At 41.2% G+C, this 66,137-nt stretch overlaps 1 protein-coding gene across 1 annotated transcript; it reads right to left on the bottom strand.

The window, feature by feature from the left end:
• Positions 1 to 26,508: 26,508 nt before the first annotated feature.
• CPRZ (oryzain alpha chain) lies at positions 26,509 to 29,741 on the bottom strand. Its single transcript, NM_001303601.1, is given in 5 exon segments — positions 26,509 to 26,783; positions 26,872 to 27,321; positions 28,015 to 28,155; positions 28,267 to 28,502; positions 29,240 to 29,741. Coding segments are annotated over 5 exon segments (1,413 nt in total). The 5' UTR covers positions 29,727 to 29,741; the 3' UTR covers positions 26,509 to 26,684.
• Positions 29,742 to 66,137: the final 36,396 nt, after the last annotated feature.

Below are 66,137 nucleotides of genomic sequence, written 5' to 3'. Positions count from 1 at the left end.
CTCATACAGGTCAAAGATATTGGCAAAGAAAGGGTGAAGAGGAAATCAAAGTCCCGATCGGAGGAACTCCTAATGGATGGCAATATAGCTATCGGGAGGATGAACGGCCCGATCTCCTTCATCGGGCGCCATCAACCGATACCGACTAGGGATGTGATAGTGTCCCCTTAGTCGATCAACGCCGACTCAATCAACTCGAATCTCTCCATGAGAGGTCCAAAGGTGTTCTCGACAGTCAGCTGTTCATCTGATTCGTCCGGATCTAACTGACCCTGTGGAGATGATATCTCATCGGGCTCATCCTGAGTAATCTCTTCGGTTGCCCTTTGGGTGGTTGAAGCCTGAGAACTCTAGTTACTGATCAGATTCTTATCTCCAGACTCTTAACTAGAATAGGCCATGGAAAGGACTAACAAGAGAAGACCAAAAAGAAGAGAGAAGAATCGAAAAGAAAACCTCTAAAAAGGGAAGCGAACCGACGACAAATGCTGACGGTGGTGGAAGACCGACCCAGGGGGGATAACTCACCGGCAGCTAAACTCTCTGCAAAGAAGGGAGCAACATGGACTGAAGGCAGAGCAAAAACAATGGAGCCGAAAATTGAAAAAAAGCAACCCCTATATATAGATTCCCTCAACGGTCAGGATCGACGCCGCATACCACACCTAACCCGGAGATCATGACACATGGTGGCAATCTCAATCAGTTTTTTCGACATTCGTTCAGTGCACTACCATTTGGATCTTATCAAGTAAGCTCAATCCGCATGATCGCAGATCGGACCAATGGGCAGCTGACATGCGGATGACTCGGATATGCGTGCCCATTATTATCCTACCAGTCGATCTCCTGTCATTAATACGGAAGATCATCTCGAGCTCCACGGTATTTATTACCGTGCGATCTGTGATGGGACAGCACCACCGCATGAAAAGACAAGACAACGATCCGCCCTACGAAGCGTCAACCGAGTGGCAGTCGGCTAAGGCAACTTGGGACGATCCGAAGACGAACTCTTCTTGCCCGACTAACAACTAAGTCGGACTCGAGAGTTGGGGGGCAAGTGTTGGGGTAGATCTCCGTCACTTAGCCGACTATTCTATCTTCTCATCTCTGAGCTGACTAAAAAAACTGCACCGACTAATTGACAATCAATCCAGCTCGGATATACAAAGATCCCCCTAGACAGGATAGACGTCAAGCGCCGTCGCTGACATCCAGCCAACTAAAGATTGGTCATCCTTTTGGCACCATCCCGACTAAAATTAATATGCCTTCCACGATTGCTATCCCCCCAGTGGTGCTCGGCCTGTAATCGACTTAATGGTCGGTTATAGCCGACTACACCAATCGAAGACAAGGCACCTCGATGATTCCATCCTACCGACTTCAATAATGCAGAGCTCTACTGACTAACTAAGCACCGAACATGACCATCACACAACTCTGACAGGTCACATCAAGGTTATGTTACTCAGATATCATACCCTGATTGGCTAGCTGCACGTCTTGATGGGATACTATGATTTCATTAAATGCGCCTATAGGATCATTTATTATGCCCCACACCCGGTAGCATCCACTGCCATGAGCACACCGAATAGAAAGCATGCTCATCATCGACATTTAAAGATGCCCATGCGACACCATATCACGTCGTAGGATAGGACATGATCGACTGTCCTCTCATCATTCATTTTGCTCCATCTATAAATAGAGGTAAGTGGGGACCCCTCCAAGTATGCCTAGATGCACTATCTCAAAATTCAGAGACTCTGCCGCTCTTTCCTCTCGAGCCATTTCACTGACTTGAGTGTCAGAGGATCTTCGTCGGAGCCACCTCCAGTGGGACTTGTTTTGCAGATCTTCCTTTTTCAGCAACGAGCTGAGCCCAGCACCATCTCACTTTAAACTCTCTCATCACCCTTTGTCTTAACCTTGACTATATCACCTTCTTCGACAGCAACACATCATTCTTCGGCAATCCCGCACCAACTGATAGATGCAACTCCTAGTCAGCTTCAAACCAACTACCGACTACCCATCGGAATAAGGCCACAACAATACAAGAGCTCGATCTGCTGCCGCAGGCGCCCTCGCATAAGTTCACTAGGATGGATGCCGCATATGTGTAGTTTCGAAGTTCGACGAAGTTGCTGCCGCCTTCGTGCAAACTCACCACCGCAGCCATCATGTGACCTTACTGCCCTGGCGCCGCCTCATCGCATCATCGGCTACGATGGCCCTGCTGCTTGGGCAACACTACATGCATGTAGTTCAATTTTCGATATCATGGCCACCGAGACGGCCACCGACTCACTAAGATGGATGTTTGTGCGTGCACTCCAAGCCCGTTCCGTGCACACGGTGGACTCAATCCCAACCAACTTGAGATTAGACTCGTTAAAGCATGAACAAATTAGTTTGGGAATGCAGGTCAAACTGATCATGAAATATAAACCTATTCTAAATTTGGCGTGCAAATGAGTTGACCCAACTAAATTTACTAAAGTACAATTCTAATTTAGATTTCAAGGTCAGATTTTTAATTAAGCTAGATTGATAAAAATTGGCCCACTTGCCATGGTGGCTACCAATACGGGTCAATACTTTCGTCAGAGGGACCAACATGTGATTTTACTGCAATTTAGAGAACTACGGGCGAGCTTAGCCATCGATGCCTCAAAATGTTAGCCTCTCAATGATGCTGCCCCTCATAGCCCCCATGTATGAGCATAAGGGTGTTTCCTGTTTGAGTCTAGACAGAAAAACAAGAAAGCTCTTCACATGCGCAAATCCCACTGCGGAAAACACGCCACGCACCCCTTGCATTACACCGATTCCCGACTGCGTGCTCTCCACCATGCCCTGGTTCACTTGCACTTGGTGCATGCAATAATTTCTCCTCAAATACGGCTTCCCTATTGTTCACAGCGGTTGTTTGAAATATGAAATCGTGAGTAGCCCACGATTTCAAATGAAATTGGGATATAGATCGTGATTCTGATTATTTGAAATCACACATTCGAGATCCATGATTCCATTAAAACATGAGTTCGAACTATAATTTTTTATAATTTTTAATAAAATAAAATTATAGATTAAATACACGATTCTTCTGTATGCAGTGAAGTGCCAAGTCATGAGATGAGATGGTCGTGAAATCATGAGTTTATGCGTGGCATCTCTAAGATGGTAAATCCAAATTGATAATTTCAACTGGTTATATTTTTAAAAAATAAATTTTAAAAAATAATATTTAAAAAAAATCTATCGATAAACAACGCATATGATCTTTATCCCAGTAGCGTATCTATTACCACAGTAATCTCTCCCATAATTTTTTTAATACCTTCATGGCTTACGAAAGCGGATATGTTTATTCTTTTATTTTATTTTTTTAATTTTAAATTACAAGATTCATAGATTAAATTGAGGATAGTGGTTGGAATCTCGATGGAATTGTCAGGATTCCACGTAGCAAAAGTAGAATTGCCAGTGTGAAAGCCATGAATATTTTTTTGATAGAAACAGAAATCACGCAATTTTGGCGTGTGCACAGCCATAAAGTCAACATATGCAAGATCTCATAGGACTAGCGGGCACAAATCATCCCGTCTCTAAGTCCAGTCTTCAAAATACGCCAGTACATAAGCCACAATCAGTCCACTGTGTTATTCATATCCGAAAAACATATCAGATATGCACCACAATTGAAAGACAGAGTAGTCAAATATCGCAGAGAAGTGGATGAGCCTCTAGCTACTTGGTGTTGTTTCGGATCTATCAATAACAGTGACAGAATCTTCCTCTATGAAAATTCTTTCTGTCCGCAACACCTTCCTAGCAAAGGTAATACCACCCAAGCTGCACAGAGCTTAGCACTAGGGACAGAAGGCTCTAAGAGATAAGAGCCTCCGTCACCAGCAGTCTAGCATCAGGGCCTCAGATAATAAAGCTCACACCCCCTGTCATCTTGATACTGCCATCAAAGTTCATCTTGACAAACTCCTAGGGTGGAGACTCTCAGGATATAAAAATAATCTGTTGGGTCGCTATATAGGCAGCATGGGATCTCAGGGGTTGGAAGCGTCAAGGGACAAGCTGTAGTATCAAATTGTTGTACTTTGTAGCCAAACAAATGGCTCTCTCCAGCACTCAAAAGCAAGCACCATCTTGCCTTTAAAGATCAAACTGTTCCTAGATAGCTAAATCTGATAAGTGACATAAGCAATCCTCCCCAAAATGCCGAACATCCTCTCGATCAAGTCTGCCGGATCGCTCTTGGAAGGACTCCCACTAAGGGCTACTGTTCACCTCCCAAGATTGGCTACCTACCCTCTCCAAATATTTTTTCTCATAGATATCTTAGAATGGCATGCTTCATCAACTCATCTCCAATCCACAGATTGGGTAAGATGTCGGAATCACCATGCCTTTGTCCTTGAATAGCGTGCATATCGAAGGCCGGTCCCAAATAACCTTCTAAAGAAAGCTCATTAGGATGGCAGAGGCCATTGATTTTTTAAAATAAATAAAGACTACATCATAGAGTCGGTAGGTCTTTTAAAATAAAGAAAGACTGCATCATAAAGTCCAAGACTAGTTGCCTACTCCTTCAATGACCCCATGGTGTAGCTATAAATATTTGGCACAGTCTGCTCTCCTCCTAATCCTCTCCTATTTAATTATTGACCATTAAGATTTTAATCAAGTCATAAATCGAGAGCATTAGATGATTTATTAGACATGGTACAGAGTACTTCTTAGAGATCATTTCTCCTATATTGTGGAGACATAGATGGTTGGCAAACAATGTCACTGCCATTATAAACTTTGTTGTATTCTTAATCGTATGGGAGATAGCACATGAATTTGTTGAATTTAGATGTACTAACTTCTATTGCATAGGTAAAAATCATCTTTCTTTATTTGAAGGTTGTTAGAATCTATACGCCATTTCTAATTCATAAAGAGTCTTGTTTGTCATTTATTTAAATTCACATTCCTAACATGATTAAGTCTATTTGGTGTTGATTTGTGGCTGATTTATCCCATGTCTGGAAATATAATTTTGGTAGATAACCAATTATATTTGTTCTAGATCATCTTGTATGCAACTAGAACATACAACATATGGACATGGAGGATAGATCATGTAAAGCTTTACCTTAGCTTCATATTATGTTTATGGTGGTTTAGGAATGGTCAACTCATGTTGCTTAAAGAAAGTAAAATAAAACTTACAACCTGTATACTTATCGTAGAAGGCTCGATGGAGAAAATATACAAAGACTAATGAGTTGTGTTAGGAAGCCTGCGAGTCCATTAGGATATATAAGAGTGGTTCTACACATCTCCCATTTGCAAAGAGGACTTTCTTACACAGTGGTAATAAACTTTAATCCAATCCGAGCCCTAGTCCATCTAACTCAAGCCTTAACATATTTAATCTAAATCCTGGACCATCTCACCTAAACGCTAACCCATCACCCAACTCAAACCCATCACCCAATTCAAACCTTAGTCCATCAAATCAACCTAATCCTGATCTTAGCTGACCATGTCAAATCTATCCTATCCAAAAAATCCAGCTAAATCAAATTCTCCAATCACATCCGATTAAAACCAATCAAACTTGAGCACATTGTCCCAACCAATCTAATGCTTCCTCATGACCAACTTTATCCACTTGGATGTTAGACTTTTGATATGCATTGGCTTAATATTGGTGCCCCATATTTGGGTTGTGCACTTATATGAAGTCAGGCATAACTGAGAGTAGCAGGTGGAGTTGATTATGGGCCAAGCTTGAGTGTAGAAAATATTAAATTTTAAATAGGTTCAACTCCAAACCCAACTAACAATGAACATAGTCTCAGCCCAAGGCTTGGCCCATAATCAGCTCTAATAGTAGGAGAAGAGATTGTTTATGTTATTCCAGTTCTTCAAGCTACCAAAATCATTCATGAAAATGTTCTCTAACTATCATTAACTAGATTAATAACCAGAATAAATACTTCAACACTGCTTGGTGATATTTGGCTACTCATGCAGTAGATCACTGTGTGTCACACAGAAAACTTTGCCTCTGCACATCAATTAAGAGATATTTTACTTTTAGATGCTTATGGATGTATTATATCTGATGTATCAAAGAAAAAGCCTTCAAGTGCAAACATGCTAAATAGATTCCTAACCGACCAACAAACTAGAGCTGAATATTGCCATATTGATCCTAATATATGATAAAATTGATATTTCAGCAGTTACATAATTGACTGTCCATGTCCAGATACGTGTGACCAAATACACGAGGCGGTGGTTGCAGTTGGGTTCGTCACCAAGCCCTCCCTTGGGGCTTAAACCTGACCAGAGTAGAGAGAAGGAGAGGGAAGTCCGCACGGGAAAAATGGCGAAAACCGAACCCTACAAATTTATAAATGGGCTCAACTACACATGCTCGCAGTTGGACTGGGCCTGCTGGCCTCGGTCCAGCATGTTGGATGTACACTGGAATATTGTAGGACTGCTGATGATACGTGCTAGGCTCTGCATTGGCGCATCAGCAAAATTATGGAAGGCTATGATCATATAAAAGTGATTTTCATCTGAAAACTATGATTGCATTTTTGACTTGGCTACTACTCTCTCTTGAACAAGAATGAACCTTTTTAACAGAGAGAGAGAGAGAGAGAACTTAATTATTTAGAGCCTGTTTGGTTCATGGGAAAATAAGAGAGCAAGTATGGTCAGCAAGAAAAGGAAGAAATCTTATTGCTCGGAGTTTCTCAGAGATGGAGATTGGACAATAGCATTCCAATAAAAATAAAATTTTTATATTTCATAAAAAAAACTCATACGGAATGTCAGACTTTTGCTTTTCTATATGTTAGGAATTTAATTTTTTTTCTAAAAAACTCTTAAAGTCATGAATAAAATAGAATACGATCTTCTCTTTCATTAAAGATATAATAGATATTTTATATATCATTTTTAAAAAAAATAATATTTGATCAAATAAGCCAACCTGAAATAGGTCATATTTCTATAGTCAACCAAATATGCCAGAATCATTTTATCAGATTTGAAAAAATATTTAATTAGAAAATTTTTTCTGTGAGCCAAATGAGTTTTAGTATTTTTTTAAGAAAAAATATATTATTTACTATGTGTTTGCACTGGATCATGCAAACAAAAATTCAAATATTTTGTGTTATCATAAAAGATATGTTTGCAAATGCTTCATAATTTTTATGCTGTTGTTGCTCACATCAAACTCGTAGAAATAGTGGAGGTCAGTGGTGAAATTATTGGAGCTGGCCGGAAGAAGGATGTGGCCCAAATCTGTATCAATTATGGGTTAACATGTGGCATCGAGAAAAACTTATATCTGGACTTATATTCATGGGCTGATTTGAATAAAAAAATCGAAGAGTTAGCTCTTCATTTAACTTTGTCCAATCTCAATGGGACAATGACTCATCATCTATAAAAATTGTTTGAGATATCAAGTATCCAGTACATATCAAATACTGTACCATATGCTCTAGACTTTTCCAAATCTTCTCCTTCTATTATTTCTAAAAATCTTATTTTTTGACTTAAGCATCGAAAAGCCCCCGTAGAATCAAACACTGCAATTATTCAGATGTATAAAATTGATAAGTCTTAGAATCTTCTTATTTAATAAGATCATTTTCTTACTTACCTTTGTCATCCGGTCCTCTTCTCTTTCGAAACTTAGACATAAGCTTTGCAGCCGAATGTCCTGAGATGTGAAATCACAGGTTTTCTATCTGTCCATGTTTCTTTTGGTGTTATGCCATTCAACGTAGACACCGATGAATAATATTGATTGCCGTGAGGCCAATCCCCAATAAGATTTAGAGATTTATTTTCTATCATTATACTCTTTTAACATAAACTTTGCCATATCAACGATTATTTTGTTCTTCCGCTCTGCGACTCCATTTAGCTTTGGAGTGTAAAGAGCCGGATTCCATTTTGTTTTTGAAAGTCCTGTCTCAATTTTGAGCTCTTCATCTTTTTTAATGTGCAAGTCATCTTGCACAAATCATCGCTTTCTTCTTTCTGTACAGATCCACCAGCGATTTTTTATTCACCAGACTAGGTTTTGGTAGTAAAAAAAAATAGAGATGAAGACTCTTAATGCGAATCTTCTTCTTCACTGCATCCAGCTAGAAATCGACTCTAGGGTTGCCAAAATTTGTAGAAACTCCTCTATAAATTTCCACCCTTCTCCTTCAAAAGATTCCACGACGAGCACCGCCCTCCCTTCTTTTTCCTTCTTCTTTCTTTCTTGTTGTGCCAATTTTTCTAACATCATGTCCATTGGAAATTGGAGCTAGAGACATCGCTAGAGTGTGAGGTAAGCCTCAGTCCTCTTCCTCTCCTTTTTTCCCTTCTTGCCATGGCTCTGGGCACCATCGCCAATCATCGGCTTCGTCAAAAATCCACCATGAAGAATCCCCTTTTTTCATGCTTTTTTCATATTTTTCTTGACTGGCAGCCATTACCGCCAAATGTCCACCATTGTCCGTCATCGGCCACCTACTATGGCTGCCTATTGTGGGTCCTCTGACGACTAGCCACTAGCCACCACCATCCCCTGGTCAGCCAAAGAAAGAAAGAAAGAAGGAAAAAAAAGAGAAGAGAAGAAAAAAAAAAAAGAGAGAGAAGGGTCTCTCTCTTGTGTTTCTCTCTCCTTCTCCCTAGGATTTATCTCTTTACTCTCTCTTTCTCTCTCTATCTGATTTATAAATCTTAATATGAACTTGAGATAATCTTTTCAAAGAGATCCAAAATTGCTTTAATATCTGTGCAATATTTTAAACTAATTATCCTGACCATTTCAGTACCTTTGAAATTTATTATTAATGAACTCTTTTGATCAATCTTAGTCTTGATCCAATCCATGCTTTACGATTCTTTGATTAAGTCATTTAGATCTAACCCTAGATTAGGAGACCCTAAATTATCTTGGTGCCAGACAGTTTATTAGACAAACCATCCAATCTTTAGCCTTTTTTCCTTATGATGGAATTTATTGAATAAAAATTAATTATATTTTAATATGTTAATAAGTTTAATAAATTCATCTAGTGAAGTTTGAAGGCTAGGATGGAAGAGATAAGTAACTCTATCACTCCTTATATATTACCGAATGTTTTTAGTGCTTAAGACTTTATACAATATAAAAAAAATTTTGACATTGATGATTCTGTATTTTTTTAAGTTAAGAATCAAGTATATGATATTATATAAATCATGTATTATCATGAAAAGTATAGTTTTATAGATATTCTAATATCAACAGTTTATTTATAAACTATGAACTTTATTTTTATTAAAATCTATATAGTTGTTATAAAAATACTGATTTCATAATTATTTTATTTTATGGATTATAAACTCCATATAGTCGTTAAATATCTTTCAACTTATTTATTTACGATATAAGAATATATTCTTTAAGAAAGTATAATTTAAGAAGTATGAAGATGGGCTCTCAGATAACAATATACAGTCCTACCAGTAGATTACAGTAGTTGGCATACGACCCTCGCTAGCGGATTATAGTAGTTTGGTATACGATCCTTGTTAGTGGGTTATAATATCCTAACATACGGCCCTCACCAGTGAATTATAGCAGTTGGTATAATTTGATTTTGGTCCTGTCATGGGTATAAGGTGACCATACCATATAGTCTGAGATTAAGAATTAGGATGTAATCAAATGACAAATGATTTATGATTTTATTCATAAAGTTAATATGATTTATGAATTTGTTTACGCTTTATATTAGAAATCATGTTTATGTAAAATGTATAATTTATGCATATGCAAGAATATGATTGATTCATGATATAATGATATTATGAAAGTTTTATCTTCTAATGATGATTATCTTCTCTAAATTATTTATTGATACGTATATAAACTTATGTTTGATCTGGTAAATAATATAGGATTTACTTACTGAGTTGATATAGCTCATATCTTTTTCTTTTTTCATGCAAAAAAAAAAAGATTAGAAATGAAGAATGATCCAGACTTGAGGGTCTATACTAGCAAGCATGAAGATTTCACAGCTAAATCTTAATTTATAGAATAATTATAGACTTATAGTTAACTATTGATAAATTTTGAGACATTGATTTTAGTATTTGATATTGGGTTTAGATGCCCTAAATCAAACTTGATTTATTTATTTAAAAAATGATGTGTTGGAATAGAGTTTAAAAATTATTAATATAATTTAAAACTAAACTAAACTATGTTATAGAAAAATTCTAAATGACTTATAGAACATCAAGATATAAAATTGATCAAATCCAGATGTATGTTGGATACTATCTTAAGGCATATTCTCATCTATCAAATAGAAAAATTTAGAAAAATCACTCCAAGATACAATTTAGGATCCTTCACTTGTAAGCACGATTTTGGAGGAGGTTGATAAAGACTCTTTCAGCATCTAAAAAAAGAAAAAAAAATATTACAGTAGAAAAGAGAAAGCTTAGAAAAAAGAGAAATGGAAGGCTTTTGGATGGTTTACCTAGGTCTTTTTATAGCCATCCAATATGACCATTCATAATCATTTCTGATTGTTTGGGTATTTATTAATTCATTAAAGTCTTTAATAAGGAGCTCAATGGTTAGAAAATAAAAATAAAAATAAATATATATTTTAATTTTGATAATAATAAGATTAAAATAATTAATTAATAAAATTAAAAAATAAAATTAAAATTTTTGGAAGAGTATTTCAAAAAAAATTGAGCTTTTTTTTGAATTCTCTCAATCATGATGTAACTGAATCTTTTATTATATTTTATTTATAATAATTTTATATTAATTATGAATGTTGGTTCGATGTTATTAAAAGATATCTATTGGTAGCATGATCATATTATATTTTTTTTTAGAAAGTGACACGAGGCACCGGAGTTCAGCGAAGCCTTGCAGAAGAAGCCCTGATAGGTGCATGGGTAGTAGCGGCCTCAGGTTTGGATTCCATTGTTTGGGTCACGGGTGACGGTCTTCTAGGAGCACTGGATTACCAAGCGGGCGTAGTATACTAGTGTTGCTTCGATGGCCGGGATTTGCAACGGCATCACCACGGTGAAGGTGTTGGGCTCTCGCTGCCATCGCCACCTCTGATGCTGATGCCATTGCCACCTTTGACGGTGCTGACGCCAATTTATATGGTCAATCTTTTTGGGGTTTGAAGTAGTGTTCGAGTGGGAACGAAGGAAGAGAAAACTGTGGAAGAGTATAATGAAGGGGATGACAAACTTTGTGGAGCAGCAGCAGCAGTGGCCAATTGCCATCCTAATTCTTGTTTGGTTGATAATGATACTACATTGAAGCTGCGACAGCAACCATAGTGTTAAGGAGTTGATAAAGAGGACGAAGGAGAAGCTGAAAGGTTATTTGTTCTGGATAATAATTGGAGGGAGAGGGATCAGTAGAAGAATGGAGATAGTGGGGGAGGGAGAGTGGGTAGCTAGTGCTAAGGTCATGATCAGAATCACGTTTTAATACGATGAGAAGAAAACGGGAACAACATTCTGGTGGTAATTGAGGGAGGAGGTGGGAGTGACGATTGCCTCCTAGCCTCAGCGCATTCATCTTTGGAAATTGGGTGAAAGAGGAGGCCAACGTGATTGAATGGTTGCTGGCCCAGTTCACCTTCATTCGCTGTTGGCCGTGAATCCAAACTAATGGATCTTACGGCTCCTGGTTGATGCAATAGATGTAGGGGTGTTTGGTTGGGGGAGTAAAGATCTGGAATCAAAATGGAAATATGTGACTCCCATTTCAATTATTTGATTGGAAAGAGTCTCGTTCCGATTCTAATTTCATAGGAAAATAGGAATGGCCCAATTCCTCCCCAATCCAAACCGGACTCTCCTTGTTGGATTGAGATCTCATTCCATAAAAATGATAATTAAACAAAAAAAATATCGAAGGAGATCTCTTCCCATCCTTCCACATATTCTCTTCATACCCCCATCACCACTAACTTCATCGCATCGTCGACCTCGGAGGAGATGTGCTCGTGGTTGCCAACAAAAGAGCAAAATCGGTAGCGACCAACTCGATGATGGACCGACAAGAGGGGAGGGAGGAGGCTGGCTTGCAGCGGTGGCTTGCCGTGGTGGAAGAGGGTGCGGGGGGCGATCGCATGGGGTGGGAGAGGTGCGGAAGGCACCCAGAGCCGGAGAGGGGAGATGAGGGGGGTTGGTGCCGCCGGAGCCAGGGAAGAGGAGGGGCTTTGGTGGTCGCGTGGAGCTAGATGCGGCATGAATGATAGGTGCGGCGCGAACGGTGATGGAGCGGGGCCGTGGTGGGGCGGCGCGGTCGCGGGAGGAGAGGGGCCTGCGGCAAATAAGAGGAAGCACGGGGGGAGTGGGGGCATGCCTTCCTTCCTTTCCCTCTCTTCTTTTTTTTTTCTTACATTTTTTTATTTTTTTATTTTTTTATAAAATTATTTATATTTTATTTCATAAAACATTTCATCTTTTATTTGAAAATTTTTAATTTTATATAAAAATTTATTTTGATTTATATTTTCAAAAATTTGGGACTAGATTTATTATTTTTTTGACTTAAAGATGGAAGTTGTGGGCCACCCTTATTTTATTTGTAAGAAAAGATCAGATATTTTTTAATAAATAAAAAAATTAAATTTATTAATTTTTTAAGTTTGGATTATTATTGTAGTTAATCAGAGATTTAAATCAACCTTTTGACCCAAAATAAAAGATGTGTTTAAAATAATATTTTATCTTAATTTTTATTTTTAAATGAATCAAACAACGCTAATAAAAATTATTCATTTCGTTTCTGATTTTGATTAAAAATTAAATATTTTTAAAAAATTTAATTATTTTAATTTTACTTTTAATTATTTTTAATTTTAATTTTAATTATAATTTAGATCGCGAACCAAACATGTCGTTGATCCTTCATCCCATCAACCATACAGCTCTTTTCGTTCTCTTGGAATAGTTGACCTTTTTGGCAGATATGAGGTCACCTCTGACGTCGTTGTCTTGAACTATTCATTTCCACCAAACAAGCCAAGAATTAGGTCTGAATGAACGGTGCGGAGAGCATTTCTGCTATATTCTTATTGGAATTCGGTACGCAGAAGATACCAAGGGGACTAGGTCCGATAGCATAGCTCTCTTTATACCCTACCGGCTGCATGTCCCTTCACTCCTTCCACGTGTCCCAGAAGATACCAAGGGAATTAGATCCAATAGCATAGCTCTCCTTGCACTCTTACCGGCTAAGTCTCTTCGCTCTTCGCAAAGGTCTCGTGCCCTGCCCAAAGTTTCAGAATCTGTTTTGCATGGGGACCTGGGGTCTAAAATACGGACAGAAATACACAGGGAACTGCGGGCAAAATTGAATAAGGCAGAAAGAGAGAGATCTGGCTTAAATCGGTTGTGCTGGCACTTTGATGGTAATGTTTTGATACGGCTTAATTATTATTACTATTATTGAGATAAGAATCAACCTTCAATTTAAATCAATAAATCTTCAATATCCAACTCAACAAAAATTAACCGATTGAACATATAATTCTGACTATGCATCGAAAGGCACCGATTCATGATCGACAAACTGATGGACACTCGACTACTACCGATCAATAGCAGAATAATCTCTGACTTGAGATCATCGATATATCAGAACTATTAGCCGATGGTTACTCGGATGTTCTATCGACATACCAAGATAACCGATATATAGTCTGCCAATATGCTCAACGTGCTGTAACTGTTATGGACGGTTATCGACTACGTATCACGGTAATTACTGAAAATTAATAACTCACTAACTTCACAATTATGGTCTGATAATTTAGCATCATAAAAAATAGGACTACGTGCTCGACGGTTACATCAGATTTATCTATAAAAGGAGGACAAGGGAACAGTACTGATAAGACATTTCTGACCAGAGCTCTGCTACACTCGATACTCAAATGTATAACTGTTCACCAATTTCTGCTCTGACTTAAGCATCGGAAGGTCCCGTCGGACATAACTCCGGTCTATGAGGATGTTGTTTTGCAGATACTCATCACCGACGACAAGCGATAGGGAGTTGGCCGCAACAGATTGGTGCATCAGGTAGGGGATAAGAAAGTCTGCAATTAATCATGTCGAAAATCAGAGCTCAGCTTTCAACCAGTTTGGCAAGGCACTCTTCCCGCCAAGAAGATCCTCCTCCTCCACCTCTGGTAGCAGAGTCTAGTTCTTCCATCCTGTGGTTACTACGGACGTCCAGATCGCTGCACTTGTGCAGCAGATGAATGTTTTGATGAAGGTAGTCAAAAGCCTCCAACAGCAGCAAACTCAACAGCAACAGCAACCACCGACGGAACAACCAGTGGTATAGTTAGTGCCTTCTAGGCACAGCCACCGTTCTTCACGGTGATCACCTTCTTCCTTCCCAGAGCGACGGTCTCGACACTCCCATCGAGACGAACAACCACATTCTCGATACTCTCATCGTGCCACCTATCACTCGCGGCGTTCCCCCTCTCCTTTCCGTCCCCACAGTGTTAGGAAGGAGAAACAGTCGCAGACGCCTTCTGCTTCTCCTTCAAATTCGTCGGGAGGTTTCACCTCCGGAGTCTCCCGACAACGGTGGTTGGATGACTATGAATGCAAGTTTCGAAAAATCGAATGCCGACTTGTCCGGCTCCAGGTGGAAGGTCAGAAATACTCTAGCGACTATGACTTTCACACCGCCCAACCTCTCTCTCGGCACATCTTGGACGTGCTGATCCCGTCTCGGTTCAAAATGTCATAGGTGGAAGCATACGATGGCTCCACCGACCCAATCAACCACTTAGAGAGCTATAAAGCTCTCATGATGATCCAGGGGGCAACCGACGCCCTCTTATGCATCGGCTTCCCGACAATACTTCAGAAAGCTGCTCGGGCCTAGTATACTAGGCTTCAGTCAGAAAGCATCGATTCTTTCGAGCAGCTCGAACATTCTTTCGTGGCTCACTTTAGCACTAGCCGAAGGCCGCCACGAACATCTGACTGTCTTTTCTCAGTCAAATAAGGAGAGACTGAGACTTTAAGAGACTTTGTGGCCCGTTTCAATACGGCCATGCTTGAGGTCAGGGACCTCAACGAAGACATGGCCATATCGGCTATGAAGAGGGGTCTGAGGGGATTTAGGTTCTCCTACTCTTTGGACAAAACTCTCCCTCGGATCTACGTTGAACTTCTCGAATGCATGTACAAGTACATCCACACGGACGAGGCTGCTTTGGACCAATGCCAGACAGAAGGCAAAAGTCAGAAGAAGAAACAGAAGAAAGGTGGAGCTCCGATCGAATCAAGTCAGCCATCCTCTAATAAATGAGCTTCACCTCAACGATGGAGTCCGAAGTTGAACTACGATCCAAAACTGAACTACGGTAGGTATGACTCCTATACTCCTCTCTCTGCTCCTTGTGTGCAGATTCTCATGAAAATCAAAGGAGCAGAATACCTACGACACCTCCTACCGATGAAGGCGCCCTCGAAAAATCGTGATCGAAGAAAGTACTGTCAGTTCCATCGTGATCACGATCACGATACTGAACAATGAATCCAGCTCAGAGACGAGATAGAGGCCCTGATCCGACAAGGCTACCTCGGAAAGTACCGAAGAGATCTTCTGTCGATTCAACCTCCTGCCAATCGACGACCTCAGTCGCAAACTGAGGAGGCTATCAACAATCAGCCAACAGCAGGAGTAATCAATATGATCTCTGGGCAACTGAACTGGAGGAAACTTCCGAAGAAGAGTCGGTAAAAAGGCGACGGCTCAATGATGTAATAACGTTTTTGAAAAAAAATGTTCGAAAAATTCAAACTTCCTATGATGATGCTGTTATTGTTTCGACAATAATAGCAAATTATGATGTAAAAAGAATCTTTATAAATAATGAAAGTTCGATCAATATTCTTTTTTTACTCGACTTTCTCTCAAATATGACTACAGACTAATCGACTCAGAAGAGTCTCAACACCATTAGTCGGTTTTACTGGGAATACTGTGACTGTGAAAGGAAAAATTTCTCTTCCCTTAACCATGAGAACTGAACTACTGCAGAGCACTATTTTTGTGACATTCATAGTTGTCTGAGTTCTTTCGGCCTATAACGCCATACTTGGACGACCTAGCCTTAATACATTAAGAGAGGTGGTCTCAACATTTCATTTATTGATTTGATTCTCGACAAGAAATGAAGTCAGAGAAATGTGTGGAGATCAATAGTTAGTCCGACGCTGCTTCTTAGTCTCCACTCAAAATAATAAACCTGAAGACTCTCTATCCATCGACAAGTTGGACCATAGAGAGAATCAGGAGAGAGGTGAACCAGCTGAACAACTGATTTCTATCCCACTAAAAAAAGAAGATTCAAAAAGGATGGTCCAAATTGGATCGTAGCTGTCAGATCCAGAGCGACAGCAATTAATAAATCTATTAAGAACAAATGCCGATATCTTCGCTTGGTTGGCCATTGACATGCCAGGCATCTCTCCAGTTGTAATAACTCACTGACTCAACAACAATCCAAATATCAAGCCGATGAGATAGAAAAAATCTTTTACCCTCGAAAGACAGAAGATCGTTGACGAAGAGGTCGACAAGCTCCTCACAGCAGGCTTCATCAGAGAAGCTACTTATCCCGACTGGCTTGCCAACATGATAATGGTGAGGAAGGCCAATGAAAAATGAAAGATCTGTATCGACTACACAGATTTGAATGAGGCTTGTCTAAAGGACAGCTTTCCATTACCAAAGATTGACCAATTGGTTAATGCAACTTCAGGCCATTGATTTTTAAGCTTCATGGATGTCTTTGTCGAATTTAATCAAATTCAGATGGCGCATGAAGATGAGGAGCACACAGCCTTCATAATCGATAAAAGCATATACTGTTATAAAGTGATACCTTTCGGTTTGAAAAATATCGGAGCCACCTACCAACGGCTTGTCAATAAGACTATTTTAAAAAATTTGATATAGTTTAAAGACTGTTTAAAAAAATTTGTAGATTTAGAGATGTTTAAATTTGTAGATACCGATGAATAATATTGATTGCCGCGAGGCCAATCCCCAATAAGATTTAGAGATGTTATTTTCTATCATCGTACTCTTTTAACATAAACTTTGCCATATCAACGATTATTTTGTTCTTTCGCTCTGCGACTCCATTTAGCTTTGGAGTGTAAAGAGCCGAATTTCATTTTGTTTTTGAAAGTCCTGTCTCAATTTTGAGCTCTTCATCTTTTTCTATGTGCAAGTCATCTTACACAAATCATCGCTTTCTTCTTTCTGTACAGATCCACCAGCGATTTTTCATTCACCAGACTAGATTTTGGCAGTAAAATAAAATAGAGATGAAGACTCTCAATGCGAATCTTCTTCTTCACTACGTCCAGCTAGAAATCGGACTCCTAGGGTTGCCAAAATCTATAGAAACTCCTCTATAAATTTCCACCCTTCTCATTCAAAGGATTCCACGATGAGCACCGGCCCTCCCCTCTTTTTCCTTCTTCTTTCTTTCTTATTATGCCAATTTTTCTAACATCATGTCCATTGGAAATTGGAGCTAGAGACATCGCTAGAGTGTGAGGTAAGCCTCAGTCCTCTTCCTCTCCTTCTTTCCCTTCTTGCCATGGCTCTGGGCACCATCACCAATCATCGGCTTCGTCAAAAATCCACCATGAAGAATCTCCTTTTTTCATGCTTTTTTCATATTTTTTTTGACTGGCAGCCATTATTGCCAAATGTCCACCATTGTCCGTCATCGGCCACCTACTATGGCTGCCTATAATGGGTCCTCTGACGACTAGCCACTAGCCATCACCATCCCCTGTTCAACCAAAGAAAGAAAGAAAGAAGGAAAAAAAAGAGAAGAGAAGAAAAAAAAAAGAGTGAGAAGGGTCTCTCTCTTGTGTTTCTCTCTCCTTCTCCCTAGGATTTATCTCTTTACTCTCTCTTTCTCCTTCTATCTGATCCATAGATCTTAATATGAACTTGAGATAATCTTTTCAAAGAGATCCAAAATTGCTTTAATATCTGTGCAATATTTTAAACTGATTATCCTGACCATTTCAGTACCTTTGAAATTTATTATTGATGAACTCTTTTGATCAATCTTAGTCTTGATCCAATCTATGCTTCACGATTCTTTGATTAAGTCATTTAGATCTAACCCTCGATTAGGAGACCCTAAATTATCTTGGTGCCAGACAGTTTATTAGACAGACCATCCAATCTTTAGCCTTTTTTCCTTATGACGAAATTTATTGAATAAAAATTAATTATATTTTAATATGTTAATAGGTTCGATAAATTCGTCTAGTGAAGTTTGAAGGGCTAGGATGGAAGAGGTAAGTAATTCTATCACTCCTTATATATTACCGAATGCTTTTAGTACTTAAGACTTTATACAATATAAAAAAATATTTGACATTGATGATTCTTTATTTTCTTAAGTTAAGAATCAAGTATATGATATTATATAAATCATGTATTATCGTGAAAAGTATAGTTTTATAGATATTCTAATATTAACAGTTTATTTATAAACTATGAACCTTATATTTATGAAAATCTATATAGTTGTTATAAAAATACTGATTTCATAATTATTTTACTTTATGGATTATAAACTCCATATAGTTGTTAAATATCTTTCAACTTATTTATTTACGATATAAGAATATATTCTTTAAGAAAATATAATTTAAGAAGTATGAAGACGGGCTCTCAGATAGCAATATACAGTCCTACTAGTGGGTTACAGTAGTTGGCATACGACCTTCGCTAGCGGATTATAGTAGTTTGGTATACGATCGTTGCTAGTGGGTTATAATATCCTAACATACGGCCCTCACCAGTGAATTATAGCAGTTGGTATAATTTCATTTTGGTCCCATCATGGATATAAGGTGACCATACCATATAGTCTGAGATTAAAAATTAGGATGTAATCAAATGACAAATGATTTATGATTTTATCCATAAAGTTAATATGATTTATGAATTTGTTTACGCTTTATATTAGAAATCATATTTATGTAAAATATATAATTTATGCATATGCAAGAATATGATTGATTCATGATATAATGATATTATGAAAGTTTTATCTTCTCTAAATTATTTATTGATACATATATAAACTTATGGTTGATCTGGTAAATAGTATAGAATTTACTTACTGAGTTGATATAGCTCATATCTTTTTTTTTTCGTGCAAAAAAAATAAGATTAGAAATGAAGAATGATCCAGGCTTGAGGGTCTATACTAGCAAGCATGAAGATTTCACAGCTAAATCTTAATTTATAGAATAATTATAGATTTATAGTCAACTATTGATAAATTTTGAGACATTGATTTTAGTATTTGATATTGGGTTTAGATGCTCTAAACCAATCATGATTTATTTATTTAAAAAATAATGGGTTGGAATAGAGCTTTAAAAATTTTTAATATAATTTAAAACTAAACTAAACTATGTTATAGAAAAATTCTAAATGACTTGTAGAACATCAAGATATAAAATTGATCAAATTCGGATGTACGTTGGATACTATCTTAAGACGTATTCTCATCCATCAAATAGAAAAATTCAGAAAAATCACTCCAAGATACAATTTAGGATCTTTCACTTGTAAGCACGATCTTGGAGGAGGTTGATGAAGACTCTTTCAGCATCTAGAAAAAGAAGAAAAAATATTACAGTAGAAAAGAGAAAGCTTAAAAAAAAAAAATGGAAGGCTTTTGGATGGCTTACCTGGGGCCTTTTTATGGCCATCCAATATGACCATTCATAATCATTTCTGATTGCTTGGGCATTTATTAATTTATTAAAGTCTTTGATAAAGAGTTCAATGGTTAGAAAATAAAAATAAAATTAAATACACATATCTGTTGGTAATTAATAGCCCAATGGTCAAAAATTAAATCTTGATAATAATAAGATTAAAATATTTAATTAGTAAAATTAAAAAATAAAATTAAAATTTTTGGAAGAGTATTTCAAAAAAAATTGAGCTTCTTTTTTGAATTCTCTCCATCACGGTGTAACTGAATCTTTTATTATATTTTATTTATAATAATTTTATATTAATTATGAACGTTGGTTCGATGTTATTAAAAGATATCTGTCGGCAGCATGATCATATTATATTTTTTTTTAGAAAGTGACACGAGGCACCGGAGTTCAGCGAAGCCTTGCAGAAGAAGCCCTGATAGGTGCATGGGTAGTAGCGGCCTCAGGTTTGGATTCCATTGTTTGGGTCACGGGTGACGGTCTTCTAGAAGCACTGGATTACCAGGCGGGCGTAGTATACTAGTGTTGCTTAGATGGCTGGGATTTGCAACGGCATCACCACGGTGAAGGTGTTGGGCTCTCGCTGCCATCGCCACCTCTGATGCTGATGCCATTGCCACCTTTGACGGTGCTGACGCCAATTTATATGGTCAATCTTTTTGGGGTTTGAAGTAGTGTTCGAGTGGGAACGAAGGAAGAGAAAACTGTGGAAGAGTATAATGAAGGGGATGACAAACTTTGTGGAGCAGCAGCAGCAGTGGCCAATTGCCATCCTAATTCTTGTTTGGTTGATAATGATACTACATTGAAGCTGCGACAGCAACCATAGTGTTAAGGAGTTGATAAAGAGGACGAAGGAGAAGCTGAAAGGTTATTTGTTCTGGATAATAATTGGAGGGAGAGGGATCAGTAGAAGAATGGAGATAGTGGGGGAGGGAGAGTGGGTAGCTAGTGCTAAGGTCATGATCAGAATCACGTTTTAATACGATGAGAAGAAAACGGGAACAACATTCTGGTGGTAATTGAGGGAGGAGGTGCTGGGAGTGACGATTGCCTCCTGGCCTCAGCGCATTCATCTTTGGAAATTGGGTGAAAGAGGCGGCCAACATGATTGAATGGTTGCTTGCCCAGTTCACCTTCATTCACTGTTGGTCGTGAATCCAAACTAATGAATCTTACGGCTCCTGATTGAGGCAATAGATGTAGAGGGTGCTTGGTTAGAGGAGTGAAGGTCTGGAATCAAAATGGAAATGTGTGACTTTCATTCTAACCATTTGATTAGAGAGAGTCTCATTTTATTTTAATTTCAGGAGAAAATAGGAATGGCCCAATTCATCCTCAATCCAATCCGGATTCTTCTTGTTGGATTGAGATCTCATTCCATCAGAATGATAATTAAACAAAAAAACATCGAAGAAAATCTCTTCCTATCCTTCCACATCTTCTCTTCATACCTCTATCACTACTAACTCCATCAAATCATCGACCTCGGAGGAGGCGTGCTCGTGGGTACCGACAAAGGAGCAAGACCAACAGCGACCAACTCGATGACGAACCGACAAGAGGGGAGGGAAGAGGCCGGCTTGCAATGGTAGCTTGCGGTGGTGGAAGAGGGTGCGGGGGGCGGTCGCGTCGGTGGGAGAGGTGCGGGAGTCATCCAGAGTCGGAGAGGGGAGGTGAGAGGGGTTGGTGGTACCGGAGCAAGGGAGCAAGGGGAAGGGAGGAGAGGGAAAGGAAGAGGGTTTGATGGTCGCGCGAAGTTAAATGCGGTATGAACGACAGGTGCAGCACGAACAATGATGGGGTGAGGCCACGGCGGCACAGTCGCGGGAGGAGAGGGGTTTGCGGCAGAGAAGAAGAAGCACAGGGGGGGTGTGGGGGTATGCCTTCCTTCACCTCTCTTCTTTTTTTTTCTTTCATTTTTTTTATTTTTTTTTTTTATTTTTATAAAATTATCTATATTTTATCTCATAAAATATTTCATCTCTTATTTAAAAATTTCTAATTTTATATAAAATATTATTTTGATTTATATTTTTAAAAAGTTTTGGGACTGAATTTATTATTTTTTTGACTTAAAGAGGGAGGTTGTGGGCCATCCTTATTTTATTTGTAAAGAAAAATCAAATATTTTTTTTTTTGATAAATATAGGAGATTAGATTTATTAATTTTTTAAATTTGGACCACTGTTCTGGTTAATGAGAGATTTGAATCAACTTTTTGATCCAAAATAAGAGATGCATCCAAAATTATGTTTCATTATGATTTCTATCTTTAAATGAATCAAATAATGAAAATAAAATTATTTATTTCGATTTTAATTTAGATCATGAATTAAATATTTTAAAAAATTAATTATTTTTATTTTATTTATTTTAAATTTTAATTTTAATTTTGATTATAATTTCGAGCGAACGAAATGTCCCCTTCACCTCTCATCCCATCAACCATGCAGCTCTTTTCGTTTTCTTGGAATAGTTGACTTTTTTGGCAGATATGAGGTCACCTCTAGCGTCGTTGTCTTGAATTATTCATTCCCACCAAACAAGCCAAGAATTAGGTCTGAATGAACGGTGCAGAGAGCATTTCTGCTATATTCTTATTGGAATTCGGTACGCAGAAGATGCCAAGGGGACTAGGTCCGATAGCGTAGCTCTCTCTATACCCTACCGGCTGCAAGTGCCTTCATTCTTTCCACGTGTCCCAGAAGATACCGAGGGGATAAGGTCCAATAGCATAGCTCTCCTTGCACTCTTACCGGCCAAGTCCCTTCACTCTTAGCAAAGGTCTCGTACCCTGCCCAAAGTTTCAGAATCTGTTTTGCATGGGGACCTGGGGTCTAAAATACGGACAGAAATACACGAGGAACTGCGGGCAATATTGAATGAGGTAGAAAGAAAAAGACCCGGCTTAAATAAATTGTACTGGCACTTTGATGGTAATGTTTTGATACGGTTTAATTATTATTACTGTCGATCTCTTCACCTAAAATCAGATGCTGAGATGGATGATCGAGATAGAATCATCGTTGAAGTTTCATCTGAATATTTATAAAATAAATACGTACCAAAATGACATTCTCCGATGTAGATCTTTCAATGTTCAAATCAGAAGATTGGAAAACAAGAAGAAAAGAGAGTAAAGAGTCAATTACATACTTTGAAAGATTCCGAAGTCTTAATTTATAGGAAAGAAATTTGAGTCGTATCTATTTCGAAGTTTTGATGACTTTCGGATTTGTCGCACAGATTGATTCGGAGAAAATTTTTATTTTACGGGATATTTGATCGTGGAGTTCTTCTTTATCTACACTTCCTAATTTGGAGGAAGGACAGATTATTGGCGGAAGAAATAGCTCGGGCACCGTCGATCTAGGATAGGTCATTCGAACCAATCTACAGTAGGTTGCCATGGTTGAGGTAATGAAGATTGTGGTGTGGTTGTTGATCTCTGAGTGATCTGGGATAGATCGGCCAAGGACGATCTAAGATAAATCGTCCAAGGCCGAAGAATCGAAATTAGCTACGGATGGGGTACCCAACCCATCATCACACTTGCATTCGTGTTAGGTCATCCATTTCTCATAGCTCGACAGGGACCAAGGATGTCCGAGCCAAGACCGAGGAATAGATCTACAATAATTACTATATTTATTTCTGAGATTTAGACTAAAAATTATTTGGATTCCCAATCTTTCAAAAATTATAATACGATTTATTGTGGCCAACTCTCTATCGCCTGTCATCAGTGATGAGCACCTACAAAATAACATCCACACAGATCGGATTTGTGTCCGGCGAGGATCCTCCGATGCTTAAGTCAGAAGAGAATTGGTGAATAGTAAATTTAAATGTCGAGAGTAGCAGAGCTCTGACTAGAAGTGGCTTACCAGTGCTGTTCCCTTACTTCCTTTTATAGATGAGATTGTTGTAACCGTCGGATATGGTCCGCATTTTATGGCGCTAAATCATTGGACCATAATCACGTAGTGGGTCATTAATTCCCACTAATTGCGCCATGATATGCGGTTGGTAACCGTTTGTGACGGTTATGGTATTGTGTTTATATATTTAACAGTCGGTCGTTTGACAGTCGGCCATGAAGATGGTAAGTCGGTCATAGTGAGTCGGCCATGAAGACGGTAAGTCGGCCATGAAGACGGTCGGTCGGTCATAGTGAGTCGGCCATGAAAATGGTCGGTCGGTCATGAAGATGGTGAGTCGGCCATGATGACTTTGCTTTGATCAGATGACTCTAGTTCAGCCATAATAACTTTGCTTCAGTCAGATGACTCTCGTGAGAGCTGAGTTCTGAAAGCTTCTTTCCTTCAGAGCTTCTTCTTTTGGAAAATCTTGGCTCTTCTTATGTAGGTTTGGAATAAAGACCGACCTCGAATATGAGAGCTGACATAGAATCGAGGGAAGCAACTCTGATTATCCCAACACAATTATTAATGTTACAAACACGATCTATTTAAGTCATTATTGTCGATTTTACATTACTAATCAAACAAAACCGTATAGATGTATTTTTATTCTTATGATATGGCAAGAAAAGTCCGCTTATAAGGCTAAGACATGGCATAGGAGTTGGTTGGGAGAAAAATTACCATGTCAGTAGATTATTAAGGAAAAATTCTCATCAAAATAAGAAAAAAGAGAGCTCTGGTATATATAAAAAATAATAATAATAAAAGAGAAGGGTGCTCTAGCCTGAGAGGGAACAAAATAAATTGATTCAAAAAATGATAAAACTCAAAATTTCAAATTTTTTTTATTTTTATTATTTTCTTATATTACAGAGCATCAAAAAAAATTAAGTAAAAAGATGGGTGATTAACTCAGTCAAAATATTGAAGAACTTTCATGCTATTTTTAGCTATATCATCTTCTGCAACTGTTCTTGCTAAAGCATCTTAATATCATGCTATTTGTTGCTAAATAAATTCATATAGCCATGGGTTTGATGTAGAAAATAGAAGAGACAAGATGAATAAGAAACCACTGGACTTTCAATACAAGTACTTCTATTTCGGTAATATATTTATTGCTTATCTCATTAATAGATGCTTGTATCTTCTTTCATTGTTTGAAAAGCAACATTAATGGTATTTGTATTATGACATCATATAAAGAATGAAGTAAGAAAAGTGAGAAAATTGATCCATGAAAGCAAAAAAGAGATAAAAAGGACTACTAAAACAAACCATTGTTGGAGCAAAAGTTTCATGCAACAATATTTTAATACCAAAATATTGGAATCATCCTTTAACTCTTGCTTTGTCTGCTTAGAAAATTCTTCCTACTTCCTTTTGGCTTAGAAAATTATAATGCATGGTTATCCATGCTATCCTAAGCAGCATCTTCTAGTCCAAAGAGTCTTACATCCATCTACAAGCCAAATGATCTTATGAACCATTGAAAACCAAAATGAAAAACCAAAATAAGATAATTAAACATCATGACATGCTAGCTCTTTTGTCAATGCATGTGACTGGATACTAAATCACTAGTATCGAATAAAAGTTGATATTCTTCGAATCTAGATTATTTCTACCTATGATATTCAACTCTTAGATGATCTATCAAGCCAAATATGTAGTACTGGATCATAAAATATTATAAAATATATATCTTATATACTTTTCGAGGCTTGACAATACTCTCTACCTGAGCCTCATGTATCAAAACTAAGTCATTCTGGAATTCTTTTATTTCCTTTTGTACGTTATCTAGCAACCTAAAAGTAATCTGATCCAAACTAACTTGAACTTCTATATAGTTTAATATTAGCAAAATCCGATGAATAATTGAACTAGTTTCATAATATATCTATGTAGGAGAAAAAAATAAATTACTAATCTCCTAAAATTTTGAATGAAATGCACAATCTCACCAAGGTGATTGACAATCCCCTTTAATACACTATTCTCTCTTGAACAGGAGCCTTTTTCTTCCTCATGTTTTTTTCTTTGCAAAACAGAGCTTCATTTTCTCTTGTTTTGACAGAAATTTTTCCTCCAACAAATAGTAATTTTTCCTCCCAATTATATCTCTCTACCACATCTTGCCCTATAAGCGGCCTCTTCTTGTCCCATCATAAAAAATAAGTCATCTGTACAATTCTATTTGATTAATGATGAAAAAAATTTCATTTGACTAGTGATGGAAAAGTGACAATAATGGCTTAAATGAATCACATTTATAACGCCAAGAATGATATTATAACTTTTGAAAAATTAGAGATCTAAATAATTTTTAACCTAAACCTCATAAACCAATTTAGTCATTAAGCCGTTTTGATACAAACCCTAACAGTGACCAAAGAGTTGGCCTAATATATAGACCCACATAAGGATCAACAGTGCATTCCACATTCTAATTAGCTGAAGCACCAATCTATACGTGACGTGAACGCAAGAAAAAAGAGGTAAGAATTCTCGAGGAGACCTTTGTTTGATCGAGGTAACTGCATGGCTTAAGATATCTGCCTAGTTAATTATTAACTTTGTGAACAATGAAGTAGGCACGTGAGCAGATGGACAATTGTGACAGCATTTTTAATTATCAAGTCATCTACGCCAAAAGCAAATCAATACCATCAAATTTACGCAAGAAAGAAAGTTGAGCATCATTTGATTCATCTGACTTTTGAAATTTATAGCTATGTACAATGTTGCTCATAACCAAGTCAGCAAAGACGTTCATAAAGGAGAGGAAGGATGTGGTATTTCAATACAAGCATGCTTCATTCTCTCCTCACCAACAATTCAATGATTTTCTCATGCATTAATCTTCTTGCCTCCGGCGCCCAAGAATGCCCAATGAGGTTTAGCAGGGGTGCGAGCCAGAGCCTTCACTCCAAGTGGATTGTCCTTGCTCTGTTTACTCACATCAAGCAACATACAAAATTATTAGGAAATCAACAAGTGATTTCGCATTATGAATTTGACAAGAAGAGATTTTTACCAGTTGACAAGTTCCAGCCTTCACATTGCAAACTGGGTAATCATGGGGGCAGCAGCTGTAGTGATCCTCACAGCAGGTGGCACCCTCAAGAGGGCAGCACCCCCAGGCAAAACAGTAGCGTCCATACTCATAGACACAGCAGCAGGTGGTGCTGGATGGGCAGGAGTAGTAATTGTCACAAACTGTTGGGGGACTCACAGGAGAAGGAGGGGAAGGAGCAGGCTTGGGAGGATTCTGGCCCTTCTTAGTGGGGTAAGATGGCTCGATGGCAATCCCGCACTTGCCGGTGGATGTGTTGACATTGCGCTCCATTCTGATATAGCCAGACTCTCCCCAGTCACCACCCCATGAGTTCCTCACAATCCAGTAGTCCTTGCCATTCTCAGTGCCATAGCCAACGGCAACAACACCATGGTCAAGATCAGTCCCACATCTTCCGGTGAAAATTCCCTAAAATAAACAAGAAATAAGGTTAAAATGCTTATGTCCTCTCTTCGTTTCTCATACAAGAATGATTTTTATCTGATGGACATACTGCACCCTAGTGTCATAGACTTTAAACTGCTAACAGTAACTAATCAAATGGAAACGAGTTGAGCCAACTGATTTGCATCATCAGTATCAAGAAATGTCGATACTTCATGAAAAGTTGAAAGCCACCACAAATAACCACAGCAAAAGCAAATCTGGATGTATCCCATAAAACTAATGGAAAAGGAGCTATAGAATTATCCAAGAAACTAACAGTTTCTGATAAGAGGCATGTACCACTTATACATTCAAAGAAAACAAAAAATAAGGCATACATTGGATACCTACGTGTGATTTATTTCTTGATTTCAGATATAATTTCCAGAGCAAAATAATCCAACAAGTACCTAATCAAAGCCCTCCAACATAAGAGATGCCCAACTTCATAATTCTCTAAAAGAAAAAACTTAGATCCAGCAACAGATCAATTATGAATTTAATTATTTCAACGCCTAATGATCTAAAAGGACGCCAAAAATCATTCTAGGACCCACCCACCAGAATGGTGAGGTAAATCATAACAGGGAAGGTTCAATTCAAATAAGACTCAATAAATTGATAGTACTAAGATCCATCAACACCTATCATGTGAAATAATGGGAAGATCCTCACCGAGTGGTATAGCTGGAACTCCCGGCCGCCAGCTTCAATAGCTACACTAACAGGCTGGTTTGCGACGGCCTTCTGCAGGGCCTTCTCATCATTCACAGGAACATCTTCGTACCCATCAATGGAGACAACCTTGGCGTTCTTCTGCAAGGACAAAGCAAAAAAAAAAAAAAAAAAAAAACCAATCACAACCAAAACACGAGTTCTTCCTCAAAACCAAATACAATTCTTACAGAAAATGACCGAGCAACGCACCCTGTACTGGTCGCACTTGCCATCACGAGCCGTGTAGGGGTAGTCCTCCTCGGTGTCGATACCACCATTGTTGATGATGAACTCAAAGCCATAGTCCATGAGGCCACCATTGCAGCCCTGGTTGTAGCCGTTGTCGCAGTCCACCAGCTCCTGCTCAGAAAGGGATATCAGATCCCCTGTCACGATCTTGTTGATCCCTTCCACCGCAGCAACGGTCGAGAACGCCCAGCAACTCCCTACATCACCACAAATGGTCCATCAGAATCCTTTTGTTTCCACCTCCCGAAAATGGATTCCAGGTTTCAAAATTTTATACGACGCGCTTACAGACACATCCCTTTCTCCCATAGTTATAAATTGATCTCGAAAGACTTGTAAAGATTAACCGACTAGAGATGTACCAAAATCTTAGATTTGAAAGCCAAAAAATAATAATAATAATCGATAGATTTACAAAATTATCACAGTAGTTGTTGAAACCAGGAATATTAGATGTTCTATTTTTTTAATATCAATAATTCATCCTTTGGAAGCTCCAATACGTTATCAAAACGTTACTACGAGCTTAGCAAACGGAGAGCAACACCCACATAGAACCTATGCGGACCCGCATCCGTCCATGTACGGCAGATAACATGCGTTTAGGCTACACCGGCGCAGAAATTTTTATGCTCCAATTAAATTCGGCGCACGATAAACATAGATTCAAGAAATCCGGCGAGTAATACGAAGCCTGGTACCGATTACTGTTGCGCTGGAACGCGAGTAGTTATCGTGCACCATCGATGACGACCCGAGGATCCGAGAGAAAAAGACCCCAAAGAAAACGAAAGACCAGAGGGCGGTCCAAAATACCAAAACACCCTTAAAACGGTAGGTACAACTAAAAGTCAACCGTATCCCAGCCAAGGGTAAAATAGTGATTTTATTTTACTTTGGCCGGAAGAAAGGGAAGAGACGGGGGAAAACTGACCGCAGCTGCCCTGGTCCTTGACGGCGGCGACGGCACCTTTGGCCCTCCAATCGACGGACTCCGGCAGGTCCTCGCCGGCGTTGTAACGGTAGCGGTCGCTCCCAACGCGGGCCCTCCGGCGGTGGCCGGCGGGGCGGGTGCCGAGGTAGACGGCGCGGTACTCCTCGTTGGTCATGTCGGCGAAGCGGTTGAGGCCGAGGCGGAAGGAGCGGTGGCCGGCGTCGGCGGCGGCGTTGTGGGCGTCGATGAAGAGGACGTTGTCCTTGAAGATCTCGAACCTCCGCTCCTTCTCCCCGAGCGCGTTGTACGCCCGACCGTGCTTCGCAAGCCACCCCTCGTAGAGGATCCGCATCTCCTCCTCGCTCCGTTCCAGCCCCCGCACGCCGTGAGCCTCGTCGTAGCTGATGATCGACATGTCCGGCGCGGCGGACGCGGCCGCGGCCAGGCACAAGAGGAGGAGCGCCGCCGTGGTGGCCTTCGAACCCATACCCGTAGATCAAAGGGTAGGAGAGGAGAAGGAAGGGGAAAGGTAGGGATTTTTTTCTCCACGAAAAGGGGCCCGGCGACCCTTTATAGGCGGAGGAGGGGAGATTCTGCTATGGGAGCTGGTGAATAACTCGAAAAAAAATATATTTTTTTTCTATTTTTTTAATACTTATCTTCGATAATTAATCTGGAGAAAAATAATTAAGGGCGGTGACGTACCGCATTTGGTTACCGGTAGGATAATTCGAATAAGGAGGAATTGGAAACGGGAAGAGCTGGGCCACAACCAAAGCTACCCTTCATAGCGGGGAGGAGCGGGGGAATGGTTTCTCCTCCACTCGTCGCACAAACTAACTCTGGTCTTTTCTTTGACCGGTCAACGTATTTTGGCTTTTACCTTCTGTTGTTTACGTCAGAAACATTGTGTGCAGATGGTCGCATGTAATATTTGCATGCGGGAGCATACATCTCCGTTCATGCATTAATCCACAGTAATCTTGTGTTCGTAATTTCTTTTTTTTTAAAATAAGTAGTATATTTTTAATGTTGCGTAATTGTAGGGTAGATCGGAAAGTCGGGATTCTGCCGTGGATAGTACGTGGCCAACGTCATATAGTTGACGCTAAGGAACGGAGTCTTTCTTTTTTTTTTTTTTTTGATAAGAGAACGGAGTCTTTCTTTAGTAAAGAAAGGCTGCACCATAAAATTTCAAACCTATCTGTGCATGTGAAATTCTATGCGAGTAAGTAAGATCTACCGTCCATCTTTTCAAATAAATTTACACGAGATCGTGGGAGTTTGTCTTGGCAATTCAGAGGGCATTCGAAAGAGAAATTTTACGTGAGACTAAGGACCGCAATGAGTAAGGTTTGGATCGAATGTTATATTATTTATTTTTAAATTTAAATTTAATATTTTATATTTAAATTTTATTTGATATTTAATCAGATAAAAAAAAAGATATTCATCTTTATATCCAATAGATTCAAAGATATCCACAGATAATTTATTTTTTCATATCCAATTCATATCCATCTCATACCTATTTCATATTCAAAAAAAATAAACAATCAAAATAATTTTATACATATTATCAATCAAAATAAAAATATCAATTCGACATAGAACATAATTTATAAGTTTAAATTTATAAAAATTAAATATAAAAAAATTTATAATTCAACATAAAATATATAAATAATCAAAATAATTTTATACATATTATCAATTAAAATAAAATTATCAAAAAAAAATTATAAATATATATATATTTAGATATGAGTGTGGATATTATGTATATTCGTAAGTTTGGATAAATTTTGAATTCGGATTTGTATAGAAAACAGCACTATTCGTACTTTATCCATATCCGTACTATAATTTTTGAATTTTATCCAAATTCGAATTCAAATCCAATCAAATTTTATTTTTTAATTCAAATTCGATCAAATTTTATTTTTTAAATTTAATTAAATTTAAATAAAATATATATCCATCAAATCAAATTGATTTTACTATCTCTATACGAGATTATCAGTGCTTGCCTCGGCAATTCCCAGAGGCCGTTGGAAATAGAAATAACGACGAGTCTTCCATGATTCGAGGCAGTGACCAGCGATAACCGGCTTGTTAAACTCTAGACAAGGTTCGATGCTGATAAGCAGCGTGCATGGTGCTTTATCCTGTGTAGTATATCTGTTGCCACGGTAATCTCATCCATATATTTTCTTTATACTTTCGGGGGTCACGAAAATGGATCTCTTTGTTTTTTTATTTTATTATTTTATTTTAGAATTCAAAATTATAGAATTCGTGGATAAAGTTGAGGCCCGATGGTTGGAATTCCGACGGAATTTTCTCGGACTCCACATAGCAACAGTAGAATGGCTCGCGTGAAGGCCATGAGTTTTGTAAAATAAAGAAAGACTACAACCAACGCAACTTCAGAGACACCGACTCCCTTAGTGGACCCCATGGTACGACCATAAATATCTAGCCTGGTTTCCTCTCCTCCTTAATCCACACCATTCTCAGACCCTATTTAATTATTGACTGTTAAGATTTTAATCAAATCAATTAATGATGAATTAAGAGCATCAGATGATTTATTAGATGCGGGTGAGAGTTGTTCTTAGGAATCATTTCTCTTGTATCACGGAGACATAGGTAGTTGGCAAATAATGTCATTGTCACTGTAAACTTTGTTGTATCCTTAATTGTTCAGAAGATTACACATCAATTTATTGAATTTATATGTACTAAGTGCTATTGCATAGATAAAATCGTCTTTCTTTATTTGAAGGTTGTTAAAATCTATACAGGCTTTCTAATTGATATAGAGTCTTGTTTGTCGTTAATTTAAATTCGCTTTCCTAACATTGATTAAGTCTATTTGGCGTTGACTTTTTGCTGATTTATCGCATGCTTTTTTTGGCAAACATTTATCCCATGCTTGGAAATACAATTTTGGTAGAGACCTAATTAAATTTGTTCTAGGCCATCTTGTATGCAACTAGAACTTACAAAATATGGACATGGAGGATAGATCATGTAAAGTTTTACCTTAGCTTCATATTAAGTTCATGGTGGTTTCGGTATAGTTAAGTCATGTTGCTTCATGGAAAGTAAAATAAAACTTATAATCTATCTACTTATGGTAGAAGGGCCCGATGGAGAAACCATACAAGAGATTAATGAGTTGTGTTAAGAAGCCTGCAAGTCTCATTAGGATATATAAGAGTGGTTATAGACATCTCCCCCTTGCAAAGAGGACTTCCTTACACAGGGGTAATAAACTTTAATCCATTTCAAGTCCTAATCCATCTAACTCAAATCTTAAAATATTTAATCTAAATCCTGGACCATCTCACCCAAACTCTAACCTATCACCCAACTGAAATCCTAGTCCATCAAATCCAACCTAATCCCGATCTTAGATGAAATATCCTATCCAAAAAATCTAGCTAAATCAACTTCTCTAGTTACATCTGATTAAGACCGATCAAACCCAAGCACACAGTCCCAACCAATCTAATGCTGGGTTGTGCACTTATATGAAATCAATGACATAATCGAGTGAGGCAGGTCAAGTGGATTATGGACCGACCTTAAGGATAGAAAATATTAAATTTTAAATAGGTTTAGCTCCAAATCTGATCAAAAATAAATATAATCTAAACTCGAGGCTTGGCCCATAATCAGCCATAATAGTAGGAGAAGAGATAGTTTCTATAATTCCAGTTCTCCAAGCTAACAAAGTCATTCACGAAAATGTTCTTTAACTATCATTAATTAGATTAACAACAAGAATAAAGATGTCACTGTAGCCTCCACCGGTTGCTAATATTTGGCTAGTCATGCATTAGATCACTCTGGTGTGTGTCACACAAAAATCTTTGCCTCTACACATCAATTAAGGGATATGTTTATTTTTTGGATGTTTATGGATGTATTATATCTGATATATCAAAGAAAAAACCTTCAAGCGTAAACATGCTAAATAGATTGCTAACCGACCTTCAAACTAGGGCTGAACATTGCCATATTAACCCTAATGAAATGATAAAATTGATATTTCAGTGGATACATAACTGGATTAGTCCATGGCCTGCAAAATTCTATAATCCATACAAAAGTTTGTAAACGAAGAAAAAAACATTATTCAGAACCCATCAATATTTTACTATTTTCCCTATGCACGAAGTCTCCCCTCCGGCACAATTATATTCTAGATTCATTGAAAAGGAATTCCGGTGTCAAAAAGGCTCTTGAAGTTTTAAAGTCAGGACAAGAACTAAACTCGGATAAGCCCAATTCTTTCTCGAGAAAATAGATTACCTTTAGATTACGACCCCCACTCGATTCATCAGTTTTGATTTTATGCGTTACATGGTACAATTTCAAGTTGTGCTTAGGCCAACTTGGTCCATATAGAACTAAAAAGAAAAAGAAAAAAAAATAACTTAATTTTGGAAACATTGTAGTACCATGACAGGCCTGACGTAGTAGCATGCAAGGGATGGACTCAGTGCAGTTTTTTTTAAAAAAAAAAAAATGAAATTCACTACTATCTTCCAAAATTAAAAACGAATAACTGTTAAAATAAAAAATCATAATGACCATCGAAAAAATCCAAAATAAAAAATTATTTAACTTTTTTATTTGTTCAAATTTTTTATATATAAATAATTAGGTCAAAGAGATCATCCATAATTTTTATAATTTAATTCATACCAATTTATCTAATTAATACATCCAAAAATAAGGATACAACTATTCTCATGGAGTTGATAATTTGTATCTATGCTAGATATAATGGATTTTAAATACCGGGGATGTGTCCGGTATCAAATCAAAAACATCACCAAAATTATATTCAAAACTAAAATAGAATAATTTTTAATTTCTAAATTCATCATCAAAATAATTTTTATTTAATTTTGTTTAAAATCATCCGATCCAATCCGGAACTTGCAACGTAATGATGAGGAACATGTGGCAGGGTATCGTTTCCGATCCCAACCCTAAACACGCCACTGCGTGTTTGGGCCTTTACAGCTTGACGATTTATGATTTAAAATATTCAAACGCCTGCGATGGTCAAAGCAGGTTGCGTTACGTCATGGTCCCCACTCCCCAATCAAACAAAATCGAGCTAATGCCATCTAAAATTATAAATGCATCAAAAAATTTAAAATGTATAATTGGCCCTATTTGGATTCAGGCTCAAGAAGCTCTCCATTCGAGCAAATTATTAAAAAGAGAGAGAGAGAGAGAAAGAGAGAGGAAAGAGAGGACCTCACAGGATGGGGCCTTCTGAGCATCCAAACACACGTATATACGATAAGGTATTCTATTCATTATGATCATTGAGGTGAATACGATCGAGATAAAATCATCACTAAAACTTCGTCCAACACCTACAAAATAAGATTTTACCAGTGGTGGCATTCTCCAGTGAAGATTCTTTAATGCTCAAATTAAAAGATTGGAGAACAATGAGAGGAGAGATCCATCTTGGAGTCCTGATGATCTCCAGATTTATTGCACAGATTGATTCAGAAAAGATATTTCTTTTTTATGAGAGACTCTATCGTGGAGGAGTTCTACTCTATTTAGACTTTTCTAATTTAAAGGAGGGCCGTATCTAATATGGAAATTAGCTTGACAATGAATGAGCTATGATAGATCGTCCGTGGCTGAGGTACTGGAGTCCGTGGAGCAGGTGCTTGTCCTCTCGTTGGCTGAAATAGGTCGGTTGTGTACGAGCTACTATAGGTCATCCAAAGACAAGGTGAAGCAGGATTAGATCGAGGAAGAGGGACTGCTACCAATTCAATAAGTCATACCAGGCGATCTTCATATCTGTCGTTATAATCTAGTAAATATCAATCTCCCTTAGCTTGAACCTGATTGACGTTATGTTAACTGAGATCGAGGTATGGATCTACAATAGATGCCCTCTCGAGATCGAGCTATCCATAGATCGATCGAAGAGAGTACCATTCCAAAGTCGAGGCTGATTCAGTCGAGCTGTCCTCTGCTGACACATGTCGAAGATCAGGGTCCTAAAGCGAACTGTCTTCAAATCTGAATCATCGATTCATCAGATCCACAGGAGCCATGTTCTGACCAATCAGAGGTTGCCAGTTGTCGAGCATCGATCGGAGAAGGTAAATCGATGGTAAATTGGAGTCATCCCGGACTTCTATAATAGGGCTACGTAACTTTATTTTACTGCTTCCACTGTTAAGAGAGGGGAGCTTTGGCACTTGGAGACTCTGCTAGTTGCTCGGGTAAAATCGAGCTACCGTTGTTTGTCATCCCTTGATTGCTTGGCCACCTCGTCTTTAGATCAGTTTCTCACTTCTCAACTATGAATGAGTCTAGCTCGTCCCCCACCACCTGGAGCTTGGATGACGATATTAGGAGTGTGGACCCTGAGCCCGATGTTGCCTGTTTTTTGGATAGGCCCGTGGTTTCGGACTTTGGTCCGTTTAGAATAGACTCTGTCCTCACCCCTGAGAACTTGGAGATTATTAGGCTTGTTGGTGCAAAAATCCGCTTGCGCCAGAGAAGCTGGAGTCGGGGAAGCCGCGGTCGCCGCCGGGACCTGCAAGGAAAGTCTAAACCGGAGGTGGGGTTGCTCCGGCAAGACCCTCCGATGCTCAAGTCAGTTCTCTGCCTCAACAAGAATGGAGCGCTCGAACGGAGAATTCAGCAGAGTTTTGAGATAAGAAATGAGCTTAGAGAATAACGTATCTGGGTCCCCCTTTTATAGGCGGAGGAGGTAAAGGATTGATGGCGACGTTTGTAACCGTCTGGTAGTGGGCCGCCCGTAGTCAGGGGGACTTTATTGCGAAGGGTAGTGGAGCGGAATCGTGGCTATCGTCGTAGCTCGCCACGTGGAATCAGTTGCGAGGAGTGGAGCAGCGTCCATTGTCGTGACTTGCCAACGGAGGGGAGAATCGTGCGGTATCCGTTGCTGGAAGTGGAGCAGGATCGTGGCCGTTATTGCGGCCTGCCATGAAGTAGTGGAGTCACGCAGCACCTGCCGCAGGGAGCGGAGCAGAATCATGACCGTTGATACAGCCTGTCAGAGAGTAATGGGGTCGCGCAGGGTCCGCCGCAGAGAGTGGAGCAGGGCTGCGATCGTTACTGTGGCCTGTCAGGGGTGATGGAGCAGTGCGGGATCCATTGTAGGAAGTGGAGCAGGGCCGCCAAGGGGCGCAGATCTATCGGCTGAAGCTCGACAGCGGTCGGAGTCCGGCCTCTGTAGGAATCCGGGCGGAGTCTTTCTGTAATCAAAGTTAAAGGTGAGGCCCGGCTCCCGTAGGAGTCCGGACAGGATTTACCAGCAGTTGACGTTGAGGACGGAGTCCGGCTCCCGTAGGAGTCCGGCTCCCGTAGGAGTCCGGGCGGAGTCTGCTCGCGATCGGAGTTGTCGGCGGAGTCCGGCTCCCGTAGGAGTCCGGACGCAGTCTGTTTTGCAGCCGTTGGAGTCGAGGGCGAAGTCCGGCTCCCGTAGGAGTCCGGACGAAGCTTGCCAGCAGTTGACGTTGAGGACCGAGCCCGGCTCCCGTAGGAGTCCGGGCGGAGTCCCCTTGCTGTTGAAGTCGTCGACGGAGTCCGGCTCCCATAGGAGTCCGGACGCAGTCTGTTTTGCAGCCGTTGGAGTCGAGGGCGAAGTCCGGCTCCCGTAGGAATCCGGATGAAGCTTGCCTTTAAGGTCGGCCTTGCTGGCGGAGTTGTTGATTCTGTTGAGGAGTCCGGCTCCCGTAGGAGTCCGGACGAAGCTTGCCAGCAGTTGACGTTGAGGACCGAGCCCGGCTCCCGTAGGAGTCCGGGGGGAATCCCCTTGCTGTTGAAGTCGTCGGCAGAGTCCGGCTCCCGTAGGAGTCCGGACGCAGTCTGTTTTGCAGCCGTTGGAGTCGAGGGCGAAGTCCGGCTCCCGTAGGAGTCCGGACGAAGCTTGCCTTTAAGGTCGGCCTTGCTGTTGAAGTCGTCGGTGGATTCCGGCTCCCGTAGGAGTCCGGACGCAGTCTGTTTTGTAGCCGTTGGAGTCGAGGGCGAAGTCCGGCTCCCGTAAAAGTCCGGACAAAGCTTGCCTTTAAGGTCGGCCTTGCTGGCGGAGTTGTTGATTCTGTTGAGGAGTCCGGCTCCCGTAGGAGTCCGGACGAAGCTTGCCAGCAGTTGACGTTGAGGACCGAGCCCGGCTCCCGTAGGAGTCCGGGCGGAGTCCCCTTGCTGTTGAAGTCGTCGGCGGAGTCCGGCTCCCGTAGGAGTCCGGACGCAGTCTGTTTTGCAGCCGTTGGAGTCGAAGGCGAAGTCCGGCTCCCATAGGAGTCCGGATGAAGCTTGCCTTTAAGGTCGGCCTTGCTGGCGGAGTTGTTGATTCTGTTGAGGACTTCGGCTGGGGGTATTTTATACCCAACACTAGTCCCCCTACTTCCGAGTTTGAATTTCGAACGTAGGAAGTACAGAGAGATGGGCACAGCCGAAGCCGTCCCCTCGCATCCTGTGCACTGCCGCCCCCAGATATTTTGGCATTTAATGTGTGCACGTCAGAGCCCATTTTTTGGTGAAGGCGACATGAAGAGTCTTTTCGGAACCCCTGTCGGAATGCGATCCCAAGCGTCGTGCTACGAAAATTCATGAACGATCAACCCTCGATAGCGGTGAAGGGGACATGCGGGACGCGTGGCACGCACCAGTTGGCCCAGGAACACCTGCCGCCATAACTGTGCTACGATCCGTCGGCTATTTAAACCCCCTAATCTCCCTTCATGGCTTCATCCTGTCGATAGGATGGTACCTTTCTTTCACCTTAGAGCCTAGCTACTCAGCTACTTCCTTTGCACCAGTCCCAGCCTTCTTCAGCTCTCCACTTCTTCTCTGAGGGTTCCCACACCATGTCTTCTACCCCGGAGGCCCTCCTTGAAGGGATATCTAGGGCTTGGAGGAGAACAGCGGCCGGTGAGGATCCCCGTCGTTTCAAAGGAGGCTCAAGGAAGAATTCCTTCAACAACAGGGGTTTAATAACAGGGGCCGCCGGTAAAGTTATTCTGCCCGAGAATTTTGGAGTAGCAAGGCGGGGTGATACCGGTCAAGAGGGCAGAGCCGCTGTCACAAGCTGTGTCGGGATCCTTGATGCCGCCGGGGCCGAGGGACCAGAAGCGGTCGGCGTCGATGGTGGGGCAGTGGAACTTGTTGCGGGGACGGTGGAAGTAGCGCATGCCGACCTTGCCGGAATATTTTGGGTGGCGGCTGTCGCGGAGCATTCGGAGGCGGAGCATATCCTTGACATCACCGCTGCCTCCAAAGTGACTCCGACTCTTCTTGAAACAGGTCTTCGTCACTGCCGCCGTTGCCTTTACAGCCCCCGGGAATCTATCCCACCCTTTTCCCCCTAGGGTTGGGACTTCGGAGATGGAGTGAAGTGAGACGGGACGAGAGCAGATAGGTCTGCTACACGCACTGGAGAACGCGACTGAGGAGGACAGAGACGGGAAGAGGAGTTCGTAGCTTGGAGCGGCCTCCGATATATCCTTTCCAAGCCATATTCGCGAGGCTCGCAATGATGTATATCTTTTTTTTTTTTTCCCGACCCACCGGGACTTGTAACGTATATATTATTAAATGAAGAGGAAACTTTGTTACCTTGTCTGTACCTTGCATCGAATAGTTGTCTGTCGAACTTCTTCATTTTCCTTTTGTCTTTTTCACGTCGTCTTAAGGTCATCAACGACCTCTTTTATTCGTGCAGGGTTGTTATTTGCCGAGCTCCTTTTCGACTTTTACACCGTTCGAAGATACCCGGTTGTCATTCTGTCAATGGCTGCAGGTTCGCTTGGGGTCATTCGGGTCCGGGGTCCCTCCCAAGGTTTGAATTCGAGGATCCGAGCCTCTGTCACCCTCGGGCGCTGTTTGTTTTCCAATCGTCACTGTTGCAATCCATTGCCTTCTTTTTTCGCTTGGAGTCTTCCTCCGCTAAAGCCGAGGCGAAGTTCGGCTCCCGTGGGAGTCCGAACGGAGAATCTCTCTCGAAGTTGGAGTTGTGGGCGGAGCCCGGCTCCTGTAGGAGTCCAGGCGGAGCCTTTCTCGGCGTCGTGGACAGAGCCCGGTTCCCGTAGGAGTCGGGGTGAAGTCTTCCTGTAATCAAAGTCATAGGCGAAGTCCAGCCCCCGTAGGAGTCCGGACAAAGCTTACCGGCAGTCGCTGTTGTCGGCGGAGTCCGGCTCCCGTAGGAGTCCGGGCGGAGTTGTCCTGTAGTCGATGTCGGTGATGGAACCCGACTCCCGTAGGAGTCCGGGCGGAGCCGTCATGTAGTCAAAGTCGGTGATGAAGCCCGGCTCTTGTAGGAGTCCGGGCTGGGCTTACCACCGGTCGAAGTTGCTTAAGCTAGGGCAAGGCTTTCCTCTTGGGGGGGGCGCATATGGGCGTTGCAGGGCCTCTCCCCCCATCCGGTCTAAAAGAGCCGGGCCTTTAACTTTGTTCATGTTAGGACGAGGTCCTCCTCCTGTTCCTGACATGGCTGCGGGGGCACATATGGGCGTTGTAGGGCCTCTCCCCCCATCCGGTCTGAATGGAACCGGGCCTTCGACTTTGTTCAAGTTAGGACGAGGTTCTCCTCCTGTCTCTAACAAGACTGTGGGGGCACATATGGACATTGTAAGGCATCTCCCTCCATCCGGTCTAAATGGAACCGGGCCTTTGACTTTGCTCAAGTTAGGGCGAGGTTCTCCTCCTGTCCCTAACAGGGCTGTGGGGGTACATATGGGCGTTGTAAGGCCTCTCCCCCCATTCGGTCTAAATGAAACTGGGCCTTCGACTTTGCTCAAGTTAGGACGAGGTTCTCCTCCTGTCCCTAACAGGGCTGTGGGGGCACATATGGGCGTTGTAAGGCCTCTCCCCCCATCCGGTCTAAATGGAACCGGGCCTTCGACTTTGCTCAAGTTAGGGCGAGGTTCTCCTCCTGTCCCTAACAGGGCTGTGGGGGCACATATGGGCGTTGTAAGGCCTCTCCCCCCATCCGGTCTAAATGAAATCGGGCCTTCGACTTTGCTCAAGTTAGGGCGAGGTTCTCCTCCTGTCCCTAACAGGGCTGTGGGGGCACATATGGGCGTTGTAAGGCCTCTCCCCCCATCCGGTCTAAATGGAACCGGGCCTTCGACTTTGCTCAAGTTAGGGCGAGGTTCTCCTCCTGTCCCTAACAGGGCTGTGGGGGTACATATGGGCGTTGTAAGGCCTCTCCCCCCATCCGGTCTAAATGGAATCGGGCCTTCGATTTTGCTCAAGTTCGGCCTCCTCTGGGATGGTGCACTCTACTATGAAATCTGCCAATATTTGGGCCTTTACTGCTGGTCTAGGTCTGTAGTTGATGTCGAATTCCGTGAGCTCGATCACCCATTTTGCCATTCTTCCGGAGGCGTCAGCCCGGTGCAAAATCGTCTTGATCGGTTGATCGGTGAGTAGCGTCACGGTGTGCCCTTGAAAGTAGGGTTGGAGCCTCCGAGCTGCAACCAACAAGGTATAGGTCAGTTTTTCTAATTTGGTGTACCTGCTCTCGGCGTCCCTTAGCGCGCGGCTAATGTAGTAGACTGGTCGCTGGACTTTCGTTTCTTCTTTGACAAGGACGGCCGCAAGGGCCATGGGAGAGGCCGCCAGGTATAAGAATAATTCGTCCCCAGGTTCAGGCTTTGCCAGCAGCGGGGGTAAGCTGAGGTAGTTTTTTAATTCTTCGAATGCCTGTTGGCATTCAGAGCTCCAACAGAAGTTCTTCGGCTGCTTGAGGGTTTGAAAGAAGGGCAAACATCGTTCAGCCGACCTCGCGACGAAGCGATTAAGAGCCGCTATCCTCCCTGTGAGGCACTGAACCTCCTTGATCGACTTTGGGGCTGTCATCTCTTGGATAGCACGAATTTTCTCTGGATTGGCCTCAATCCCGCGCCTTGATACCATGAAGCCCAGGAATTTCCCTGAGGTTATCCCAAAAGCGCATTTAGTTGGGTTCAGCTTTATTCAGTACTTTCGAAGAGCGCCAAAGGTTTTCTCGAGGTCGGCGACATGATCTCTGGAGGACTTACTTTTTACAAGCATATCGTCTACGTAGACCTCCATATTTCGGCCGATCTGCTCTTTGAAAATTTTGTTCACCAGCCGTTGGTAGGTTGCGCCCGCATTCTTGAGGCCGAATGGCATGACCCTGTAGCAGTAAAGGCCGCGATTAGTGATGAAAGCTGTCTTTTCTTCATCTTCTGACGCCATTCTAATTTGATTATAGCCGGAGAACGCATCCATAAAAGTGAGGAGCTCATGGCCTGAGGTAGCGTCAACCAGTTGGTCGATTCTGGGCAGGGGGTAGCTATCCTTTGGACAAGCCTTATTCAGCTTTTTGAAGTCTATACACATCCTCCACTTGCCGTTTGCTTTCTTGACCAAAACAACATTGGAAATCCAATCAGGATAATTGACTTCCTTAATGAATCCGGCCTTGAGAAGCTTATCCACTTCCTCAGCTATCGCCCTCTGCCTCTCTGGGGCATGATTCCGGATTTTTTCTTTTGTCGGTCGATGCTTAGGATCGACCGCTAGACGATGTTCCATGACTTCCGTGTCAATCCCTGACATGTCCGTCGGAACCCAAGCGAAAACGTCCGCGTTCCTTCGAAGGAAATCAATAAGATGCGTCCGCACCTCCTCCCCCAGGCTGGAGCCAATTAACACCACATGCTCCGCGTTCCCATCATTCGGGGGGACTGGTACCAGATCTTCGATTGGGTCGCCCCTTTCTTCGGTGAGGTCGTCGCAAGCATCCAATCCATCGACGGGATAGGGGTCAGCCCGGTCGCTTCTTTGCAAGGCGATGTTGTAGCAATGTCTGGCCAGGGTTTGGTCTCCCCGGACCTCTCCGATCCCCTGGTTGGTGGGGAACTTCAATTTCAAATGGTATGTTGAAACGACAGCTCTGAGAGCATTGAGGCCGGGTCGGTCAATGATTGCATTGTAAGCGGATGGCGCCTTTATCACCAAGAAATTCACCAGAGCCCTGGACTGCTTTGGATACTGACCCGCGGCCACAGTCAGAGCTATCATTCCCTCCGTCGGAACGGCGTCACTGGTAAACCCTATCAAGGGGGAGCAAATCGGTCTCAGATGACCGCCAAGAGCGAACATCCTTGAAAAGGCGTCGTAGAACAAGATGTCGGCCGAACTTCCGTTGTCGATGAGAATGCGATGGACGTCGTAATTCGCTATATTCAGAGAGACTACGATCGCGTCATTATGAGAAAATTGGACTTCCTGGGTGTCTTCTTCGGTAAAAGTTATGGGTTCTTCAACTTTTTGCCGCTTGGGGGATGCAGCTGGTATGTTGGTTGCCTCCTGCCGGAATTCCCCCGAGATGGCATTGACGGAATCCGGCAGGGGCCGGTCATCCGGCCACTCCTTATTGGCGACCATAGTCGGAGGCAGTTGTGCAAAGGCCTCGTGAGAAGGCATCAGATGAGGGAAGGAGGAGTGGATGCCGGAAAAGATGGCCGGAAGTGGATCCGTTGAGCGCTCCTTTAAGAACAAGGGTACTGCAAAAGTTCAACCCCTTCCTCTAGCGCCAATCCTGTTGGTGCAAAAATCCGCTTGCGTCGGAGAAGCTGGAGTCGGGGAAGTCGCGATCGCCGTCGGGACCTGCAAGAGAAGTCTAAACCGGAGGTGGGGTTGCTCCGGCAAGACCCTCCGACGCTCAAGTCAGTTCTTTGCCTCAACAAGAATGGAGCGCTCGAACGTAGAATTCAGTAGAGTTTTGAGATAAGAAATGAGCTTAGAGAATAACGTATCTGGGTCCCCCTTTTATAGGCGGAGGAGGTAACGGATTGATGGCGACGTTTGTAACCGTCTGGTAGTGGGCCGCCCGTAGTCAGGGGGACTTTATTGCGAAGGGTAGTGGAGCGGAATCATGGCTATCGCCGTAGCTCGCCACGTGGAATCAGTTGCGAGGAGTGGAGCAGCGTCCGTTGTCGTGACTTGCCAACGGAGGGGAGAATCGTGCGGTATCCGTTGCTGGAAGTGGAGCAGGATCATGGCCGTTATTGCGGCCTGCCATGAAGTAGTGGAGTCACGCAGCACCTGCCGCAGGGAGCGGAGCAGAATCAAGGCCGTTGATACAACCTGTCAGAGAGTAATGGGGTCGCGCAGGGTCCGCCGCAGAGAGTGGAGCAGGACTGCGATCGTTACTGTGGCCTGTCAGGGGTGATGGAGCAGTGTGGGATCCGTTGTAGGAAGTGGAGCAGGGCCGCCAAGGGGCGCAGATCTATCGGCTGAAGCTCGGCAGCGGTCGGAGTCCGACCTCTGTAGGAATCCGGGCGGAGTCTTCCTGTAATCAAAGTTAAAGGTGAGGCCCGGCTCCCGTAGGAGTCCGGACGGGGTTTACCAGCAGTTGACGTTGAAGACGGAGCCCGGCTCCCGTAGGAGTCCGGGGGGAGTCTGCTCGCGGTCAGAGTTGTCGGCGGAGTCCGGCTCCCGTAGGAGTCCGGACGCAGTCTGTTTTGCAGCCGTTGGAGTCGAGGGCGAAGTCCGGCTCCCGTAGGAGTCCGGACGAAGCTTGCCAGCAGTTGACGTTGAGGACCGAGCCCGGCTCCCGTAGGAGTCCGGGCGGAGTCCCCTTGCTGTTGAAGTCGTCGACGGAGTCCGGCTCCCGTAGGAGTCCGGACGCAGTCTGTTTTGCAGCCGTTGGAGTCGAGGGCGAAGTCCGGCTCCCGTAGGAGTCCGGACGAAGCTTGCCTTTAAGGTCGGCCTTGCTGGCGGAGTTGTTGATTCTGTTGAGGAGTCTGGCTCCCGTAGGAGTCCGGACGAAGCTTGCCAGCAGTTGACGTTGAGGACCGAGCCCGGCTCCCGTAGGAGTCCGGGCGGAATCCCCTTGCTGTTCAAGTCGTCGACGGAGTCCGGCTCCCGTAGGAGTCCGGACGCAGTCTGTTTTGCAGCCGTTGGAGTCGAGGGCGAAGTCCGGCTCCCGTAGGAGTCCGGACGAAGCTTGCCTTTAAGGTCGGCCTTGCTGGCGGAGTTGTTGATTCTGTTGAGGAGTCCGGCTCCCGCAGGAGTCCGGACGAAGCTTGCCAGCAGTTAACGTTGAGGACCGAGTCCGGCTCCCGTAGGAGTCCGGGCGGAGTGCCCTTGCTGTTGAAGTCGTCGGCGGAGTTCGGCTCCCGTAGGAGTCCGGACGCAGTCTGTTTTGCAGCCGTTGGAGTCGAGGGCGAAGTCCGGATCCCGTAGGAGTCCGGACGAAGCTTGCCTTTAAGGTCGGCCTTGCTGGTGGAGTTGTTGATTCTGTTGAGGACTTCGGCTGGGGGTATTTTATACCCAACACTAGTCCCCCTACTTCCGAGTTTGAATTTCGAATGTAGGAAGTACAGAGAGATGGGCACAGCCGAAGGTCGGGCATGTCGAGCTCGGGCATGTCGAGCTTAATGGTTGGTCGGTCTTTTTTGGCAACCTCGGTGTATATCGAGGTATTTTATAATGAACCGACCAAAATTTTGTAAAAATTTTTTTTTTTTAATGAAATCACTCTTTTCCTTCATCACTGTGTCAACAAGTTATTGAGATCGATTATTTCATTGTACTTGAGTTTGGTGTCCAACCTATGCCAAATACCGTGGAGACCATTTGTTAGCTTTAGATAGTTTTCTTGATGACAAATGAAAATCGATTCTCCATATGGTGCCGTAGCTCGATAGTTGAATGGTCGGAGTTGGGTTGCTTAGTCCTCGGCCATATCCGAGGACCACATGGTCAAATGAAGGCTAAGGAGTTCGTATGGAGATGCAAATCAATCCTCAATCGTGAGACGATCGTGGCCAAGGAGAGTGTGTTTGGAGAACCATATAGAAAACATGTTCTGATCCTTGATCATGGCCGAGGAGTATGTGTTTGAAGAACTGCATAAAGACACGTACCATTTCTCGATCGTAGCCAAGGAGTACGTGAGTCAGAGAATCACATGGAGACACATATCGCTCCGCGGCCATAGCCGAAAAGTGCGCAGGTCGGAGAATCGTATGAAGATGTGTACCACTCCTCGACCGTAGTCAAGGAGCGTGTGAGCTGGAGAATCACATAAAGATGCATACCGCTCCTCAATCATGACCGAGGAGCATGCAAGTCGGAGGATCGCATGGAGATGCGTATTGCTCCTCGATCGTGGTCGAGGAGTGTGCATGCTAGAGACCTGCATGGAGAATATGGAAAACATGTTCCACACCTTGACCATGACCGAGAAGTGCGTGTTTGGAGAAAATACAGTTTGATAAAAAAAATTATTATTTAATAAAAAATTACAATTCAAGGATGAAAGTTACGTAAATTATTGATGTTCCAGATCCTAGGGATCGGAGTTTCATTAAGTCGATAAAGGCGATAGACTCCCGGTTGAACTCTTTCGATGATATGGTATAGGCCTTCTCAGTTTGGTGTGAGCTTCGATCGTTCAGTCGGACGAGATATTTCAGCTTGATGGAGAATTAATTGTCCAATCAAGAATGATTTATCTTTGACTCGAAAGTTGTAGTACCGAGCTATTTTTTGTTAATAGTTGGCCATCTGAATCCATGCTCGCTCTCGAGTCTCCTCTAACAAGTCTAAGTTCACTCTCAGTCCAATAAAGTTGTATCTATGTCAAACTCTTTCACCCGCAATGTGGGTAGACCGATCTCAAGAGGTATGATGGCTTCGATTCTGAAAGCTAGCTTGAAGAGAGTCTCTCCTATTGGAACTCGTTGGGTCATCTGATACATCTAATGTTGGGAATAGTGTCCCAAAGCCAATCGTCAGCTTGTTGACGGTTGTGCACCTTTTGTATTAGTACATGAATTATAAATAAATAAAAGTTATTTTGATATTTTTTCATCACAAATGTTTCATCTTCTAATAAACTCCTGTGTTGTGGTGAAGTCCTTAGGACTATTTAGACTCGACAAAGGAGGATTTGTCGCTTAGTCCTTAAACCTGTTCGCGACCAAATGATACGTTGTTACCAAAGATGACAACGTTTATCGAGCATAGGTCATTGTGTGCCATATGGATTAGTTGTCCTCATAACCAAGGAGTGTGGAGACACTGGTATGGCATACAGGTGAGATGTAATGGTACATCTGCACTGATCGTGACCGACTCCGGAGCTATTTCTGCTGTCAAGATTTGCTCCGATGGGATATGGGTATAAATGTCCCTCCGACCTGAGACCGCCACGGTGACTTGCAAGCAACTCACTGCACCTAAGCACTGGACTATCTGAATTTCTAATTCAGTGACGGAAGGCTGCTGGGTGTGGTCAAGTACTTGACTTGTCGGTGCATGTGTCAAGATGGGATTGACCACTCCAGTTTAGGAGCTGTGTACAGTCGTGTTTCAATTTAGCAAAATCTTGGCCAGGATAGTCCTAATGAGGAGTCACAGGACTAATTGAGTTGAGCACGATTCGGATGATCTCATCAGGGTTGACAGTTTAACCCTGAGTCGTCCTAAACACAGGGGTCAAAAGGGATGAATTATACGGTAACCATATTCACGTAGGTTCTGAATGTTGTGATTGTGACTATTCGACCTATCCCGTCAATGGGTACCATTGCTAGATGGTCACTTCGATTAGTACAGAAATTGGTTCCTGTGCTACCGGCTTAGGTTCGAACCTACGGGGTCACACACATTAGAGGTTCCTTTCTGATCTGATGGCTGATTATGAGTCTTATGTGTCTGAGACTCTATGATTGAGAATTAAGATTCTCTGATAATGAGTTCCACATATTTTGGGTACCGGGGTCAAAATTTTGAATTTCAAATTTTGAATTTGAAATTTGAACTCTTTGATCAGGGTTTCATATTGATGGTCTCTGATGCCTAATTGCCCATCAGATTTGGACTTAATATTTATGAGAGATTTAATTAGTGATTTGATTGCTAATTAACACAATTTCATTGAGTAATTATTTTTAGATCAAGTCTAATTGAATTGGATTCAGTTTGGATTGACCCGATTAGGTTAAGTGTTGATCTAATCGTTTAGATAGTTTAGTCCCTGATTTGATCAGAGGTTATGCATAGTTAATTCCTGATTTGATTAGGATTTTATTGAGCCTAATTAAGCCTAATTGTATTGGGTTTAATCTGATCTAATTGTGCTTAACCTATTTTAATTAGGTTGGCCCAATTTGAATCAAACCACCTTGTTTTAAATTCCCTGCGCCATCCAACTTCCTTGCGCCCATTTGAATTCATGAGAAGAAATTTCTCATGAATTTTCTTCCACGCAAAACTCTCTCATGCCCATATTTCTGTGCGCCAATTATTTGGATTAACTTGGTTTGTTACCCATCCAAATTCAAAGGGGTTTTGAATTTGAATGGATAACCAAATAACCATTCGCCAGCTTATCCTCTTTTGTGCGCCCCATATTTCACACGAGAAATAGTTTCTCGTGAAAGTATCCATGCACAAAAAAGAAAAAAAAAAGCCACGCCATTTCTTCTTTCTCGCACAAATGGATGAGGATAAGATTGGTTGACACTTGAATTTAAATTTGATTTGAATTTAAGTGAGCAACCACCTCTTCTTATCCACTCACACGCTTTCAACATCTCTTGCGATGTTTTATAAAATGAGAAAGGGAGGGGGCGTGGGCTAGAAAAAAAAAAGAAGAAGAGATAAGGGGCGTAGGGAGGTTCTAAAAAAATTTTGAAGTATTCAAAATTTACCGAGAGGAGAGAAAAAGGAGAGAGAAGTGGGCGCAAGATTTTTTGGTGTGTACCCTAGATTTTCTACCTAGGGTTCGAGAAATGAGATTGGTATTTCACGAGTGTCGTGAGTCCACCAAATTTCAGAGAGAGATCCATCAGCCTCTCAACCAACCGTACAGACGATCCGGAGCATCCGAGGAGTCGGCACACATCGATCGAAGGAGTTCGATCAACATCAGCCATCAAAAGGATGAAATTATGAACTAGCATTCGTGAGGAGCCGATCAGACGGGAGCTTCGTGTGGACGATCCGCAGAGGCCAGACACTAGTGTAGCTGTGATGTGATGATCAGAGCCCTCCGACAGTGATCAGATTGCGGTGATCGACTCTCCGTAAAAGGTGATGTGTTCTGAACACAGAACAGTAAAAAGTTTACTATTTTAAATTTGAATTTCAAATTTAAATGCATGCTGTTGTATCATATTTAGATCCTAGTGTAGGGTTAATTAGTATTAATTAATGAGATTAATTAATAATTCTGCTATAAAATAATAATTTTAAAAAAGTTTTAAAATTACCATTTTGCCCCTGCACTAAATTTTCGCTTCAAATGGTATCAGAGCATGGTTCTAGAATATGATATACATATGCATACGTAGATTAAGGTGTAATCTATAAGTTTAAATTTAAAATTCAAAATTCTAAATTTGAAATTCAAAATTCAAAATTTAAAATTCAAAGATTGAAAATTCAAAATTTGAAATTTGATTGAAATCTCAAATTTAAAATTTGAAATTTGAAATTTGAAATTCAAAATTTAAATTTTAAAATTGATATATTTAGATATACTTGATCCAAGTAGCAAGTAATCTAATTAGATTGATTGTCATGACCGTCCGATCATAGGAGAAAAGTAGGGTTTAAAGGCCCTCTCTTACCATTTGATGGGGTCTCCTATGGCGGTAGGGGTGCCGATGCAATTATATCCCATGCCGATGAAGCAGCAAAGGGACTTAATTATAAAATTTATCATGAATGTGTTAGATTAGATCTAAAAAAAAAATCATGATTTATTTTGAGTTATTTTCTGTTATGAAATGAGCTATAGGATTGCTGTTTATGAATTGTGCTGACCCGTTTGTGAAATGAGTCAACACATTTGGTGAACAGAAAATAAAATCTTTCAAAATTTGAAAATTATTTTTGAAATACCAAATCCTGACCCATCAGCCCAAGTACTTAATTAAAAGAATTAAGTATTGTCTAGTAGGTCTAGAATTGTGAATTAAGACCTAAGACAATTGCATAAACTTGTGGGTCAATGGGTTAGATGAATTAGGTTCATAATTGGGTTAGACCTAAGGTTAGCTTAAAAAATGAACTAAATGGAGTAATTGGTCAAATCTAATCAAAAATTGAATTAGATTAGGTCAAGGATACTCTAGACTCAACTTCAATAGTTATAGTTGAATGGGTCCATGTCTTTAACTAGACCAAGATGGACTTAATTCATGGCTATGCGGTGGAGCCCTATTTACTAAGTTGATCAAAATTAAAACTAATGAACCGGTTGGTGTCTAAGGTAAGTTCGACAGTTTTGACCAGTGGTTCTTAAGCGGGAGCTACTCGCATTGATTTGATCATTGACGAGTTAATGGCAAATCCCCACCACTGATCTCACTTACCTGGCCAATCTGATAAGTTAGATTTTGATTAGATCACTTGGTGATTAGAGCTCACCCATGTCATTAGACAAATCAGTGTGACTGATTTAGGTGCTCCTAATGCCAGCTTTAATTAAATCCTTTTTAATCTGACTTGGTAAAGTCAGTGGCAGGATTGAAATTGGCTGGATGATTTCTTCTCTACTATCCTTTAATAAAATCTTCAAAAATTATTAGGTCCCTAAAATGATTAAGTTATAATGATAACTAAGTCAATGCCTCCCATTAAGTGAGTGATAATGAGTCCATTAGTTCAATGATCATTGGAGGCCCAAAGGCCTGGTGCTCATTGGCTAATGGAATTATCATTTATAATATGATAATTTGGTTGAGTCTTTCTGATGGTGGTTAGGTTGGCCGATCAAAGTCGGGCTTGATCATTTATTGGTCTGATTCACCAAATTAAGTCATGTTAATGGTTGGACCTAACCAGATTTTTTCAGTGGAGGCCAAAGCCTACTGATTAGGTTCTGGGGCAAAATCAATTACTAGAAGTTGTTTAGAGAAACAACTGGTTAAGAACCTACCCATAGATGTACATGGGTTGACCAACCAAAGTTGGGCTCGTGTGTAGTCTGTGTGGATTCTAATATCCATTAAGAAATTAAAGTAATTTCTCAAATTGGAGGTTGAGGCTACCAGTTCGTAAAAATATTGAAAAAAATTTTAGACTAAAGTCCAAGTCTTTAGTATTAATTTATGTATTAATAGAGGTCTGATTTTCCTTTATATAGCTATGGCCACTACCCTGTCGCTCCAGTCATTATTAGATAATGACAAGCTCATGGGACCTAATTTCGATAGCTGGTATCAAAAATTGAAAATCGTCCTTGAGCATGAGCAGATCCTTTATGTAGTAACGGATCCAGCACCTGAGGAGCCAGCTCCGAACGCTAGTAAGGCGATCCGAGACACTTACCAGAAGTGGCTCAATGACCGCACCACCGTCCGATGTATTATGCTGGCAGCAATGAATGACGAGTTCAGCCACAGGTTTGAGAACGCCCAGCCACAAGAGATGCTTCAAATGTTGAACGACTCTTTTGGCACACCTGACGACGTTGAAAAGCACAAAACTAGTTGTGCCATTTTCAATGCTCGGATGAGGGATGGGGTTTCAGTCACTGATCATGTACTGTACATGATCGAGATGATTGAGCGCCTAAGCAAATTGAGTTTTCCTTTGCACGAGCAGCTCGGTAAGGATGCGATCCTTAATTCCTTACCCAAGTCCTTTCTCCCATTTCTTACTCATTTTCGAATGACAAAGCCTGTAGTAAACTACCACGGATTGTTGGGGTTGCTACAGAACTTTGAGAAGGATCACCAGCTCCATAAGGAGTCGGTGAATGTAGTGGGAGGGTCTTCTTCTCGTCGTCGACCCTTTGGGAAGGGTAAGAAGAACAAGAAGAACAAGAACAAGAAGGTGCAGCCTCATGCTGGGACGGTTGCACAGGGTCAGACCAAGAAGCGCAAGCCCGACCAGAGTCAGGTGGAGTGCTTCTTTTGCAAGAAGCAGGGATATTGGAAGAGGAACTGTCCTCAATATATTGCCTCCCTGGATCTGAACAGGCCAAAGAAGAAGCAAGGTAATTATATGATAACTCCTTGCAACTTTTCTATTTGTGATACTACTGCCTGGGTATTGGATACCGGAAGCCCTTATCATATTTGTAATTCGATGCAGGGTCTGCAGGTCAGTAGGAGATTTGATGAAGGTGAGAGGTTCCTAAACGTTGGAGATGGAAGCAAAGTTTTAGTTCTAGTTTTAGGAATCATGAGTCTTGTAATCAATTCTCTTAATGTAATTCTGAGTGAATGTCACTATTGTCCAAGTTTTTTATTAAATATTATTTCTGTAGGCCTTTTGGCCATGTATGGTTATGATTTTTTAATAAAAAAAAATATTTGCAATATCATTTTGAATGATGTTACGATGTTTGTTGGATAATTAAATAATAAAATTTACTTACTATCACAGCCTGTTAATGTGGTTCAAAACTTCGGTAAATGCCCTAGAATAGATAATGTGTCAGAAGTCTATCTTTGGCACTGTAGGCTAGGTCATATCAATAAGAAAAGGATAAACAGGTTGGCTCAAGAAGAAATTCTTGAACTTGGTGATTGTGAATCACTTCCAACCTATGAGTCTTGTCTTCTTGGAAAGATGACCAAGTCACCTTTTACTGGAAAAGGTGAGCGAGCCAGTGAACTCTTGGGTCTGGTACATTCTGATGTATGTGGACCTATGAGCTCAAGTACAAGAGATAGATATTTCTACTTCATAACCTTCACAGACGACCTATCGAGGTATGGGTATGTCTACTTAATGAAGCATAAGTTGGAGTCATTTGAAATGTTCAAACTATTTCGAAATGAGGTAGAAAAACAAACTGAAAAGTATATTAAAATTCTTCGATCTGATCGAGGAGGTGAATACCTTTCCAATGAATTTCTGACATATCTAGAGGAGAATGGAATTCTCTCTCAGTGGACTCCTCTTGGAACACCACAGCATAATGGTGTGTCTGAAAGGAGGAATCAGACCTTATTGGACATGGTTCGATCCATGATGGGGTTTGCAGGTCTGCCGATCTTCCTCTGGAGATATGCGCTCGAATCGGCTTGTTACCTTCTAAATAGAGTTCCGAGTAAGTCTGTAGCCAAAACGCCATATGAGATATGGATAGGACGTAAGCCAGTACTCTCACACCTTAGGGTTTGGGGGTGTCCGACTTATGTTAAACGTTTAATTACAGACAAGCTTGGACCTAGGTCTGACAAGTGTAATTTTATAGGGTACCCAAAAGAGACCAAAGGGTATTATTTCTACCTTGCTGATGAGCAAAAGGTGTTTGTCAGTCTTAAGACAATCTTTTTAGAAAAAGAATTTCCTTAGTGAAGGAACTGTTGCCTCTAAGGTCGAACTTGACGAAATTCAACAGGTGAAAAAATCGACACATGTTACTGAACCTGAACCGGATTTGATTAGATCAGATCCGGAGCCCATTGATTATGCACCCTTAAGGCGGTCTCGTAGAGTACCACATCAACCAGACAGATACTATGGTTTCTTGGTCTGGGATGGCGATCCTGTCGAACTTGATGAAAACGATGAGGATCCGATCACCTACATGGATGCAATGCAGAGACATGACTCTGAGAAATGGCTAGAGGCCATGAAATCTGAAATGGAGTCCATGAAGGTCAACGATGTGTGGACATTGGTTGACTCACCCGAAGGAGTGAAATCCATAGGGTGTAAGTGGGTCTTCAAGAGGAAGAGGGGTGCAGATGGAAAGGTGGAGACCTATAAAGCCCGTCTGATTGTCAAGGGATATCGTCAACGTTATGGTATAGACTATGACGAGATGTTTTCTCCTGTGGCAATGCTCAAATCCATTCGGATTATGCTTGCGATAGCTGTCCATCTAGACTATGAAATCTGATAGATGGATATGAAGATAGCTTTCCTAAACGGAGAGCTAGACGAAGAGGTGTATATGATACAACCTGAAGGGTTCACATCCACAGATGAGTCTAAGGTATGCAAGCTACAAAGGTCCATTTATAGACTTAAGCAGGCATCTCAGAGTTGGATCATACGTTTTGATAGGACGATCAAAATGTATGGCTTCGTTAAGAACGGAGAAGAGCCCTGCATTTATAAGTGGGCTAATGGTCCAGTAGTAATATTTCTTGTATTGTATGTGGATGACATTCTCTTAATCAAAAATGATGTCCCTGCATTACAGGAAATAAAGATTTGGCTATCATCACAGTTCTCCATGAAGGATCTGGGAGAAGCTTCCTACATCCTAGGGATGAGGATCTATAGGGATAGATCCAAAAGATTGCTTGGCTTATCCTAATCCACGTACATTGATATTATGCTGAAAAGGTTCAGCATGGAGAATTCTAAGAAAGGCTATCTACCGATAGGCCATGAAATTTTTCTCTCGAAAAAGGATTATCCGACAACACCTCAAGAGAGAGAGCGTATGTGTCAAGATGGGATTGACCACTCCAGTTTAGGAGCTGTATACAGTCGTATTTCAATTTAGCAAAACCTTGACCAGAGTAGTCCTAGTGAGGAGTCACAGGACTAATTGAGTTGAGCACGATTCGGATGATCTCATCAGGGTTGACAGTTTAACCCTGAGTCATCCTAAACACAGGGGTCAAAAGGGATGAATTATACGGTAACCATATTCACGTAGGTTCTGAATGTTGCGATTGCGACTATTCAACCTATCCCGTCATCGGGTACCATTGCTAGATGGTCACTTCGATTAGTACAGGAATTGGTTCCTGTGCTACCGGCTTAGGTTCGAACCTGCGGGGTCACACACATTAGAGGTTCCTTTCTGATCTGATGGCTGATTATGAGTCTTATGTGCCTGAGACTCTATGATTGAGAATTAAGATTCTCTGATAATGAGTTCCACACATTTTGGGTACCGGGGTCAAAATTTTGAATTTCAAATTTTGAATTTGAAATTTGAACTTTTTGATCAGGATTTCATATCGATGGTCTCTGATGCCTAATTGCCCATCGAATTTAGACTCAATATTTATGAGAGATTTAATTAATGATTTGATCGCTAATTAACTCAATTTGATTGAGTAATTATTTTTAGATCAAGTCCAATTGAATTGGATTCAGTTTGGATTGACCCGATTAGGTTAAGTGTTGATCTAATCGCTAAGGTGGTTTAGTCCCTGATTTGATCAGAGGTTAGGCTTAGTTAATTTTTGATTTGATTAGAATTTTATTGAGCCTAATTAAGTCTAATTATGTTGAGTTTAATCTGGTCTAATTGTGCTTAACCTATTTTAATTAGGTTGGCCCAATTTGAATCAAACTACCTTGTTTTAAATTTCCTGCGCCACCCAACTTCCTTGCGCCCATTTGAATTCACGAGAAGAAATTTTCTCGTGAATTTTTTCTCACGCAAAGCTCTCTCATGCCCATATTTCTGTGTGCCAATTATTTGGATTAACTTGATTTGTTACCCATCTAAATTCAAAGGGGTTTTGAATTTGAATGGATAACCAAATAACCATGCGCCAGCTTATCCTCTTTTGTGCGCACCATATTCCACACGAGAAATAGTTTCTCGTGAAAGTCTCCACGCACAAAAAAGAAAAAAAAAAAAGACCACGCCATCTCTTTTTTCTCGCACAAATGGATGAGGATAAGATTGGTTGATACTTGAATTCAAATTTGATTTGAATTTAAGTGAGCAACCACCTCTTCTTATCCACTCACACGCTTTTAACATCTCTTGCGATATTTTATAAAATGAGAAAGGGAGGGGGCGTGGGCTAGAAAAAAAAAAAGAAGAGATAAGGGGCGTGGGGAGGTTCTGGAAAAATTTTGAAGTGTTCAAAATTTATCGAGAAGAGAGAAAAAGGAGAGAGAAGTGGGCGCAAGGTTTTTTGGTGTGTACCCTAGATTTTCTACCTAGGGTTCGGGAAGTGAGATTGGTATGCCACGAGTGTCGTGAGTCCACCAAATTTCAGAAAGAGATCCATCAGCCTCTCAACCAATCGTGCAGACGATCCGGAGCGTCCGAGGAGTCGGCACACATCGATCGAAGGAGTTCGATCAACATCAGCCATCAAAAAGATGAAATCACGAACTAGCATTTGTGAGGAGCCGATCAGACGAGAGCTTCATGTGGATGATCCGCAGAGGCCAGACACTAGTGTGGCTGTGACGTGATGATCAGAGCCCCCCGATGATGATCAAATTACGGTGATCGACTATCCACAAAAGGTGATGTGTTCTGAACATAATACAGTAAAAAATTTACTGTTTCAAATTTGAATTTCAAATTTAAATGCATGCTGTTGTATCATATTTAGATCCTAGTGTAGGGTTAATTAGTATTAATTAATGAGATTAATTAATAATTTCACTGTAAAATAGTAATTTTGAAAAAATTTTAAAATTATCATTTTGCCCCTGTACTGAATTTTTGCTTCATCTAAAGCACATGATATAGCTCTTCGACCCATAATCCTTTAGTCTGACCTAGCCGAGCATTTAATCCTTGCAGCAAAGTTTGTTCATCACCTTGGCTTCATCGTTGCTCTGAGGATGAGCTATCGAGGTTAGCCTATCTAAGATGCCTAGTCCATTGCGGAATTCTGTGAACTTCAAATTATCTAACTGATGCCCATTGTCGATGATGATGGCCCGTGGTAAGCTAAAATGATAGATAATTAACTTTCATACAAAATCACGGACTTTTGCCTCAATGATAGTTGCTAGCACTTCTGCTTCCACCCATTTGATGAAGTAGTCGATCGCAACAAACAAGAATTTTTTCTGCACCACCGTGATGGGAAAAGATCCGAGGATGTCCATTCTCCGTTGAGTGAAGGGCCAAGGTATGGTGATCAGAGCCAGAGTCGTTGAAAGTCGGCACTAGATATTTGAAGTTCTCTAGCACTAATTGCATTTATTCACTAGGTCAATAGCATCTTTCTGTATGGTCGTCCAAAAGTACTCCTACCGTAGGACTTTATGAGCAAGGATTTTACCCCCTAAGTGATTGCCACAGATTCTCTCATGAACTTTTCTTACGGTGTACTCAGCTTTTGAGGGATGGAGGCACCGGAGCAAAGGTAGGGTGAAAGACCTTTTGTACAGCCTCCCATCATACATGAGATATTAAGGTGTGAGATGTCTCAACCTCTTGGTTTCATCCCGATCGATTGGCAACACACTGTCTTGCAAGTACTGAAGGATTGGATCTATCCAGCTCGGCTCGGGATCTGTTTGCATAACAGGAGACTCTTCAATGCTCAACTTCTTGAGGGTTTCAAGGTATGAGTTTTTTTTAGGTTGGCCGCACCGACTATTGTGAGCTTTGAGAGAAGATCAGCCCGCACATTCTCCATCCTTGATATTTATTGGATATTCATAGTGGTGAAGCTTGAAGCGAGATCTTTGACATTCTATAGATACTTTATCATGTTCAGCTTTCGAGCTTTATATTCTTCCTGAATCTGGTGACGATAAGCTGGGAATCACTGTAAACACTGAGGTGTCGGACACTCAGCTCTTTCGTCATTCTCAGCCCGGTCACCAATGCCTTGTATTCGGCTTCATTATTGGAGGTAGAGAATTCAAAGCGCAAGGCATATTCCACGACCACTCCCTCTGGGCTCGTCAAGATCAATCCAGCTTTCGAGTCTGTTGTATTCGAAAAACCATCTATATAGAGAATCCAGCATTTGTCAGCCATTAGAGCTACCTCATTGTTCTGTTCCTCATCTGGGATGGTGTACTTTAGGACAAAGTCGATCAATGCTTGAGCTTTGATTGTCGGTCGAGGCAAGTATTTGATATCGAATTCTCCTAGCTCGACGGCCCACTTAGCTAGTCATACAGAGGTATCAGGCCAATAGAGTATCGATCTGATGGGTTGATTGGTGAAGATGATAATGGTATGTGCCTGAAAGTATGGCGTAGCTTTTTAGAAAATATCATGAGAGCATAAGCTACCTTCTCAAGCTTCGTATATTTGCTTTCGACATCATGGAGTATCCGATTGACATAATAGATCGGCTTCTATACCTTGGCCTCTTGTCAAACAAGAACTAAGCTGATCACCGAGGGTGAGATGGCAAGGTACAAGTATAGCACTTCTCCAGGTTCAGGCTTGCTGAGGAGGGGAGGTGAATCGAGGTATCTTTTTAGATCATTAAATGTAGCTGGATACTCATTCGATCATTGAAAGTTCTTCATCTGTTTAAGAGCTTTGAATAAAAGAAGACTCCTTTTGGCGGACCTTGAAAGAAATCTGTTCAGAGCTGCGATTCTCTCGATTAGGCATTGTACTTCTTTGATCGTCCTCAAAGGCTTCATTTTCTGGAGAGCTTGAATTTCTTTTGGGTTTGCTTTGATCCCTCATTGAGACACCATTGTTGGGAATAGTGTCCCAAAGCCAATCGTCAGCCTGTTGACGGTTGTGCTCCTTTTGTATTAGTACATGAATTATAAATAAATAAAAGTTATTTTGGTATTTTTTTATCATAAATGTTTCATCTTCTAATGAACTCCTGTGTTGTGGTGAAGTCCTTAGGACTATTTAGACTCGACAAAGGAGGATTTGTCGCTTAGTCCTTAAACATGTTCGCGACCAAATGATACGTTGTTACCAAGGACGACAATATTTATCGAGCATAGGTCGTTGTGTGCCATATGGGTTGGTTGTCCTCATAACCAAAGAGTGTGGAGACACTGGTATGGCATACAGGTGAGATGTAATGGTACATCTGCACTGAACGTGACCAACTCCGGAGCTATTTCTGCTGTCAAGATTTGCTCCGATGGGATATGGGTATAAATATCCCTCCGACCTGAGACCGCCACGGTGACTTGCAAGCAACTCACTGCACTTAGGCACTGGACTACCTGAATTTTTAATTCAGTGATGGAAGGTTGCTGGGTGTAGTCAAGTACTTGACTTGTCGGTGCGTGTGTCAAGATGGGATTGACCACTCCAGTTTAGGAGCTGTGTACAGTCGTGTTTCAATTTAGCAAAACCTTGGCCAGGGTAGTCCTAGTGAGGAGTCACAGGACTAATTGAGTTGAGCACGATTCGGATGATATCATCAGGGTTGACAGTTTAACTCTGAGTTATCCTAAACACAGGGGTCAAAAGGGATGAATTATACGGTAACCATATTCACGTAGGTTTTGAATGTTGCGATTGTGATTATTCGACCTATCCGGTCGTCGGGTACCATTGCTAGATGGTTACTTCGATTAGTACAGAAATTGGTTCCTGTACTACCGGCTTAGGTTCGAACCTGCGGGGTCACACACATTAGAGGTTCCTTTCTGATCTGATGGCTGATTATGAGTCTTATCTATCTGGAACTCTATGATTGAGAATTAGGATTCTCTAATCATGAGTTTCACATATTTTGGGTATCGGGGTCAAAATTTTGAATTTCGAATTTTGAATTTAAAATTTGAACTCTTTGATCAGGGTTTCATATCGATGGTCTCTGATGTCTGATTGCCCATCGAATTTGGACTCAATATTTATGAGAGGTTTAATTAGTGATTTAATCACTAATTAACTTAATTTGATTGAGTAATTATTTTTGGATCAAGTCCAATTGAATTGGATTCAGTTTGGATTGACCCGATTAGGTTAAATGTTGACCTAATCGCTAAGGTGGTTTAGTCCCTGATTTGATCAGGGGTTAGGTTTAGTTAATTCCTGATTTGATTAGGATTTTATTAAGCCTAATTAAGCCTAATTATGTTGGGTTTAATTTGGTCTAATTGTGCTCAACCTATTTTAAACTAGGTTGGCTCAATTTGAATCAAACCACCTTGTTTTAAATTTCCTGCGTCACCCAACTTTCTTGCACCCATTTGAATTCACGAGAAGAAACTTCTCGTGAAATTTTTCTCACGTAAAATCCTTCCCCACATCCTCATTTGTGCGTCATATGGATGGATAAATTAATTAGTTAGCCATTCAAATTCAAAGCATGTTTGAATTTGAATGGATAACTTATCACTTGCCCTTTCATCCTTATCCATTTTGTGCGCCACATTACTTACACGAGAAAAGGTTTCTCGTGAAACTTTTTCACGCACAAAGAGCCACGCCCCTTCTCTTCTCACGCCCATAAGGATAGGGATAAGTTGGTTTTCGTTTGAATTCAAATTTGATTTGAATTCAAATGTGTAACCTCTTGTCTTTATCCTCTCACGCGGATAAGACACGTTCAACGTTGTTTTAAAAAGAGGAGAAAGGTGGGACGTGCGTAGAAAAATTAGGAGAGAAACTTTGGGGCGTGAGAAAGGCTTCTACGTAAGGTGAAGGTCCAACACCTTCCGAGAGAAAAAGAAAGAAAAGAGAGAAAATTGGGCGCAGAGTTTTTGGTGTGTACCCTAGGGTTTCTACCTAGGGTTCGGGAAGTGAGATTGGTGTGCCACGAGTATCGTGAGTCCACCAAATTTTAGAGAGAGATCCATCAGCCTCTCAAGTAACTGTGCAGATGATCCGGAGCATCCGAGAAGTCGGCACACATCGATCGAAGGAGTTCGATCAACATCTGCCATCAAAAGGGTGAAATCACGAACTAGCATTCGTGAGGAGCTGATCAGACGGGAGCTTTGTGTGGACGATGCGCAGAGGCCAGACAGTTAGGTGGCTGCGACGTGATGATCAGAGCCCTCCGATGGTGATCAGATTGCGGTGATCGACTATCCGGAAAAGGTGATGTGTTCTGAACACAGTACTGTAAAACGTTTACTGATTCAAATTTGAATTTCAAATTTAAATGCATGCTGTTGTATCATATTTAGATCCTAGTGTAGGGTTAATTAGTATTAATTAATGAGATTAGTTAATAATTCCGCTGTAAAATAGTAATTTTGAAAAAGTTTTAAAATTACCATTTTGCCCCTGCACTAAATTTTCGCTTCAATTGGTATCAGAGCAGGTTCTAGAATATGATATACATATGCATGCGTAGATTAAGGTGTAATCTATAAGTTGAAATTTGAAATTTAAAATTTAAAATTTGAAATTTGGTTGAAATCTCAAATTTGAAATTTGAAATTTGAAATTTGAAATTTGAAATTCAAAATTCAAAATTTGAAATTTGAAATTTGGTTGAAATCTCAAATTTAAAATTTGAAATTTGAAATTTAAAATTTAAAATTTGAAATTCAAAATTAAAAATTTAAAATTCAAAGATTGAAAATTCGAAATTTGAAATTTGGTTGAAATCTCAAATTTGAAATTTAAAATTTAAAATTTAAAATTTAAAATTTGAAATTCAAAATTTAAATTTTGAAATTTGTATATTTAGATATACATGATCCAAGTAGCAAGTAATCTAATTGGGTTGGTTGCCATGGCCGTCCGGTCATAGGAGAAAAGTAGAGTTTAAAGGCCCTCTCTTCCCATTCGATGGGGTCTCCTATGGCGGTAGGGGTGCCGATGCAATTATATCCCATACCGATGAAGCAGCGAAAGGACTTAATTAAGAAATTTATCATGAATGTGTTAGATTAGATCTAAAAGAAAATTTATGATTTATTTTGAGTTATTTTCTGTTATGAAATGAGCAATAGAATTGCTGTTTATGAAATGTGCTGACCCGTTTGTGAAATGAGTTAACACATTTGGTGAACAGAAAATAAAATTTTTCAAATTTGAAAATTATTTTCGAAATACCAAACCCTGACCCATCAGCTCAAGTACTTAATTAAAAGAATTAAGTGTTGTCTAGTAGATCTAGAATTGTGAATTAAGACCTAAGACAATTGCATAAACTTTTGGGTCAATGGGTTAGATGAATTAGGTCCATAATTGGGTTAGACCTAAGGTTAGTTTAAAAAATGGACGAATTGGAGTAATTGGTCAAATCTAATCAAAAGTTGAATTAGATTAGGTCAAGGATACTCTAGACTCAACTTCAATAGTTGTAGTTGAATGGGTCCATGTCTTTAACTAGACCAAGATGGACTTAATTCATGGCTACGCGGTGGAGCTCTATTTACTAAGTTGATCAAAATTAAAATTAATGAATCGGTTGGTGTCTAAGGTAAGTTCGGCAGTTTTGACCAGTGGTTCTTAAGCGGGAGCTACTCGCATTGATTCGATCATTGACGAGTTAATGGCAAATCCCCACCACTGATCTCACTTACCTGGCCAATCTGGTAAGTTAGATTTTGATTAGATCACTTGGTGATTAGAGCTCACCCATGTCATTAGGTAAATCAGTATGACTGATTTAGGTGCTCCTAATGCCAGCTTTAATTAAATCTTTTTTAATCTGACTTGGTGAAGTCAGTGGGAGGATTGAAATTGGCTGGATGATTTCTTCTCTACTATTCTTTAATAAAATTCTCAAAATTATTAGGTCCCTAAAATGATTAAGTTATAATGATAACTAAGTCATAGCCTCCCATTAAGTGAATGATAATGAGTCCATTAGTTCAATGATCATTGGAGGCCCAAAGGCCTGGTGCTCATTGGCTAATGGAATTATTATTCATAATATGATAATTTGATTGAGTCTTTCTAATGGTGGTTAGGTTGGCCGGCCAAAGTCGGGCCTGATCATTTATTGGTCCGATTCACTAAATTAAGTCATGTTAATGGTTGGACCTAACCAGATCTTTTCAGTGGAGGCCATAGCCTACTGATTAGGTTCTGGGGCAAAATAAATTACTAGAAGTTGTTTAGAGAAACAATTGGTTAAGAACCTACCCATAGATGCACATGGGTTGACCAACCAAAGTTGGGCTCGTGTGTAGTCTGTGTGGATTCTAGTACCCATTAAGGAATTAAAGTAATTTCTCGAATTGGAGGATGAGGCTACCAGTTCGTAAAAATATTGGGAAAAACTTTAGACTAAAGTCCAAGTCTTTAGTATTAATTTATGTACTAATAGAGGTCTCATTTTCTTTAAGCAGCTATGGCCACTACCCTGTCGCTCCGGTCATTATTAGATAATGACAAGCTCATGGGACCCAATTTCGATAGCTGGTATCGAAAATTGAAAATCATCCTTGAGCATGAGCGGATCCTTTATGTAGTAACGGATCCAGCACCTGAGGAGCCAGCTCCGAACGCTAGTAAGGCGATCCGAGACACTTACCAGAAGTGGCTCAATGACCGCACCACCGTTCGATGTATTATGCTGGCAGCAATGAATGACGAGTTCAGCCGAAGGTTTGAGAACGCCCAGCCACAGGAGATGCTTCAAATATTGAACGACTCCTTTAGCACGCCTGACGACGTTGAAAGGCACAAAACTAGTTGTGCTATTTTCAATGCTCGAATGAGGGATGGGGCCTCAGTCACTGATCATGTACTGTATATGATCGAGATGATTGAGCGCCTAAGCAAATTGGGCTTTCCTCTGCACGAGCAGCTCGGTAAGGATGCGATCCTTAATTCCTTGCCCAAGTCCTTCCTCCCATTCCTTACTCATTTTCGAATGACAAAGCCTGCTGTAAACTACCACGGATTGTTGGGGTTGCTGCAGAACTTTGAGAAGGATCACCAACTCCATAAGGAGTCGGTGAATGTAGTGGGAGGGTCTTCTTCTCGTCGTCAACCCTTTGGGAAGGGGAAGAAGAACAAGAAGAAGAAAAATAAGAAGGTGCAATCTCATGCTGGGACAGTAGCACGGGGTCAGACCAAGAAGCGCAAGCATGACCAGAGCCAGGCGGAGTGCTTCTTCTGCAAGAAGCACGGGCATTGGAAGAGGAACTGTCCTCAATACATTGCCTCCCTGGACCCGAACAGGCCAAAGAAGAAGCAAGGTAATTATATGATAACTCCTTGCAACTTTTCGATTTGTGATACTACTGCCTGGGTATTGGATACCGGAAGCCCTTATCATATTTGTAATTCGATGCAGGGTCTGCAGGTCAGTAGAAGATTTGATGAAGGCGAGAGGTTCCTGAATGTTGGAGATGGAAGCAAAGTTCCAGTTCTAGCTTTAGGAATCATGAGTCTTGTAATCAATTCTCGTAATGTAATTCTGAGTGAATGTCACTATTGTCCAAGTTTTTTATTAAATATTATTTCTGTAGGCCTTTTGGCCATGTATGGTTATGATTTTTTAATAAAAAAAAATATTTGCAATATCATTTTGAATGGTGTTACAATATTTGTTGGACAATTAAATAATGGAATTTACTTACTATCACAGCCTGTTAATGTGGTTAAAAAATTTGGTAAACGCTCTAGAATAGATAATGTGTCAGAAGTCTACCTTTGGCATTATAGGCTAGGTCATATCAATAAGAACAGGATAAACAGGTTGGCTCAAGAAGGAATTCTTGAAGTTAGTGATTGTGAATCACTTCCAACCTGTGAGTCCTGTCTTCTTGGAAAGATGACCAAGTCACCTTTTACTGAAAAAGGTGAGCGAGCCAATGAACTCTTAGGTCTGGTACATTCTGATGTATGTGGACCCATGAGCTCAAGTGCAAGAGGTGGATTTTTCTACTTCATAACCTTCACAGACGACCTATCTAGGTATGGGTATGTCTATTTAATGAAGCATAAGTCGGAATCATTTGAAATGTTCAAACTATTCCGAAATGAGGTAGAAAAACAAACTGAAAAGTGTATTAAAACTCTTCGATCTGATCGAGGAGGTGAATACCTTTCCAATGAGTTTCTGACGTATCTAGGAGAGAATGGGATTCTCTCTCAGTGGACTCCTCCTGGAACACCACAGCATAATGGTGTGTCTGAAAGGAGGAATCGGACCCTGTTAGACATGGTTCGATCCATGATGGGGTTTACTGGTCTGCCGATCTCTCTCTGGGGATATGCGCTCGAATCGGCTTGTTACCTTCTAAATAGAGTTCCGAGTAAGTCTGTAGCCAAAACGCCATATGAGATATGGATAGGACGTAAGCCAGTACTCTCGCACCTTAGGGTTTGGGGGTGTCCGGTTTATGTTAAACGTTTAATTACAGACAAGCTTGGACCTAGGTCTGATAAGTGTAATTTTATAGGGTACCCAAAAGAGACCAAAGGGTATTATTTCTACCTTGCTGATGAGCAAAAGGTGTTTGTCAGCCTTAAGGCAATCTTTTTAGAAAAGGAGTTCCTTAGTGAAGGAACTGTTGCCTCTAAAGTCGAACTTGACGAAGTTCGACAGGTGAAAAATCTGACACATGTTACTGAACCTGAACCGGATTTGATTAGATCAGATCCGGAGCCCATTGATTATGCACCCTTAAAGCGGTCTGGTAGAGTACCACATCAACCGGACAGATACTATGATTTCTTGGTCCGGGATGGTGATCCTATCGAACTTGATGAAAACGATGAGGATCCGATCACCTACATGGATGCAATGCAGAGACCTGACTCTGAGAAATGGCTAGAGGCCATGAAATTCGAAATGGAGTCCATGAAGGTCAACGATGTGTGGACATTGGTTGACCCACCCGAAGGAGTAAAACCCATAGGGTGTAAGTGGGTCTTCAAAAGGAAGAGGGGCGCAGACGGAAAGGTGGAGACCTATAAAGCCCGTCTGGTTGCCAAGGGATATCGTCAACGTTATGGTATAGACTATGATGAGACGTTTTCTCCTGTGGCAATGCTCAAATCTATTCGGATTATGCTTGCGATAGCTGCCCATCTGGACTATGAAATCTGGCAGATGGATGTGAAGACAGCTTTCCTAAATGGAGAGCTGAATGAAGAGGTGTATATGATACAACCTGAAGGGTTCACATCCACAGATGAGTCTAAGGTGTGCAAGCTACAGAGGTCCATTTATGGACTTAAGCAGGCATCTCGGAGTTGGAACATACGTTTTGATAGGACGATCAAAACGTATGGCTTCGTTAAGAACGGAGAAGAACCCTGCATTTATAAGTGGGCTAATGGTCCAGCAGTAGTATTTCTTGTATTGTATGTGCATGACATTCTCTTAATCGGGAATGATTCCCTGCATTACAGGGAATAAAGATTTGGCTATCGTCACAGTTCTCCATGAAGGATCTGGGAGAAGCTTCCTACATCCTAGGGATGAAGATCTATAGGGATAGATCCAAAAAGTTGCTTGGCTTATCCCAGTCCACGTACATTGATACTATGCTGAAAAGGTTCAGCATGAAAAATTCCAAGAAAGGCTATCTACCGATAGGCCATGGAATTTCTCTCTCGAAGAGGGATTGTCCGACAACACCTCAAGAGAGAGAGCGTATGGGAAGGATTCCATATGCTTCGGCAGTGGGATCTATCATGTACGCCATGACATGTACACGACCAGATGTGGCATACTCACTAGGGATAGTGAGTAGATACCAATCTGATCCAGGAGAGAATCACTGGAAGGTTGTTAAAACCATCCTGAAGTATTTGAGAAATACTAAGGACCAGTGGCTTATATATGATGAATCGGACTTGAGACTTATAGGGTTTACAGACTCTAGTTTCCAGTCTGATCGAGATGATAGCAAGAGTGTGTCAGGATTTATTTTTACCCTTAATGGTGGGGCTGTCTGCTGGAAGAGTTCCAAGCAGCACACTGTGGCTGATTCAGTATGCGAGGCGGAGTATATTGCTGCATCAGATGCTGCCAAAGAAGCGGTGTGGCTGAGGAAATTCATCACCGAGCTCGGAGTAGCACCCTCCCTTGTTGGTCCAGTTCTGCTCTACTGCGACAGCTCTGGAGCCATTGCTCAGGCGAAGGAACCAAAGGCACACCAGCGGACGAAGCATATTCTGCGTCGCTACCATCTCATCCGGGAGATCGTGGATCGAGGTGACGTCGACCTTCAGAAGATCGACGGGAAGGAGAACCTGGCCGACCCATTCACTAAAGCCATTGCGGTGAAGGAGTTCAACGACTACAAGTCGAAGATGGGTATTAGATACTGCACCGATAGGCTTTAGGCCAAGTGGGAGATTGTTGGGAATAGTGTCCCAAAGCCA

Source organism: Elaeis guineensis, chromosome 1, assembly GCF_000442705.2.
Source record: "Elaeis guineensis isolate ETL-2024a chromosome 1, EG11, whole genome shotgun sequence".
NCBI classification, from domain to species: domain Eukaryota; kingdom Viridiplantae; phylum Streptophyta; class Magnoliopsida; order Arecales; family Arecaceae; genus Elaeis; species Elaeis guineensis.
The sequence above is the reverse complement of the archived record's forward strand: the minus strand, read 5'-3'. Positions and strand labels throughout refer to the sequence as shown.